Source organism: Carya illinoinensis, chromosome 7 (assembly GCF_018687715.1).
Source record: "Carya illinoinensis cultivar Pawnee chromosome 7, C.illinoinensisPawnee_v1, whole genome shotgun sequence".
NCBI lineage: Eukaryota > Viridiplantae > Streptophyta > Magnoliopsida > Fagales > Juglandaceae > Carya > Carya illinoinensis.
In genome coordinates this window covers 40,444,918-40,517,006 of record NC_056758.1, presented here as the reverse complement: position 1 = coordinate 40,517,006, position 72,089 = coordinate 40,444,918, and the positions used below count along the sequence as shown (strand labels likewise).

The following is a 72,089-nucleotide window of genomic DNA, read 5'->3' as shown; positions in this document are numbered from 1 at the left end:
ATAATGATATCGGAGCTCTCTTTAGCAACCTCTGTGCCAGCAATACCCATTGCAAGACCAATGTCTGCCTGAACTCCAAAATAATTGAACGGTGAACACCAATCAAGACTAACAAAATAGAAAATTGTGTTGTAGAAAATAAAAAGGACATTATTTCATTTCTAATAAATTTCAAAGTTTACAGGCAAGACAACAAGACTCAAACCGGCAGATATAGGTTTTACAGCCAAATCACCATCACATGATGGAAACAGCCACCTGGATCCACAATTAGTTTATTCCACTCCCATAGTCAAAATGATCAAAGTTTCAAAGGATCCCTTTTCTCCTTCATTGAAGAAAAAGCACATTTAAACAAGGCATTTTGAGGATAGGGAACCACTCAAGCAGACAGAATCGAATGGTCTATGCCACAGCAGTATCAACATATGTACAATCAATTAGATTCACTACAGGCTTCATCACATGTATGTTAACACTCAACTACAGACTTCATTACATGTATGTTAACACTACAGACTTTATCACATGTATGTTAACACTACAGACAACACTACAAGTAGGAAAAACCATAGCAAAGGACATGGTCAAACTTATGACTCCATAAAACATAGGGAACAAAAAGAAAAGAAAAGAAAATAAGAAGAGATAATGGAGAAATAGGAATTGTCAAACCTCATGTAGAGCAGGGGCATCATTGGTGCCATCCCCAGTTACAGCAACTACATGTCCTTTCCTTCTCAATGCTTGCACAAGCAAAAGCTTGTCACTGGGAGATGACCGCCCCATCACCTATATATTGGACAAGAAATGTTCTTTCTATCAGTTTTCCCACAAGAATTTAATTAGTGGATGTAAACATAAAAAAGAATTTAATCTAGTGATTATGCAAATGTAGCAGATCATACAGATATCCTCTCTGCAGTTTCTTCTTTTTCGGTATCTGATAAATCACGAAATGTTTTTCCTTCAATGAGATTTGGTTCAGTAGCATCTGCATCCGAACCCAGTATTCCAGATTCCAAGGCAATTGCTTTCGCAGTTTGAATATTATCACCAGTGACCATCCGCACCTACAGGTCAGGAAAAAAAAAAAACAATTGTTCACACAGGGTACTGCAATAATCAACAGTTATCAAGAAAATGAAGACCAAAAACAGCACCAAGAATTGGAAAAATAGAAAAAAAAAAATCTTTCAATGAACCACTTTAAAAGTAAGCAACAAAAAATAATTTGATAGATAGAACTAGAGTAATCTCACATATATTCTGCTACAGAAATCCTTAGACCAGAATTTTAACCTATTTATATGAAGCAGTGCCATTGTTTTAGAAGGTAAGGTTATCATAATAATACATATGGATACTATTATGAGAAACTATTGTGTATAAAAATACCTGTACATAAATAAAAACACTAGATGGACTGAAACTGAGAACCTGAGGATTTCATACAATCGATGAGTAGTATGTGCTCAGACATAGTGCATGTATTCTATACGTAATTATTTCAATATGTGAACTATATTTATCAAATTCAACTAAATCCCACATTGAAAAAACAACAAAAATAAGCAAGCAAAAAATTCTTGTAGAAGGTAATACGAGATTTGTAAGAAGAGAGTAATGAATTAGAATCCTAGCCATCAATGTAGATGTTGGTATAAGGGTTTGGTACTCCAATCCAATTAGAGTTCGAACTAAGTAGGATTTGCAGTCCAAACAGTGGCTGTAATGCAGTGAAACTATCATCTAACTATTAGTGGGGTGTTTGTAGATCCAACAAGGTGATTGGGAATTAGGGGTTGAATTATGGAAAAACATTCAAAGAGAGTAGCCATAATATAGAAGCATAACTCAGAAAACATAAACAGAGAAAGTTAAAAGGTAAATGTTAGGCAGCATAGATGGTGCCTGCACAACAAAATGTATCCCACACTAGGACTCTAAAGATTGGCAACGATAGCGTAAACTACAGGATCGATTGCAGAAACAGACCTTCAACAAGTAGTACTTGGGTTGCACCCCAGTGCTTATCAATAAATACCTTTTTTTTTTTCGTTACAAGAAAAAATTCACAAGCAACTAAAAGTTTAGAACTCAAAAGGTACCTTAACACCAGCATTTTGGCATAATCGCACAGCATCTTTGACACCAGGCCGACAAGGATCCTGCATTACATTGTCTACATGAGTGAAAAAACCAAGACAAGATTAACTTTCAAAAGATGATACCAGAGTGAAATTTTCTCCAGAAATTTCAGATGATGACCCAAAGGCAAGCCCTTTAAGTAGACATACATAAGTGTCAAGATCATTGTTGGACTTTGAACATTAAGAGCACCACAATAAAGCAATGCAGCCAAATTACAGAAATGTATTACAAAGGGAGGAGATGAAATAAATATAGATACGAATTCTACAAAATTGATATTAACGCAACTCCTCAAGGCAGAGTGCAAAGCCTGTGAGTGGGAATAACAACAAATTGGCATGTCCATATCTCATCCAATAAAATGTGTCTTTTCGCTCCATGTACCCACCCAGTGGATCCTGAACTAAAAATCAGCCCCTCACCCATCATTATAGGGGAGAAGGTGCTAATGGATCTAAAGCTAATTGGCTAAGAAGGATGTCAAGCTATGAAAAGAAACAATGATGTAAAATCGAGAAGAAACTGCAACCAAATTCATTAGAGAAATAATGCACAAGGCCAAATGATGTCAAAATCTAGAAACTACAACCAAATACAGACAATATAACTCTCTCAATATGAATCTATATTGAATTTCTGAGGAAATTCTACCTTGATACCTACAATAGCCAGCAGTACAAGATCATTCTCAGGCAACGCCCACTGAGCTAGTTGTTCTTCATCAGATGGAACCTCCTCCAATTCATATGATCTATATGCAATGGCAACACAACGCAAGCTACGAGTGGCCATGTTTTCAATAGCATTTTGAAAAAATATCATCTGCAAAACAAATTGGATTTCACTAAAATACTTTGAATACAAGCAGAATATACACTAAAAAATACAAAAGTATTATTATATCCGTAGATAAAACACTTAACATTTCTTTCAAGATATACATATTATAACCCACCAGGGCAATACCAAGCTGGTAAAAGAAAAGAGGGGCAAAGAGAGAGAGACAAAGGTAAAACCCAGTTAACTACTACAATACAAACAGTGAAAAGCTATTACAGAGTCATACCTTATATTCATCCATCATTACCACCTGATCAGTTGCATCAATATATCGTGTGCATGATGCCAAGACTATTTCAGCTGCCCCTTTCCAGTGAATATGAACTTGACGATCAGGCTGAATATATGGCAAAGAAAATGAACAACGGTCACTATTAATAACATGTCATTGTATATACAAAACACCCAGTATATCTAGACTTCTTTCTGAACCTCCAAACAAAGATTCCTGACTCACAAAAATTAAGGACCAAGAACGTAGTTTTACAGGTTCAGCTGTATGAAGCAATCACTCTTTTATTGAGGAAATAACAATGATAAGCAAAATGTGAAATGAAAATAGATGTCAAGGGAATTACTCACCTAGCCCAGATGCAATACAGGTCAATAAATATTAATAATATAAATCAGCTATATAAAATATGATACTATTCAATATGAAACAAACTTAAAATTTATACAGTTGATTTAACAAAACTAAACATCTTAAAATTCTTTCTATTGAAGTGAAATTCAAACTCTGGCAACCAGAATATTTTATCACGCAGGATGTAATACATGTGGTGCATTAGTGCAGTTCAAACGAGATATTTGATCCAGTTTCTGCCATGATTTCTCTCAGCATCATTACCTTGACCTTTCAAGGTAATAACTCCAATGTTGAGACAAAACCAATCTGCAAATCCTTAAATCTACTCCCCCTTTAATTCAAACCCCAAAGTCAGAGATAAGAATGAAGGAAGATTAAAGAAAGCAACAACAGAAAGATTCCAAGCTTTACTTCCTGGTAAAGAAATTCTGAGTCTCAAAAATGACATCAAAACCAGAAATAGAATGATCACTTTGAAGTAATACCATCACCATTGATATTGCCATACTTCTATGATCACTAGACACAAAGGACTGTGCATTCACATTACCAGCTGAAGAGCAACGCCGCCTCGTTTTTTCTCTGAGTTGAATGGGAAGACATGAATAACTGAAGAATCAGATCTGACAGCCTCGAAATTCATCCCCAGCTGTGAAGAAAGAGACCAGCTTTGTTAGTCTAAGATAAATAAATTTACCTGAGAACTGGAAAATGGTGTGCAGTTAGAAAATGTACCCTGACTCCCCAAAAAAGAATGGCCTTTTCTGTTGGCGATCCAGAAACCTCCACATCACCACCACCCTGCAGGGAACCAGCAACAGCATTGTCATACTGAGTGCAGATTGCCACTTGTTTTCCCGGGATAATTTATCAAGAAAAAGCATACCTCAGACATATACACACTGCCAGTTGTGTTCTGTGCAATGCCTTCAATAAGTAAAGCGGAAAGCTTGGGAGACAACTCTGACTTATCAGGAGAATAAATTTGTTTCTCACCAACATAAGCCTCAAACACAGTCATCTATCAATAAAAGGAAATGTCACAATTAAAAAAATGCATAGCTGAAAGAAAAAAAAAATTTGATAACTCCCCCTCCCCTCCAAAAAGCAAAAAAGTGGGGTGCAAGGAAAGAAGGATCTAGTTGAGCTTTTTTCCCCAAAACATCCAGCTAGCACTCAGAGTAGTTCCCTACCACCAGGCCCATGCAACATTATGTGCACTCCCAAAATCTACAATTAACCATCAGCCAAAACAAGCATACCACCCTCCTCGAAAATAAAAAGATTGATCAAGAAACATTAATAGTTCACCTGATTTAAAGTTAAGGTTCCGGTCTTATCACTGCAAATAGTTGTGGCAGAGCCCATGGTCTCACATGCAGAGAGCCTTCGCACCTGCAGCACAACTTCAGTTATGAACAGTATACTTCCAATCGCACAACAGGCATGTGTGTGTGCCTCGGCATCTGTGAGTAAGGTCTCCCATAAGCACAAGGATGGAAAATCGCCAACATTACATACCAGGGCCTTGTCTGCCATCATTTTTCTCATGGAATAGGCAAGGCTGTATCATAGTAAAACAAATAATAAGTCCATGGTAACATATGGGAACATTGAAAAATTAAAACATTTTCAGCCACGCAATCAATAATGTCTCAGATGATAAACAAGAAATAAGTAGCCAATACTGTAGGAATACATGTATAAGAATTACACTCCTGCCAGAAAATAAGTGGGTTTTGTTAGAGGATATGTTTGTAATTAGCATAAGTGTGCGAGGGTATAAGTGTCAAGTGCATGTAGTGTGTATATATATGTTTGTACATCAATTAAATGAGAGAGAAGTATTTTTCCTCCATAAACGTCTACATGGTATCAGAGCTGTTGTTTGAGGTGTTGGTGGTTTTTCCTGAGCTTTCCGATCAGTTTGTGGTGGTTGGTAGAAGTGTTTTCAGCGGCCCATAACTCTTTGAAGTATTTTCCTGCCACTTTCCGGCGTCGTCTTCGGTACTGTGCACCAAGGGTAGAATCGCCGGCCTTTTCTGTAGTTACCGGCATAGTCATTGCCGCCGGGAAAGGCCTCTGTTGCCAGCCAAAGGTTGAAGTTTGGGACTGTTTGGTTGCAGGTACAAGCTGTCCAATCTTGAGTTTGAATAGCCAAAACCTGTATTACGAGTGTATTCCTATCTGGAATAACACTTGTTTGGTAACACGTATAAGGTAGACCCAACTTACCTTACCCTTGGTTAGGAATAACCTAGTCCCGTTTCAGATTAGTTTTTGAAGCCAGTATCACTGAAACCTGATATAGGCCAAAAATCATCCGAAACAGGCCGATTCAGGCCGAAACAGTCCAAAACAAACCATTTATCCTTCCTCCAAAAATCTTTGGGTGTGTTGTTATAGTCCTGTTCTTAGATGCTACTTCATTTTTCTAATGTTACCTTCTTCAAGTCCATACCCTATTTCTCGGACACATCCTCGAGTGTTGAGTGTGATCCTCTACCGTTACCTACTCTTACACTTTCTCCTCTTGTCGTCGGTCCTCCACCTCCACCCCCTCCCCCAGTTCCTTTACAGGTTTACTCGCGTCGTTCACGACTTCCTGCTTCCACGCCCTCACCAACCGTGTCTCCATCTTTGGATCCTGTGTTACCTAGTACTTCAGACTCTCCACCTATTGCTTTCCGCAAAACTCGATCTTGTGTTACTCAACATCCAAATTGTCAATTTGTCTCATATCATGCCCTATCTCCTCCATTCTCATGCTTTACCTCTCAACTTTCAAAACTTTCTGTTCATAAGACAGTTCAGGATGCTTTATCCGATCCGGGATGGAGGACAACTATGAAAAATGAAATGATGCCCTTCATCATAATGAGACATGGGACTTATTCCACTACCACCTGGTAAGCAACCTGTTGGCTGTAAATGAGTATATACAATCAAATTTCATCCTGATGGTTCGGTGGAAGGTCTGAAAGCCCATTTGGTTGTTAAGGGTTACACTCAAACATATGGCATTGATTACAAGGATATTTTCTCCCTAGTTGCCAAAATCTCCTTCGTTCGAGTGTTAATCTCTCTTGCTGCTAATTTAGACTGGCCTTTATTTCAGCTAGATGTTAAGAATGTATTTCTACATGGCAACTTGCATGAAGAAGTTTATATGGAGAAACCACCTGGGTTCGTTGCTCAAGGGGAGTACCGAGATACTGTATGCAAGTTAAAAAAGGCATTATATGGTTTAAAACAATCTCCTTGAACATGGTTTGGGAAGTTTTCTGATGTTGTATTGGCATTTGGTCTCCATAGATGCCAAACAGATCATTCAGTATTTCACCTACATAGTGATGTAGGTCACATTTTGTTGGTTGTATATGTGGACGACATTATAATTATTGGGAGTGACTCTGTTGGAATTGCTAGGCTGAAACAGTATTTACATGATCAGTTTCAGACAAAAAACTTGGGCAAGCTCAGATATTTTCTTGAAATTGAAGTCAGTAGATCTACAGAAGGTATGAACCTGTCTCACAGAAAATATGTACTTGATCTTCTGAAAGAAACAGGCATGTTGGGTACATGACTTATTGATACCCCTATGGACCCAAATCGTAAATTTTTGAAAGAGGAATGGGAGTTGTTTGGAGATTCAGGTAGGTATCAAAGACTTATTGGGAAATTGAATTATCTCACTATCACTAGACCAAACATCTCTTATGCAGTGGGTGTACTGAGTCAATTTTTACAAACACCTAGGGTCTCACATTGGGATGCTGTAATTCATATTCTTTGTTATCTTAAGCGAGCACTTGGTCTTGGATTACTGTATCGACCAAATTGACATTTTCGGGTTGAAGCCTTTTCAGATGCTGATGGGCAGGATCACCTTCAGATAGAAGATCTACTACTGGATATTGTACTTTTGTAGGAGGTAACTTGGTTACATGGAAAAGTAAGAAACAAGCAGTAGTAGCTCAGTCTAGTGCAAAAGCTGAATACAGGGCAATGGCTTACACTACTAGTGAGCTGACATGGTTGCAACACTTCCTTCAAGAGATTGGGTTTCTAGCTCCTATCCCTCTCGAGTTATTTTGTAATAATCAAGCCGCAATGCATATTGCCTCCAACCCTGTGTTCCATGTGAGGACTAAACATATAGAGATTGATTTTCACTTCATTCGAGATAAGATACTAAGTGGTGACATTGTTACATCTTTTGTGAAGTCTGCTGATCAACTTGCAAATGTGTTTACTAAGTCTTTGTGTTGTAGTCGGTTAAAACTTATTTGTTTCAGGCTGGGTTTATATAATATATATGACCCAGCTTGAAGGGGAGTGTTAGAGGATATGTTTGTAATTAGTATAAGTGTGTGAGGGTATAAGTGTCAAGTGTATGTAGTGCATATATATGTTTGTACATCAATTAAATGAGAGAGAAGTATTTTTCCTCCATAAACGTCTACAGGTTTAAAATTAGAATATTTGATCATTTAATATCCCAAGTAACAACCTAAAGGAATTTTAAGAAGATTTATATTTTATTTTATTTTACAACAACGTTCATCATTTGCCAACTCCAATGTACAAGTATATACATTCCAATATGCACATCGATATGGGTTGCACTAATAAGAAATTAGAAGCAACACCATTTGTAAGTTAATGGGAAGGTAGGCTTAGAATATCTCAACTGCTTGAGCCACGAAGAAATTGGTGATATTGGTAATACCAATCTGAGCTATATATAAATTGAAGGTAATACAAGAACTACGGAAAGAAAATAATAAAATGAAAGAACATGGGTTGCCATGTAGGAGAGATTAAAAAAAAAGTCAAGAATCTGAACAAAATTATATATAAGGCCAGGCAAACGTACGTTAAGGTAACAGCCAAGGGAAGCCCTTCGGGTACTGCAACTACTACTATGGTGACCTACAAGATTTCAACAAAGGTAATAGGAAAATAAAATTCTCTACACAATAATAAATATATATCTACATACACAAGAAACACATACCGCAATAGTAGCAATTTTAATGGCAGCATCTATGGCATCACCAGCTTTTGTTTTGCCTGCTATAAACTGAGGATTTCCAACTGAGTTTTTGGTATGGCCAGTAAAATATCTGCATATATTCAATTTATGAGGTCATCCACAATAATTCACTATCAAAGAGAGAGAGCAGTCCCAAGTTTAATTTACCTGACCAAAAGAACAACCAAGACAGAGACAGCTACTGAAAGTCCAACCATACCAATGAGAGTTGCAACCCCATTTAGGCGTACCTAAAACAAATGATTTAAAAGTAAACATAATGTGCAAAATATGAGTTTCAAGAGAAAACATCGAAAAGATAGCAGACCTGCAACGGTGTCTCTTCACCAGTGTCTTCTGAAATACTAGACATGAGCAATCCCCACTCAGTATTCATGCCAACACTAGTCACCTGGTACATAAACAAATAAAAGGAACATATATAACATGGGTAAACCACAAAGCAAGTTGACTCAATGTGAGAGACTGACCAGATATAAAAGGTTTCAAATACATGTATAGATTTATAAAGAAACATCGTTTCCATCTCCAGCAAGAGAAAGGTAAACCCCTAAAAAGAACAGTGGTGACATACATTTTTTATAAAAGTAAAAACAATCATATATGAAATATAGAGACATCAAAATAACTGATCCATATATGAAAATTATACACGTATGCTTTCAGGGGATAAAAATAAACTCCAACATAATGTTTTTTTTTTTTTTTTTTTTTTATCAAAACAAACTTCCTTTTTGCCAAAAATTGTTTAATCTAGGCAATCGCATCAATGTTTCATGTCCCACTATCTCTCATATGGTACTAATAGATATTAGAATATAAGATATACTTGCTAAAAAAGCTAAGAAAATCGTATATTACCAGCATGGTGCCACTACCATCTACAATTTTGCAGCCAGACATCAGAAACGGTTTTCTGGAATCCTTGTGAACCTGGAAAAAAGTTCACTTTTCAAAAAAGGAAAAAAAAATATTAATTGATATATTAAAACAAGAAGACAGCTAGGAATGCTCACAATCTTGCTCTCTCCAGTCATACTTGATTCATCAACTGCAAGAGAATGACCAGAAATTAAAATTCCATCGGCAGGGACCTGCAGAAAGATTTAGAAGGTCAACTTTAAATAACAACGGTAATATATTATTTTTTATGGGTAAAAACAAAATTTTTCTGAATAAAGTAAATAGGCAAAGTCCAAGTACACAAGAAGTACACAAAGAGAACACCTAGTTACAACTTAGGAGCTAGATATGAATACAAGAGAATCATGAAAGCTAGCCCCATTGGGGACAATAACAAAAGCCCAAAGGAATAGGGTGTGAAAGAAGAAACATCTGAAATCATCCAAAGAGCGTTCACGATTTTCAAAGCTCCAACGAAAATATATATAATAAGAACAACAAAAAAGAAACATGTACCTGATTACCAATGTTAAGTAGTACAACATCACCAACAACAATGTCATATATAGATATCTCAATTCTTCTGCCACCTCTAATAACCTATAAAGTGAATCTTCAAATAAAATCCTAAGATAAAATAACCAAGCAATGTGAAAATGAAAAAGAAAAGAATAAAGCACATAAAGCCATAAAGTATACCTCCATATGGATATTTCTTTTCTCCTTGTTTAAATTTTGGAACTGAAGAGATTGTTTGTAATCACTTATAGCTGTATAAGAAAGAATTACAAAGACAATGAGCCAAAACTTATAATAATGCAAATAAAGGAGACCACAATTATTAAATCCCTCCGAGTTGTAAAGAATAAATAAATGACATTTCACAATCAGGTTAAGAATTAAAGATTCATAGAGAATTTCAGACAGTACATCAAAATAGAACAGACTAAAATTTAAATTCTTAATTACAACAGCTTGCAGGCATTCAGGTAATAACTTTTATTTAAGAAATTATACATAGAGCAATAATGTACACGAGGGAACTTATAACATGCCATAAAAATAAAGCTATCAACTAAACGATACAAAACCAGGTAAGTAAAATGTGCATATGTCAACAAATACTACTTAATATTTACCCTTTTTTGGCCAACAAGATCTTAAAAAGCTCAATGCATGGTGCCGGATTAGCTCTTTTATCAGCTATATTTATCCTAGGCCCATGATTACAAAGATAATTACAAGGCTTTCAGGTCCTCTTGTTTATACTTGTAAAAAAAAAAAGAAAGAAAAAAAAAAAAAAAAAAAAAAACAGGTACTCTTGTCTACATGTCCCTACCAAGATCTTGTCCAAAAATAAGGAACAATGTCTAAAAACAATAAAGAAGAAGAAATAATAATAAAACTCAGTACAGTTAGGCAAACTACAGGTGTACCAATACACCATATCAAAGTTAATCACAAAAAATAGAACAATCTTTTAAGAAAATAAAACTTTGATCAAACATTCAATTCAATACCTGTAACAAAAATGACAAGAATAACTGCAAAAGCAATACTTCCTCCATCATACCACCCTTCCTTGATACCCTATAATACAAAAAATGAAGAATAACGCATAATGTCACGAGATAAGTAAAAGGATTTTGTCTCAGATATTTTAAGAGAAAAGCAATGTAAGAACACAAGGCTAAGAGAGAAAGGAAAGCAAATCTGAAATAAAATCAAACCAGAAAGTGAATCTCACTAACAAACAGTGATCAAAACCACAACAGATATAGCCACAAGCTCTGAAAATGACTCTTTATCTATTTAGACTTTAGCAGAGGGGCACAACCCATGGGTAAAGAAGGAAAAGTAGAACAGCAACAGGTGGGCAAGATGGCTTTCTGCACTACTATTCTACCTCCACACCTCTTGTTGTCAAAATCCTTCTTGCACATAGAACGCCAATCCTTGACCATAAGATGCCTCTCTGCCTTAGGTTGTCCATGTTCAAGATCTTATGAGCCGTTGTCCATACAAAGAAAGCTACCCATGTTATAATTCAAATTTTTAGATCATCATCATGTGTGACTGGAGCATTTTTCCAACTTAATGAGTCACTTCTTAATGAAAAGCTCCAAGTTCCACATATTTATGAGGAAAGACAATATTAACATCAATTTCAATGTCTTGCCACATTGTAGTCACATGACATAAAGATGTATTTTGTCTCCAAAGCCAATCATGCATAGCCAACTCTTAGCTTTTGTAGAAAATATTTGGTTTCTTCATAAGCAAAAGAAGATGTGGCTCAAATAAAATGATGTCTTTTATCAAAACAAAGACTATTCCCTTGCAATGAAAGAAGCTCATCATAAGTAATAGATTAGTCTACAGGAATAGAAGAACCAGAAGGCATAAGGTATCATGTCCCCTGCCCAAGCTCACCTCAGTCTTTATACCCAGAACCAAAGAGGCCACTGCAGCTATCATCAATATTATCAGTGTGAGGTCTTGCCAAGATTCCCAGAGAAACATCTAGGATAAACAGCAATAAAAAAGAATAAGTAAATAGAGTAGTTCAAACTCCCATCTTCAACCAAGGAAAAGATAATACTAATAATAAAAAAAATGTGTTATAAACGATCAAATTTGCAATAAAATTTACCCAAAAACTCCTCCCTTTTTTTGGAGGAATTTTGTTCGATCCAAACGCAGCACTCCTCTTCAGTAAATCAGGCTCATCACCTTGAATCCCCTTCTCTAAGTTTGTTTTTAACAAATTTGATAGCCCGTTAACCTGATGTAAAGGTAGGGAAGTATATAATACGTTAAAAATTATACATACTGTATACAAATAATACATAAATCAGATAAAGGAAAGATAATTTGAAGGAAAACTTGCCCCCCCATATTGCTCCAAAGTTAAAACATCGTGATTTCTTGACAATAAAGCAAGCTGTTCTTGTCCAATTGCAAAATCGCCAGTGGGGGGTGGTGGAGGTGGTCTCAGCGTTTCTGTCAGTGGAATGCAGCACACAAATCATCATGTTAACACTTTTAAATCAACGATCCATGCCACAAGAATGCAATTAAAAAGTCATGATGTATTCCACCAATCGCAATATAAAAAAGGGTAACTTAAAAAATTATAAAACAACATGGCATGAAACACACCCATCAAAAGTTCAAAGAATGTGTTTTTTTCAAAAAAGTACTAGAAAACTAAATTATTAGAAAATGTAAGAGGTATAGCCCAAGTACAAAGGATTTATACAAGAGGAACAACTAATTAAAAAAGTTCAGAGAACATGTCAAACATAGATATTAGCTGAGCATAAACCTGCCCTGCTAGGGCATACGATCTGCTGCAAGCCTACAAACAAAACATCTTAAACCGGCATGGGAAAGAAGATGTATTGGACTACTGTACCCTACAACAAAAACCAACAGAACTATAGTTATACAAAACCTTCATTAAATATTATGGGTAAGATAATATATAGGGTAATGATGCACATACAACTATTTTACAACTCAATTTACAACTAATCGATGTAATTGTGCCACTTCATTAAAAATAATTTCAAGTATACACAACTACCCTCTATGCAGAAATTTAACAATGCTTGTGAGTAATCGGTTACAAGTTGGTGAATATTTAAAAGGAAAAGGAGAAAGAAGTATAAAATAGCTGAGAAAAAAAATGCATTGCAGTATCAGACATGTAAATATAATATCTTACGTAGCTCAAACGCCCAAAAAAAAAACATTGAAGATTCATCTCCACAAATCACACATGAAAATATAATATTTTACATGACAGTACAGCTCAAACACAAAAAATAAAAATACATTGAAGATTCTTGTCCACAAGCACAAATCACATAACAACAGAGCGAGATAGTTCTAAAACCCAGAATGACATGGAAATGATCTTCACAAGAAAGCACAGATGCAGAAGTACCATTTTCTTGTGCCCCAGCTGCCCTGAAACGATATGCAGCCTAACATTGCCAATTTCATGAATTAGAAAATACATTCAAGCTATAAAGAGTGCACAAGAAACTTTTTTTCTTTTTGTTAATCCATCAGAGTGCCCAAAAAATCAGGTACAAGAAAGTAGATTACTTGTACGGCTTGAACATGTGCTTTGTAAGTCCCTATTCTTTGCTTCCTCTCTGCTTCCCTTTTCAAGTCCAAGGTGTAACGAAATCGACGAGAGGCATTTAACACAAGTGCCGCTTGCTACAGATGACAAAGTTGAGATAAGCCAAACATTATAAGCAGCCTTATCTTCGAAATTACAACATAGTGACTCGAGTAACAGAAACAATATTCACTATAACGACCGCTGAACATTACGTAACATTAGAAATGCAGTGTTATACTTGTCATTATGCTGACATAGTAAGATTACATAATGAAATTAAGGCTGCATATATTTTGACGTTAAATATTTACAAATTTCAATATTTGGCATGGACAAAATATGTCGGTCAATGGTAAATGATTGCAAAGTGAAGTTTAAATGTTTGATCTCTTCATTCTTTAATTGTTTGTACTCTTTCAGATTGAGAGGAGGTGATGATGATAAACTTTGTTGGATTCTTTTCATAGGACGGACATTCTAGGTCAAATCCTTCTGTAATGGTCTCTTCCCTCAAGTTACCTATTCTATTCCTTGGAAGAATATTTATAGAAAACTTATAAAAATAAAAACTATTTAGAGAAATAGGGCACCTTTGAGGGTCACATATTTTGCCTGGACGACAAGCTTAGGGAAGATTTCAAAGTTGGATAACCTCATAAAAAGGCATTTTGAAGTAAAGGATTGAAAGTGTGTGTAAGCAGTGGTGAAAGTATTGATCATCTTTTGCTTCCCTCTGAAATGGCAAGGAATTTATGGGCATCGATTTAAGAACCACGCCCTGAAGGTGGTGGGTTTGTTAGCGTTTGGCCAAGTCCATTTGGTAGTCGTAGCAAATCAGGGATGTGGAGCATGGTCCCTTTGTGATTGATGGGTGTGTATTTGGCGGGAACATAATAAACGACCATTTGAAGATTTCAAACGACAACGTTTGAATTAAGAACCATTAGGATGGTTATGCACAGCAGCTCCTGTTCTCTAGTTTAATAATTCTAATGGAATTTTGTTCTAAAACACCACCTCGATAGTTGAAAAAAATAGAAACGCAGAACAAAAAGATCAAGAACCCACCAAAGCAGAAAACATAGTAAAGACATCTTGACGAACAGAAAATTCTGGGAGAACTAAATGAAAAGTAAAAACAGAGAGAGAGAGAGAGAGGATTGAAAAGGGAAAACGTACCCTCCAGCGGCGGAGACGCTCTATTGGGACATTCTTGGTGCTGGTAATATCGAAAGGATCCGAAGACGATTCATCGCCATCGTTCATGCCGACACCGGAGCGGCTTGCTCCGGCCTCCATATCGTTATCGCGCCGATGGCTCGGCGAATTCTGTGAGAAACTCATTTCTGTCGCAGGAGAGATGACACCGTCACACTCTAATTCCCTCTCTTCTCAACACGCATAGAAAAAAAAAAATTCAACAAACGATCCCTCTCACAGAATCTCAAATTGTCGCTTCGACACAATCCAATTAAAACCCCACTTTTCAGACATTCGCTTTCAAAACCTCTTCTCTCGGATTTATTTTCTCTCTTTTCTCTATTATCTACATGTTTACAAACGTTGTTGTCCCCCGCGGTAGAAAACTCCTCAGATTTCTCACTATCTTGCTCACAAGAAACAAATATTTCAGCAATCAGATTTTATATTTCAGCAAAGGCGAATAAAAAATTTCTCCGACGATTTTTATCTCGTAATCATTATAATTTTTTTAAATTTTTATATAAAATATAATAAAAAAATCAATTTTTTTAAATTTTAAAATATAAATAATATTATAAAATAATATTTTATTCTCCTTTTACCATTTATTTAAAATTATTTTATCTAATTTCTAAATCTTTACCACCACTACATTGACATTTTTAATTCTTTAAAAAAAACTATCTGACTAAACAGACGGTTGAAAAGGCATCCCGACTCCCGACTTTTTAAAATATGGAGAGCTATACCATCCGGGGATGGTGATAGGGTTACTATTTTATTACTATCCATCTATTATCTTAATTTATTTAAAATTTTTTTATTATTTTTTTTAAGTATTTTTTTAACATCTTTAATCATTAAAAAAATATATAATTTTATTAATATTTACTTTTTTAATCATTAAGTAAAATAAAAAATTAAAAAAAATCAAATATAAAAATAATAGTAGATGGATAGTAAGTGGATTGTAACCCTATCATTATTCTACCATTTATTCAGACCCCAGCAACCATTGCTGGTGTGCCACTTAACATAATTTTAAATTTTTTTAAATATTTTTAGAAAATAAAAAAATGCATTAATATACTAAAAATTATTTCTTTAATCTTTAAGTATAAATATAAAAAAATTATTGAGCAATACAATCCCGGCAACACACTATCATTTTTCTTATTCAAATGATTGATACGTTTTTGTAGGAATATTAGGTATGGTAGCACTACAACCTCTAAAAGAAAATATTTTCTTAATTATTAAATAAATAAAAATAAAATAAAAAATTTTGTAAGGACCATCCTGAGATTGTTTTATTGAGAGCTAAAGCATTTTTCATCAGGTATATACGTAGTCCCAGTGAACATACATGATCAATATCAAACTCCACGTCATGACTCCTATTTAATTACCATCGATCTTGGGCTATGTCTATCCAAGGTGATCTATATCTGGCCTATTGGAGATGTATAACGTTGAAAATTAATACCCTCCCCTCTCATGATCGCATACAAAAATATACTTTCCGTTGCTCTACTGACATGATCTGTTAGAAGGGATCGAAGATCTCCCCCAGCTCAGCATTTCTATGTCCACCGTCAAAGGGAGAGCAAAATGGGTTTGATCTAGTAATGGAACTCATGACGAGTATAGAACTGATAATTATCTTCTTTGGAAAGCTGATTAGAGCAACATATATATATATATATATATATAAAGCAAAATCCAGAAAAAGACGTACCACGAGATTTCAGATGCTAGCTCGAATTGATTATCTTCGATCGGTGGTAAAAAAGACAACTTAGTAAAACCCCTGCATCACAAAATTGATCTCATGCTCAAGATATATACATATATATATATATATACATATATATATATATATATATTGCAAAAATCCAATATAGCTAGCTACCGCTCTTAAATGGGAGTTAGTCTATGCCAATGATAGGAAAACCATGAGTGCATGCACCCATATATATATATGACCTTAAAATGCTCGCATTAATGAAAAAAAGAAAGAAAAAAAAAAGAAGGAAAATTAAAGTTTGCCGACAGTGCAAGAAGAAATAGGAGATTCACACGGAACTTAGACAAGAAATATATACCGTACTAGCTAGAATAAATGGACTTGGACATTAATGTCGCCCGATATATTTTATCACCAACATATACGTACGTTCCTGCAGTATTTTTCTTTTCTTTTTGGTGCCGATCGATCGACCAAGACTTAATTTAGAACATGGAAGAGAATTAAAGCTGGTTACTGCTGCTCGATCGCAGTATATCCGCAGAGGTTAGACAGTGAGATGTTTCGAGCCGCATAACGCCCCGCGAAAAGCCACATTATATAGAGTAGCACTACAGGAACGCCAGAGAGACCTAATTCGGAAAAAGTAAAAGATGAAGTATGTACCAGAGATAAGTCTTTAGTCCCAATAAGATGCTACATGTACCTAACGCGCGCTTTTTATTCTATTTATTCGAGCACTTTTATTGGATGCATGAGGTTCAAACAAGGAATATATATATCAGAAGCAATAGGCCATTGAAATCACTATCATCATCAACGCATGATCACCTTTTTTTACATTTTCTACAAATATTATTAGATAATTATATATGATAGTGTCTCTGTTTATTGTGAACCCTTTCTGCTCAGTGGATGAATGTATATCCTTCATAGCTTGCTGGATGCGCTGCTGAAAATCTTAAAAACAGATTAATGAAAAAAAGATGCCTGTTTTGGGTCGAAGCTACCTTTTTAGCTAGGTATGGCCATGCATGTAAAGGTTATTAATGGGTTAGGATGTCCTAATTCTCTGGATGATCTGCGCGCGGTAAGGCTAGTTATCATGATTTTATTTAGATCAAATGGAAATAAATTGTTGATCTTAATGCGTAGTACATGAAGCAGAGTTTTCTTAATTACAGTTAATGAAAAATAATCTAACAAACTGAGTTTTTCTATCACTCCCTGATCACTCTTGTATCTCTTATTTAAGTAGAAGAAGATCAGGATCTCAGTCATGCCTTTTGTCTTTTATTTTAAATAAGCTTTCTTTTATTCGATGGCTTTACGCTTTAACGTGCAATTTTTTTTTGACCGGTAATGCTCTGCGCATCGATATCCTTTAATTCATACATCTTTTAAAAGCAGATTGCGATGCACGCAGCATCCTTGTCTATTGGCTGCTCGCTCTTTCTGGAATATATTCAAAGACCAAGATATATATGATATTATAGATGATCAAACCCCGCACAGATTCTAGCTAACTATCAGAGATAAACGCGAAACTTCTCCGTCCTTTCGTGTTTTCCTCGATAAAGAAATTATGAACCCATGTATATGTGTTCGTAACCCATATATATGTGTTAGTAAATATAACCCATATATATATAATATATATTATATATGCATGCATGCCTTGACAGGATCGCAGTACTGCATTAGCAGATCTGCATAGATTACGGACAGAAAGCAAACAAACTTAATATAAATCCACATTATCTAGGTTTCGGACAATATGTCACAGCCTGTTCCATCTGTATAAACAAGAGCACAGTGCGTAACCTATTTCTGAACTGAAAGAGTACTAGTTATTAAGACGTTTTTAATTAATTAATTCTCACAAAACGTACGGACTGTCCACGCAAATACTACAAGAACATTTCATATCTTGCATGGGACAGTTACGTAGACGCGAAACATACTTTACGAGCTAGCCAATTAAAGTAGTACTACTCGCTAATTCCTTTTCCTCATGAAAAGTAAAGGAGGCTATGCATGACTCGCATTAACTTCAAAGTGATCAGACCATTTTTATTGAAAGGTCTTCAAACTTGTTCGAGAGAAGCAAAAGAGTTTAGACGAAAAAACGAAAGATGATGTAGATTGGGATCCATTGACAGTACGGATCGAGCATGGTGACGATTGTTGCCCTTCATTTTTGTTTGCGGATCATATACAATAGGAGGAAATGGTAAGGAAGAAAAATAAGGCTCCGTTTGAGTAAGATTATCTCAAATCATTTGTGAATAGTAATAAAATATTAGTAAATAGTAGTGAATTATTTATAAATAGTAATAAAATAGTTTGAAAATATATTAAAATATTTATATTTCCAAACAAACCCACTCCTAATCCGAATGCTTAGTTGAAAGGAAAGAAACTACTTTTATAACTTTCCCAAAATCCAAGAGCAAGCTTGGTAGATGAGAATTCTTATTTCAAATTCAAAATTATCATCTCATCATTACAACTTTCTCAAATCTCTACACAAAATATAATAAGCAATTCAATTTTTTCAAATCTCAATATAATTTTTTCAAATTTTAAAATAATAATAATACTAAAAATAATATTTTAAATTTTTATTTCAAATTCAAAATTCTCATATCTACCCTAAACTATACTTTTCCTCAGCCAAAAAGTACGTAACATTAGTTTCAAAAACCAGATAATAGTAAAAGAAAAAGTGACTTGGAACAACAAATTAAAAGCATGCATTGACCGTATAGCAAAAGCAAAAGCGTGAATGTCTTTGTGCTTTAGGACCTTTGGTACATACCTTGTTTGGCTTCAAGGCAACCTTTTTCCAACCAAATCGATCCCTTTACAGTTTATACAACTTTGACCAAATTAATTGAATGAAGATTTATGGATTACAAAATAAATCAAGAAGAAGTTAAAGTCACGTTTTAGATTTATATTCTAAAATGATTGACAAAATTATAGCTTTGGAGGACATGAACAATTTTTCCCTCAAAAAAAATATATATTAAGAAAAATATTATTTATATTTATAATTTTTACATACCATTAAGAAAATATTATAATTTGTGCTGATGTATCAGCTATTAATATGTTGAAAATTATAAAATATGAAATTCAAAATTCAAATTTGAAAAGAAAACTGATAAAATCATGTAAAATTAATATAAATAAAATTGTAAGTATATCATGTAGTATATATAGAGCCCGTCTATATCTTTTTCCTTTTTTTTTTCTTTTTAGAATGTCTATATCATGATCTAATATGATATTATATGCTTATAACATTAAGACAATTAATTACTGACAAGACAAGCCAAAACGCAGGAGTATGGATTATAATTTTCATCATTGTGTTAATTTCGATTTGATCAAATAGATCAACATGCACCATTAATTCCTGATTGAGATAGAAACCAACCAAGAGATGTTAAAGCCTTCTGATGAAAAATGAAGAAATTATTTAGAAAACACTCATGTGATTTACGACTTACCTCTTTCTTTTTAAATAAAAGTTATAAATTCCGGATTATGGAGTTTTCAAATGGACAGAGTTTTTTCCTTCTGAACTGAATTAGAGAAATATTCATCCAATTTATATATAAATACGTGACCAAAATAGAATAAGAGATTTCTTATGACAAAAAAAATCTCTTTCCTTCACAAATTATGTAAGTCACATCCGTACGTCATATTCTTGCCGACAAACTGAACATCGATCCTGGCCATGCCGGCTAGGAAAGTTCATGGCAATTTACATATTCTTATCTTTGAAAAAAGCTTACATATTGATCTTATGCATCTTATCCCATTCTGTGCCTTTAGTTTAAAGTTGCGTATTAAATGGGGGGCCGGGATTCGGTAAACAGCACACATTTTTTTAAAGTAGCTGTGCTATATATCGTGAGTATCTCCCAACTTGTAGCTGTGCTATGAAATCAATGTTTTAAAACTTTATTAGTGTTTGAAATATGTTTAAATGAAAAATGAAACGATTAATTTGGACACCCGAAACACAGATATATAATTGGGCTATGCGATGCATTGGCTTAATTTCCAATAGTACTGTTGTGATATCTTTATCAATATTTTTGTTTTTTGACTAAATGTGAGTCTTTATCTTTATCTTTACCATGCATATTGGTACTTTATCTACCAATATTCCCACGCTTGCTTTGAGTTTTATATGACCAAAGATATTCGGCGTTTCATGCATATATTTATTTATATATATATATAGATATATTTGTGTGTGTGGTCATGTATTTTATTTGTACTAAGCTTTATTTATTTTTGGTTGTGCAGGTGTTAATTAACTGCATTAAACACACGTACATCCACAAACATATAAATATATATATATATATCCAGATTGGAAAAAGAATCTACGTGCAAAATAACAAAAAATTCAGTACTACTAATCTCGATCTAAATTACTTTCAGTAACTACGTTAATTTAATTCGCATATCTCGGCGGCCTTATAAATTCGACAAAAAATATAAAATAAAAAACACACACAATTATATACATATATATATATATATATATATATAGATATATTTCAATTGCATGCGCTGATCAGAACCTCCATTTTGATTCTTCTTTCTTTTAGGTTTAAGTGATCATGTTCAATCAAAAGATGATCATCACGACGAACTTGATTAATATGTAGTAGTTTTTAGTATGAATACGATTTTATTCTTCTCCGTGCATGCAATCATTTATATAGAGATCAGATGCCAGCCAGAGTAATTAATTAGGAAGTTGAAGGTGGAGATCATCTCAGCCAACATTTCAGAATGCAAAAAGGGATATATATATATATATATATATATACATACATACACATATATTTACTTAAAATAATGTAAATTAAAGATGCTTACCTTGACAAGAACGAAGACTAGTATACGTAGGAAAGCTCGAAGGAAAGATATCCAGCTGATCAGCAGTTCTATATATATATATATATATCAAAGAAACTGGTCGAATCTACGTACGTACAAGTCTGGTAGCTGCATGCCCGGCGGCACCCCGGAATTGAGAGATTATCGACTTCAATAATCTAATTAACAAGTACGTGCTGTTAAACTCATGATTCATGTTCGTCGAGAGATCGATCGACAATCGAGGAATAAGAACAAGATTCACAGATTGCATAAGCATATATATTATATATATATATAAGAGCTAGCAGATTAATTCAAATACGTACGTACTTAAATCCCAAGGATCAGCTTCACCTGTTTATACGGCCCCTTGAAACGGGTCAATAGCTTACAACACGATCATCTGAATATATAAACTCATGATGAAGAAGTTTCATCATATGAATTGATGTATATCTAGTGCATGTATATATATATGGTAATATATTATATGCATATATCATCATGTTGTTTTTTTATTTATAAATAAAATGTACTGCATGGTTGCAGTTGTACTAGCTAGTAATGACACAGACCACAGACTAGCTGCATGGCCCCTATCTTCCACACACTTGATCAGATTCGTAATAATTACGATATAACTTATACGTGCGTACGTATGCCGTTGGCTGTAGGGTTGACTAACGAAATTTCCCAGAAACTTCACGCACATGGAATTTTTCAGAACCATCAATTATATTATATCATATCACATGTATATTTTTCGTGTTAAACGGCAACCAAGAACATCGGTCGGTGCTGATAGAGAAAGACAGACCGAACGAGGTCCATCGATTGTATTTAATAAAGTAATAATGTTACCATGTCCCATACTAATTTATATCACTGACCATTTGTTCCCTTGACTTGAAGAAAATTAAAGACATGAATATAGAAGGATAGAGGGAATTTAAGATTTTAAATTTTATCTTTTTATATTTTCGATGATAATTTTATTTTAAATATATTTTTTTAAATTTTCAATAAAACAAAACGCTCAATTGATATAAAGCAAAGGTATGATAGAATTAGATTCGTTTAAATTCGAAAAGGATCTCATCTTATAATTATAATTTTTTTAAACTCTAACATCAAATATGATAAATAATTTAATTTTATCAACTCTTAAAATAATATTAATAGTAAAAAATAATATTTATTTCTGAATCTAACTTAAGGGTAGGTTTGGGACCAAAGATTTCTCATCTCAAATTTAAAATTTCCATCTTATGATCATTATATCTTTTCTAAATCTCCACACAAAATATAATAAATAATTTAACTTTTTTAAATCCCAATACAATTTTTTCAAATTTTAAAATAATAAAATTACTAAAAATAATATTTTAAACTCTCATTTAAAATTTAAAATTCTCATCTCTACTTTCAAACCTTCCCTTTTTACTAAAGTTAGATTCAGAAATAAAGTGTAAAAATAAAGTCTTTAGGCAACTGGGGAATAAAGTTTCGCAGAAATTGCCGCCTCCACTTCTTTTTACTTTTGCTTTTGAGTATTGTTCCCAGAGAATCTAACCTGGCCGGCTCGGGTGTAACCTATTGCATGAAGCTTCCGATCAGTGCTGTATGCCGCTGATGATGATCTACTAGTGCTGCCATCGTATATTATATTGCGCGGCCCGGTTCTTGCAGATTACTTTTTGAATGAATACTCTACTTTTGTTTTGAAAAATATTATTGTGCAGTTCCGGCAACCACAAATGCGGCCACTGCAACGAGCATTTGTACGAAAATGGTAAAGAGCACAACTACATCTATCGATCGAGGATGTAGCATTAGTTTCGAGAAGAACAATTTTTTTTTTTTCATTATCTTTTTATATTTTCGAATATATTTTTAAAAATAAAAAAATACATAATATTATTAAAAAATATTTCTTTAACCACTAAATAAAAAAAATAAAAATAAAAAAGTTAAGAGAATCGGGACACATGCTCATTCGATGGGTTCAATATTTTTCAATTATAAAACATCTCTTCCACCACCTATTTTGAATACGAAAAATTCTATTTATAAGCCTTATATATACATCACACACCATTCTTTTTGTTATTTTTTTAATTTTTTTTCTCGTACTAAATATGTAGTATATAGATGATTAGTAGAAGAATTCAATTATTTTAAGAAGAATAAAATTAAATAAAATTTAAAAAAAATTTAAAATATAAAAAAAAAATTATATTATGTGTGATGTATGTGACTTATGAATAGGAAAACTCGATTGGACACTATATGTTGTATTGCAAAGTGCAATCAAGCTGCCTGCCAATTAGTTTGTATATATTCTTGTTCTAGTTAGATTAGCTGCTTTGTGCTGTTCGTGTGGTATTGGTTTCTGTTCTTGGTGCAAAGTGCTGCATTCACTACTTGTGTTTGGCTAATTTTTTGAACTAGATCATCCATCTGTTGCTTAATTCATAAAATATTTAATTAATTGATGAGTGATCAGTTTCTATTACATGCCTGAACTTAATTATCCAATGCCATTAGCGGTATAAATAGAAAGAATAATGGGTAGTTAGCAACTTATGGAATACTTTATTACAGATAACAGTCATGACAGCTCACGGACAGCAGCCTAGCTGTTACAAGCTTGATTCTAGGCAAATCTTTGTATTATTATTTTCAGTTATGATTTGGAATTAATTGTAATTATTTGTATTCAAATTCTTTCCTTATTTGAGTTGATGTACTCTGTATAAAAACAGAAACTGTATATGAAAATAATGTATTGAATCTTTCATCAATTCTGATTTTCTATATGGTATCAAGAGCCTCTTCTCTCTAACGAGATTGTCAAACATTCGATCCTATGGCTTCTCACAGCTCAAATATTCCAGTCTCAAACAATCCAGTCAACCCTGTAGACCAACAACCGTTGGTTTCTGTCAATGCCAGCACTCAATTACCCTTGAAACTTACCCCTACCAACTATCCTTCATGGAGGGCTCAGTTTGTCACTCTTCTCATAGGATACGATCTTATGGGCTTTATAGATGGCACACTTCAATGTCCATCTCGTGGTGACCCTACTCAGCCACCATCTGCTGCTTACACTCTGTGGTATAGGCAAGACCAACTCTTGCTTCATGCTATTTTTGCCTCAGTCTCTGAAGTAGTGATGCCCCTCATTGCATCTGTGGCAACATCTTACTCGGCATGGGAGAGACTTAGGCGTTTATATGCTAACAAGTCTCGCACTCGTGTTATGCAGCTCAAGGAGGATCTCACACTAATTCAGCATGGAAATAAATCTGTTAGTGACTTTCTTCAACTCAAAGCAATGCTGGAAAATCAGTTTAAAAGCAAAATCAAAAATTTTTATTCGGATAATGGAGGAGAGTTTCAAGCACTACGTGCATTTCTTGCAAACAATGGTATTGGTTTCTACACTTCCCCACCTCACACTCCCCAACAAAATGGGACTAGTGAGCGTCGCCATAGACATATTGTAGAAACTGGTCTTATTTTGCTTCATCAAGCCTCCATCTCGTTGTCTTACTGGTCACATGCTTTTCAAATGGCTGTTTATCTAATAAACAGAATGCCAACCAAAGTTCTTAAAAACAAATGTCCTTTTGAAGCTCTCTTTGGAAGACAACCAAATTATTTGAAATTAAGAACGTTTGGCTGTCAATGCTTTCCTTGGTTAAGACCACACAATGCCACCAAACTTCACCCAAGGTCTCGACCATGCTTGTTCATTGGCTACTGCACTTCACAAAGTGCTTATAAATGTCTTGATCTTCAGTCATCAAAAATCTTCCTGTCCAGACATGTTGAATTTGATGAAACCATTTTTCCTTTTCATGGTTCCAACACTCATCAATCTCAATCCAATGTCACACCTACTAATGCAAGCACTCAAGCAAAACTATTGCAACTGGTGCACAAAACCAGAAATACATCAAATATGGCTTTGCCTTTGTAGGATGTTGCTTCTGATGCATCGGCCTTTTCAAATCAGAGTCCTTCTACAGAACCACCTGCACCTTCAAGTGAGCCACCTGCACCAACAAACAACCCCTCACCACCATCATTTGCCTTACCATTGAGAAACCATTCAATGACAACCAGATCAATGAATAACATTTACAAACCAAAACAGCTATACATGGTTACAAAGCATCCTTTACCTCAACCTGTTGAGCCAACATGTATCACGCAGGCCATGAAAGATCCAAAGTGGCGACAAGCAATGTCTAATGAATTCACGGCACTTGTGAAACATGGAACTTGGGAGCTTGTTCCTAAAATAGATGCAACAAATCTGGTTGGCTGCAAATGGGTATTCCGGATTAAAAGAAATCCTGATGGAAGCATTGAGCGCTACAAAGCGCGATTGGTGGCAAAGGGTTTTCATCAACGACCAGGCCTTGATTATACAGAAACTTTTAGTCCTGTCATAAAACCAGTGACTGCTCGTTCAATACTCACTATTGCAGTGAGTAGTGGCTGGTCTTTACGGCAACTCGACATAAACAATGCCTTTTTACAAGGAACACTACATGAAGATGTCTACATGACTCAACCACAAGGTTTTGTTGATTCTAATTTCCCTCATCATGTCTACAAGCTGCAGAAGTCCATTTATGGACTAAAACAAGTTCCAAGAGCTTGGTACAAGGAGTTGCAACAATTTCTACTTCAATTGGGTTTCATAAACTCTAGAGCCGATCCATCTTTATTTATTCTTTGGCAAAACACATTCACTATATACTTGCTTGTCTATGTAGATGATATTATCATCACAGGAAGTGACTCAGCTGCTGTCAACAAGATGATCAACACATTAGGAACCAGATTTTCTCTTAAGGATCTTGGTCATCTTCATTACTTCCTTGGTGTGGAAGTCATTCCTTGCAAACAGGGGCTGTTCTTAACCCAGCACAAATATATCCGAGATATACTTACTAGAACAAGGATGGAAGGTGCTAAAGAAGTGCAAACACCACTTGCTTCCAAAGACAATTTACAAAGTAATGATGGCTCAACTCAGGTTGATGCAACTGAGTATCGAAAAGTCATTGGAGCATTACAATACTTAGCACTTACACGGCCAGATATCGCCTTCCCCGTCAACAAGCTTGCTCAATTCATGCAAAAGCCAAGTACTCTTCACTGGCAAGCTACAAAAAGATTGCTAAGGTACCTCAAACTCACTGTAAATCATGGGATTTTAATTAGAAGAACGGAAAAATTAATTTTACAAGGTTACTCTGATGCTGATTGGGGAGGAAATAAAACTGATCGCACATCAACGTCTGCCTATCTCATTTTTCTTGGTTCAACACCTATATCATGGTCCACTCGAAAACAACGTGCAGTTGCAAGATCCTCAACAGAAGCTGAATACAGGGCCTTAGCCACAACAGCATCAGAACTTGTTTGGATCACTTCTCTGTTTAGTGAACTTCATTTTCCAATTCCAAAAGCTCCTACAATTTATTGTGACAACATTGGTGCTACTCAACTCAGCCTCAATCCAGTTTTTCACTCCCGTATGAAACATATAGCAATTGATCTCCATTTTGTTCGGGACTTAGTTGGAAAAGGAATCCTGAATGTCTTGCATGTTAGTACTGAAGACCAACTTGCTGACCTGCTCACCAAGAGTTTATCTCGTCAAAGATTTCATAAGCTATCAACCAAGATTGGTGTTGCCGATGGAACACACCTCTTGAGGGGGCATATTACAGATAACAGTCATGACAGCTCACGGACAGCAGCCTAGCTGTTACAAGCTTGATTCTAGGCAAATCTTTGTATTATTATTTTCAGTTATGATTTGGAATTAATTGTAATTATTTGTATTCAAATTCTTTCCTTATTTGAGTTGATGTACTCTGTATAAAAACAGAAACTGTATATGAAAATAATGTATTGAATCTTTCATCAATTCTGATTTTCTATATACTTCAGCTAACAAACATCATACTATATTCGAGTCACTTAAATGGGGTTATGCACACAATCGTGTATCTATTATATAAGCTAGCAGCTTAATTCTAGGTACTTTAACTACCCTTTTTGCATAATCTTTTGTGCCGTTCGAATGATTCATTATGTTTGCTTACATGCCTCATTTTCAGGATTTGGTTTACTCTATATATAATTCAGAATCTCCAAACACAAAAAATAAAAATAAAAATAAAAATAATGGTCGTGGTACTAATTTAAAGACCGAGAGTGATGATCAATCTACAGCTAGCTGGTAGCAATATGGGCCATTTTTTTTATACCCATCTCATAATGCTCAACCGAAATTCTGTGATATTGTCTAGGAAATTAAGCGATAGAATGGTCCTGCATTTTACAGTCAAGATCATCATGTGCACTGGGAGCATTTTTCTTTTCTTCTCCTTTGGCCACTGGAGTCGCTGTAATTGGTCAAGATGATCCATGTGCGGTCTGTCTCTTTTTTTAAGCATTATCAGAGCTGCATCATACGTACTTTTCAACCAGTACGTAAAACATGATTTTGATCTCCAGATTGCCTGTCAGCTAGATCTCTTTTCATCAAAGCTAGATCTGCTTAATTTCTTTTCCTAGATATGTTTGTTGTCCGCTATGATCGACGTTAATTTCAAGGAGTAAATTTGACTAGCTAACGTCGTCTTTCTCCGACACAAAATAATGTTCATGATCACTGTGATCAACGAAAGACAATAGATCAAAGATGATGAAATGTGTCGGAATTTATTGAATTACACGTAGCAAGCATTGCTTGTAAGGTAGGCAATACTCAAAGTCACTGCCGACAAATTAATTTTCAGGTAACTGTTGAATTAATCGCAAAAGTTTTACACCTGTTTGAAACCAAAATGCATGGGTGAAACTTGTTGTGAAAACCACGATAGAAAAAGTAAACAATTATATGATACAAAATTAATGTAATTCAGTAACGTCTTTAATTACATTACAAAGCTGTAGATTGACCATAGAGAATTTTATTATGATGAGAAATGACGAAATATACTTTGGGGTGAAAATATATTATTCAAATGGCCATATTATTAATAACATGTATGTTTATAAGATTATACGGCATAAGTCTTAATTTTTACTTTTCTATATTATTCACTCTAGCGATGTGTTAAACAAGACTCGAGCGAACAGTTTGTTTAACATTCATTTAAGCTATATGCCAAGCAAACTCTCTACCTAAGTTTTTATTTGGTGCTTTCACAATCACAGACAGTGCCAAAAGCCTCATTGAAAATTCAGCAAAAAATCATAACGCATCATTGTGTTATCAAATCGTGGCCGCATAATAATAAAGCTAGCAAGAAAGACTAAAAACAGGAAGCTAAGAAAAGAAAACACGCCAAGTGCATGCATGTAAGACGTACACATTCGTGCTTGGAAATATTTGAAGGAAGCTGCTGTAGTACTCTTTCCCGGTTGTCAAAATTCGTAATGACGAGAGAGCTCGATGATCTCCTGTGCTCTTCACGTAAAAGACACGAAAATCACATGCCCATCACCACCTTATTCGGTTAAAAAAAAAAATTAGAAAAAAATATAAAACTTCGATGTACGTATGAAGTCTTAATTTGTTTGTCGATCGTGCATCTTGTTTACGGGCATGATTCTTACTTCCTGACAGCTTTAGCTCTGAAGGGGGAAAAAGAAAAGAGCCAGCAAATGGCTGGAGAGTACTGAAGTTTTGACCAATGAATAATGCTACCTAGCTAAGTGTTATGTGGTTCATTTAAAAATAAAATAACATAATTACAAACGGGATAGAAGAAATTTAAGTTTCAATCCTTCTATTTTATATTTTCAGACACTCTTTTATTTTGAATATATATTTTTATAATAAATTATGATGGTGCTAACATCAAGATCAGGATAGATATCTGAACGGTAAATTTTAGATTACCCAATAGCAAAACTCACTGACTAGTACTACTTTTCTATTTTAATTAAAGTATTAATTTCGGTGCATATGACTTGAATAAATTATCTCCGGATTTGTAGTGGAGATAGCAAACATATAAGACTTTTCTGTTTCTTTCTGCTAAATTTCTTGTTAATTGGTCTCATTTTTTATAGGCAAATTGTAAAGGGACGTTACAAAAGATCATAAAGAAAACACGTCAGGCGCCATTATCAAAATGGAAGACTTCAGACAGTAGGTCTTTCTTTTTGAAATGTTGCATCCAACTTATAATGAAGTTTGCAATGATCCATTTGCATGTGCCCGATTTATGGGACAGTAGTTTGCACTATCAAAAAATGCTACTCTTACAAATATTTGGGTCTCCATTGAGTCTCGATAATTTTATTTTTATTTTTTTAAAATTTTTAAAGATATAAAAAAAATATGAATGAAAAATAAATAAAAATTCTTTTTAAACTTATCTGGACCCATCTTGTGCTACTCCATAGTACTGCTTGGATAGAATAATTCTACTCGTTATTTCTATATCATACATATATTTTTATTTTATTTTTTTATATTAATAAGAATGTCACATAAAAATAATAAATAAATATCTCAATTAATTTAACAATAATTAAAATAATAGTGATGTGCAGGATAGACAGCTGGATAAAAGGGTAGGCGCAGTTATTTTTAAATTTTTAATATTGACGAAAGATGGTTTCGCACGTAAAAATTATTTATTTTAAATTTAAAATTCTCATTTTATCTTTATAACCTTTTTAAATATTTCTATAAAATATAATAAATTATTTAATTTTTTTATTTTTTTAATTTTAAAATAAATAATATTTTATTTTAAAACTTAAAATTGTCATATCAAACTTCTCTATTATCAAACCGAAGAAGAGTATTTGTGGTGCGTTAGCGGGACCCATCCATGAGTCATCGTCTCCCACATGAAACGCATCAAGTTACTGGGCCATGGCAATTTAACGCACACTCTGAACTTTATCGGGCTGTCATTACCTTAGGTGCAAGGGTGTTAGTTTTTTTATACTCCTCCAATCTCTAAATTTTAAGAAATTAATTTAACTTTTAATAAAATAAATATTTCATCTAATTTTCTGTTTTAAGATATAAATTTAAGATATGAATATTAATTTCTTATATTTAAAAAGTCACTATTCATCCATTAAATCAATTTATATATTTTATAGAAAATAGTTAAAGATATAGACATAAAATAGTAGAAATAATAATAATAAAATAATAAAATAATTATTTTAATAGAATAGAGAAAATATAGCAAATAGAATATAGGGAATTTTTTAAAGATGAATAAAATTTAAGAGAAAAATATAAGAAGTGTGATTTCTAGTTAAAATTAAAAAAAAAAAATTATAGAAAACTGGATATGAATACTCTTAATGGTAGATGGATACGTTAATGAGAAGATAAGTGATACAAATATGATTATAAAAAAGTAAATTTTTAAATTGATGCGATTAACTTATATAATTTATTAAATCTACTTTATAATAAAAATGATTTTATAATCTAATGTATTATATTAAATCATATCAGTTTATAAATTTATTTTTATGTAATTCTTTTATGACTAAAACATTTCTTTAATTGCTCACATACTATGTGTTAGGGGTATTTTTTTTCCTAGACCCATGAGGGCTTTAAAACCTAAGTCCACCAATGGGGCTTCACTAAAGAATGAAATAGGGAAAAATGAGAGACAACGAGATAAGGAAATAGGGAGAGCGGAGAAAACAATGTCAGGCCTACAGGTTGGGGATGGGGGAAAGGATGTGAGATGAGTTGATGTGACACAAGAAAGTGAAAGAAAAAGATTAGTGTGTTTGGGTACCAAGAGTACTTCAACTCTCCTCAACACTTCTCACTATTATTCATTACTTTATTATTACTTTTTAACTACTTTTATTACTATTCATTACCTTTTACCCATTTTTTATTACTATTCATTACTTTATTATTACTTTTTACCTATTTTTTATTATTATTCACGATTTTCATCAATACTTATCAACACCCAAACCCTAAATGAGAGGGGGCGAATGACTTAGAGGACTTTTTTGGATCTACAGGAGGATATACTTCTTCTATATCTATAGGGGGACTTTTTGAGGGACTATTAGCCAGACTCCTTAGAGACTTCCTGAGTAGGCTTGTTCAACCTTCAGATTAGACTTCCAGTAACAGAGTCCAAACCGGTAGAGTGATCAATAAATCAGTTGTACAATGAAGATGAGATATCCCAAGAGACTGTAAATAAAGTTTATATAGTCGATTTTTCCCTTCCTAAACCTCATGAACGTAGACCTAGTGTCGAACCACGTAAATATGTGTGTCTATCTCTCTCTATTTTTCCTACAGTCATATGTTCACCTCCATGGTCATGCTCATAGACTTCGTACAATCACACTGAATCAGTTGAGGGCTTGCACCACCTCGTCTTAACCCAGCTTCACTAGGCTTGCATATCTCGAATCCTGGCCCAATGCCGCCATCGACATGCCGGCCCAAGATCGAATGAATGCCCAGACCGACTGGATAACCCAGTCCAAGGACATACAAAATACGACTTTAACACAACAAGCCAATATGCATCCATGTGAATTATATGAGCATTTTAACGCTTCCAATGTTTTTCCCAGACGATGTTATTGTGCGAAACAGCGGCATTCATGGGGGAATGAAATAATCGATCGGCAATTGTTCTTAAATTATAAATTAAATAAATGATTAAATTCATATTGGAGCGATGGTTCTCATATGAGGCACGTGCATACCAATGTCAACATGACAAGATCAATTGACACTCATTTATGCGACATTTCTCTGTAGAGGTGACAAGTGATTTATTGTTAAAAGGTAACATGACAACCGTTTAATAAGATGTATTATTTCATGATCAGTCAGTGGCAAAGCCAGAGATTCAACTTTGGGGAGCCATAGCCTTGACGTCGATGATTGCATACATTCATATGTGCATGTGTACATATATATTATTCACTTTATTGTTTATAATTATGAAAAAAATGATTTATATATAGGCAATTTCGTTTCCTATTTTTTCAATCTATAACAAATATTTTTTTTTTATCGAACTGAATAATTGATTATATTAAAATTTTTAATTCAAATAAAATTAGAGAAATCATTCCATTTTTTTTGTTCTATATTTTTCACTGAGTATACGTACGATTGGTTGAAGGAACATAGGAGATGATACGCAAATGTTTAAAGGTTTAAAATAAACGCTCTAGTTTTTTATATATATATATGAAAGATTTTAAGTTATATATATATATGAATGCATACATATATATCATATATTCATATATTCATACTTTAGCCACCAGATTTTGGGTAATTTTTAACTCGTATCTTCGAGTTTTTTAATTTTTCGAGGCATATTTTTTAATTTTTTTTTATGTATGTATATATATATATATATATATTTTATATTTTGGAGGAAAGATTTATGGACTTTAAGAAATATAGAAACTGTTCTTTTTTAATACTTTTAAGAAGAAGATTCAAGAGTTTTAGATCGGCTTACAAGAGGATCTTTCATATTTTAAAATATTTCAAGGAGTTTTCAAATTTTATTTTTAGAATCAATATTATAATTTTGTACCAAATTTTATTTGAGATTGAATAATAATAATTATCGTCCATGATAACCATACGAGCTAACTTTCTTTTATACTTATCGAGATCATACTTAGTATACCCTATCAACATTGAATCCATCCGACATTTTTTTAAATATAACCTCTAGTCTATATTGACTCTTCTCCTATAAGGATCTTATAGTAGACTTTTCTTATATTGTTCTTCTAGGTGGACCTTTAATTGTTATGTACCATGTTTTTTATAGTGATATCTATAGATTTTATTACAGTAATTACACTTCACTTTTGGGTTATTGTGGTCATGAACACCCTCTAATTTGGTAAAATAAAACTAAAATATGGAAATAGGTTTCTTGCTTTGTGTGGACTTAGGTGCAGAGCAAGGTTCTGTTTTTATAGGATTAGAACTAGAGTTCGTGGGGTTAGTGTCATGTTTAGGGTTACGTGTCGGGATAGGGATAGGAGAGCTATCCCTAAAATCTGCGGACTAGACAATTCTAATTCTCCAAAACAGTCAAAAATCATAAATGAAAAGTGAAAACTATCAACATACCACTAACATCAACAATCAAGGTGTAGTCAATACCAAATATTCACAACAACACCAAAGACTTGTTTGTATAGAAGTTAAAAAGTTAACCATGTAAAGCATTTCAGAATGAACATTGTTACAAAATAATACAAACTAACAAACCATATTTGTTTTTCTCCAAAAAAAAATTATATAATAAAACAGTTTCAATATTACTCTAAAAAACCATTACTTCTAAGGATCTGGTTTAGAGAGCTTCCAGCCATAAAAAAAAGGGAGCATAATGATTTATAAAAAAAAACAAAACAAAAAACAAAAAAAAAAACAAAAATGACAAGTCATTTATAATGTGTCATATTAAAATTCAAAAAATTACTGTAATACTAGATAAACATGATCAGTTGCATTTAATATTAATCTTGCGAATAGTGACATATAATGGGCAGATTAATACAAGTGTTAAGAGGTCTTATGATTTTAATGTCACTGATGCAACTCAGCTTTACCATTAGTGATATCAAATGGACTGATTGGCTCTTTAATTTAAAATGAAAAACTCAATGATCCAAACATAAATATAAATGTAATACAACAAGTTTTTTCAATCAAAAGAATTCCAAACAAGGATGAGATGAGTATTTAACTTTTACAGGCTAGGCCAATAAATATAAGTGGTTATTATTTTATATATGTTTTGTTTTGTTTTGGTTTTTTAAACTTTTACAGGCTAGGCCTGATTGCATGAAGAACGTACTAGATAAAGCCTACCATGGCAATCGCCAATTATGTGCAGCTTTAAAAACTGAGGTAGACCTGGGTATATTTAATTTCTGATTTATAGATTTCGGATATTTTAATTAAATATATACATTCATTTGAAATTTGGGAAAAAAAAAAAAAAAAAAAAAAAAGGTAGACAATATTGGGATTACCTCAATAGTAATGTTAGGTACAAGTTATAAATAGATAAGTCTAGTATAAATCTCATTACAAGAAAACTGTTTATTTGCAACTAGTTAATTTCATTAAAACGACTATTTCCAGCTAAAATTAGTTGTAAATAGTCTTTTAGTTGCAATAAATTAATTATAAAAGTCCAATTTTTTTGTAGTGAATTTTTATGAAAAAGTGGGTCACTAATAAAGAAGGGTTTTTTTTTTTTTTTACAATTTTTCAATATAGAATATATTTTTTTAATAAAAATTTATATAAAATTTGTCTATTTGAGATTTATACAAATCATTCCACTCTTCTTAAAATATTGTTAATAGCTTGAAACTTGGAAGAAACGTCAGAAGTAGTACTCATGTTTAAGGTCATCAGAACTTGGCACAACAATCTTTTGTGACTAATCTTTTGCAACTAAAAAGATTATTTACGATTAATTTTAATTTAAAATAGTCGTTTCGTTAAAAATAATTGATCGCAAATAAGCAATTTCGAGGACTTGCATGTACATCGTAGAAGAAAGGATCTCCAATCTTCTTATTTGAAAGAACACGAAGGTCGACCTGGCTAAAGTAAAAAGTGACGAGTGTCGATCGCTCACATGCCGGAGAGAAAGATCATTGCAAGATACTGGCTGATGTTGGTACATTTGGCCTGTAAACGTAGATCCTAAATTACGAACTGGCCATCAACTTTAACTAGCTCCAGTGGTAATTATCATAATTTTGAGAAATCTTTCCACACATGGAAACATAAAATAACTAATTCCAAAAGTACTCTTAATTCCTTAAATACTACATTAAGTGGCTCATGTGATCTGAATTGAATAATATCAACAACATGAAAGTTACATGACCCCCATTTCACTTGGCAGAGACACTGCAGGAACCAGACGTTCTCAGTGGCAGGCATTCTTAGTGCTGGTAATGTCGGAAGGCAACATCCCATCTCTTGTCCTCCAGTATGTCAGCCCCCATCTCGTAACCTCTAGTGACAGATATGGTGTCTAATGCAAAAGATGTTTCTCTTCTACCTTTGGGAGGTTGGCATGAAATCTCAAGATTGTTACTGGAGAGATGGCACTTGCACAAGTCAAGATCATTGATTTCTTGTTTGTCACGGCCTGAAATATGGCACTGCCACGCGTTGATTAATCTTCCCGAAACTGGATTTGAAAGATCTAAAGACGCCATTTTTGGTGATATCTGAGTCGTGGTACAATATAGGAAAAACTTACAAATCTGAAGAAGGAAATGAGGGCTCAAGAAGATAGAGCCATCAATCCTGTGGCTTGTTGAAGTTCCATCTGATTTCTTTGCTGGTAATATAGTCCTACAGGTACATGATTATCACGTCATAATTCATCCATCTTTCGGTGGTGGGTTAACCTTTCTTTTCACCCTCTTTTCATCTTTATTTCTTTTGCTTTCGGCGAGTGCGGCTCAGGTTTTCACACCCTGTGGCAAGAAAGTCTATCAGTCCTTTTCTTAAGGTGCTCTCATCGTCACCTCCCCGACAAAAAGAAAGATGGGTGCATGAATCGTCTCGATGATAAACTAAATAACAAATCCAACAAGATCAAGATTTTCTCGCACCATTATTCAAATTTGAACGCTTCAAGTGAAAGAAGATTAGACACGATAAGTTCTGCAATATTTAATGCTATTTAAAAAATTTACACCATTGACAATAAATATTGCAAGATAACATTGGTGTATTTCTCTCTTAACTTGAGGCGTTTTTTCCCCTAAAAGAGCCTAAATTTGAAAAATTATAATAATAAAATGAGATGAGATAAAACGCTTTTATTATCCAAACGGAGCCTTACAAAAAAACTAAATGAACTAGCGGTATTGCTCAGCAGTGACAAATGAGCAGCACAATAGCTAGCACGACCCATATCATAATTATTGCAGTTGTACTCCTAATGCTTGGGGTTCGTATGGCAGTTTCATTGCCCCTTGATGTTCCAGATTTCGGAATATGCCAATCACATTATCGGTTTTCTTAGAGAAATTTGTCACCTACCAACTCAAGTGGCTTTGGAAATTTTGATCCCTTGAGCGTGATTTAAGCACAACAACATGCCTACTGGAAAAGACCGAGTCTGGCCTATTATCTTTTAGATTGAAAATCATGAACGAGACAGGAAGAATTGGTCTTGTAGTCAACAAATTCAATCTGGGGTCCTCATAACGTAATCAACCTTGACCCCAATATCTTAGTGGGGCCAGAGTAAGATGAAAAGACACCATAATCACTTCGGTCGTGCTGTTATCCGATCTTCAGGAAAAGGCAAAATCTATACACAATTCCACCTTCAAATAATGTTCAATAAAAAAATATGCCGATTGGGCATATAAACATACACTGTGCCAACCCTATGGCAGATTGCAATTATTCGCAACCACAATCAGCATCTGATGACCTTTGCTTAATCAGCATAGAATCTAGATTCCCAACCTTATCTCCTTTCTTCCCACAAAAAATGCCAAGAAAATTTACTCCAAAATCCACTGAGCAATGACAGGTGATAGTTGTAGGCAACTGTTTACCAAGAAATAAAAATAAAAGCTCTATAATTGTGGGGGTTCAAAGCTTATGTGCAGAAAAGATGAAAAGATAAAAAGCACTAAAGTGGGCGGATGATTCAAAGTTCCAAAATTGTTTAAATAAAGATATACACGTCCTGAATTAACTCAACATTTGTTTGAATATGGAACAGTAAGGCAGGAGAACACAGCGACATAAAATTACTATAGTTCTTAGAAAAAAATAGTGCTCCCATTTATGTGCTCAAAATAAATGAGGGCCAAAAACAAGGACTTGTCTCGCAGAGAAATTTTCTGGTCATTCATCATCCGAATAATTGAACTTAACCGAGTGTGATTGCAAATCAATCAGCCCTCCTCTGTAAGTCCCACGCTTCTTCTTGGTCTTTTCATGCCGAAAATCCCTGAGAGAGAGAGAGGAGTTAGGCTGCTTCTCTATACAATGAAAAACATTCTAATGGTGATGCTCATTTGCAATCACAACTCTTGAAGCCTGAATCCCTCAATAAGAAACATCACTGATCACACAGAAAGAGAGCATCTTCAATAGTTTTTGGAAAATTTGTTGCCGAGCACATTAATTTTGCAGTCCTTGAATTATGCTAGAGAAGTAACGCTTTTGGGCCAGAAGGAAAGGAAATTTTGACAGACACTCTCCTAGGTGCAAATGGCCATCTCCTCAACAAAGATGCCTAGCCTTGCACCTTATTGTTTTCACAAGGAAAATAATCTTTATGAAAAAACATGAAAGGTGCAACCCGAGTACATGGAAAGTACACAAGAGAGGCCCCTATCTAAAATAAGAAAATATACAAGAACATCATGCTAATCCAGTCAATTAAAAGTCTAGAAACGGTCCACATGAGAAGGGTATTGGTAAATTTTGCTAAGCCTTGCACTAGCATCTATGTGGTCACCCGCTTGAACTTTCTATATATGAGGTCATCTGAAACGCCAGAAATACAGCAAACTGTTTGATAACAGAAAATAGGAGAGGGGAAGAAAAGGGGAGCCCAAGTGAACTGCCAACTGACAGCATGTAAATAGCTTAATCCTCCGCTTAGTTCCCAACAATGATATTAGCAGAACAGCAGTAAGACGGATTTTAACTAAATCATTTACACAACTGAAAAAATGATACTGTTATTCCCAACTCCAACAAACATTTATATATAGAAGCAGATAAAGCAGACATACCGTCCCCTAACTTGCCCAAGAATTTCTTGTGCTTTTGCACCATAGCCACTTTCTGCACCATCCTGCAGAGAATTGACAATCAATATAGTCAATATATAATACATATAAATTAGGGAACAGACAATAAAAGTACCAATTTATCACACCTTCGCCCAGTATGAATTATCTTTAAGCCTCTCATCAGTGAATACCACCTCATCAGCTTTTACCCGCTGAAATGCATTAACTGTCTTTGGCTGCAATAAAAAAATCCATCAATATGAATATCAAAGGAATTTACAACCATCCTCATCATCGCACTCAATATAAAAGACACAAACAAACCACAAACATCATCAAACCAATCCAAGCAGCACGAGAAACAACCTCAATCATGACAAGGAAAAGAAAGAGAGGGGGGGGGGGGGGGAAGAGAGGAAAGAAAATAGAAACAACCATCAAGCCCAAAACCAGTGTGTTGATTGAATAACAACTTTTTTCTATAATTGATTCAATAACAACTTAAATATAAGAGAAATAGAAACCAAAACAACCCAAAGTGGATATCTGTGCTACAAAAAAAAAAAAAAAAAACTGTCCTCATCACTGGCTCACAGCATCCTACAAAATATGCCCCTAACTTGCAGCAAATAAGTCCCTTTTTTAAATAAGCGATAAGTCTCAAACTTCCCTAAACCTTGCAGCAATGCCTCCAACCATCTTTCCGAAACCAAGCTATAGTGCCATTAAAGCATATATCTCCAAGTCTTCTCAAACTAGGTAAACAATGTTTACTATTACATATAGGGAGATGTTCAACAAATTAAAGAACCGGGCCACCTGTACATAGAGCAACTAGTTTTACAAATTTTTTTGCTAACTAAATTTTGTGATATGGAAAAGGTTCTTGGTTTGTTGTTTTTGCACATTCAGTGCAGCTATATTTTCGTAAAAACCTGTTTTTTTATTGGCACTGGGTGACCAAAAACAATGTCCCGACTAATCCCGGGGGAGCACAGGCCCTCAGCAAGGAGTTTCCCGCAAGCATACCTCGAGTAATTCAATAAGAAAATCCTCTAGTCCAATGGCCCCTAAAGATTGTTTGCACCCAAGAGGATTTGAACCTTAGACCTGGGGGGAGCATACCTCCAAGCCCAAGGCCTTTACCACTTGAGTCAACCCCTAGGGGTTTTTTCGTAAAAACCTAAAATGTGATTTCTGTAAAGTTCAGATAAGCAGAAACATAAATCAAAACTAATTAACTAGTTTCTATATTTAGGATCATTACACATGAGATATATTTTACTAATACGTGTGATATAAGGAGCACATTTGCATCCAAAGTTTAGCAATATCAACAAACACCTTTTAGACTTTACAAGGGCTTCATGTTTTTCTTGTATTTTTTCTCCTTCTAGATAAACGATTCTCTCATGTGGTATGGTAGATATTTAACAAAATGCTTTTGTTGACGAAGGGGATAGTTAACATATTGAGTCAAACTTAGAGTAACAATTCCACATTTGCAAAACAGATAAAATGATGTGTCCTTATAACTCTGCATATGCATATTGGAAATGATGAAAATTTGACACTTTAAATAGTCTCATGCTTAATAGATAAAACCACATATTATGCTCATGATGGTTCCCAAAAGGATATGTAGTGAGATAGTATTCTGGGAACAGATTAAACCTGGAGAGGCATTTTATTAATTGAAGGATATGGCTTTTAATTTTGAAGGGTTTACTTATGCGCTTTTCACTCATGTGGTAATATTGATTAGGAGTAGTTAGAACCATACCTCCACTGAACCATTACGTTGCTTCTTGCTTTTCTGAAAGGCAGGTTTCTCTCCACTTTCCTCAAGGTTTCCATTTGCCTGCCCATTAATCTGTTTGTTAGAGGGCCTTCAAAAATCTTTTGAACTACCATAAAACACTTTCACCTTGGCATTCACCTTTGCTTGCTGCTCACTTCTCTTGGATTCTTCCAAACCTTCTGCCTTCGTACATTTCAGTTCTTCAGATGTTTCTTTGTCAACAAGCTGGAAATCATTTTCCTCGGAGGCCAATCGTTTTCTTTTTTTGGAACTTTTCTTGTTGTTGTTAGCTGCATCTGCATCTGGTGTCGCACTCTCTTTCAATGTGGAGCCATGATTCTTGATTTGAGGATCTCTTGAACAGTCCACATCCTTAAACCTTGCAGAAACAGCCCCTAGCTTATCATCCAAGTTGCATTGCTTAACATCATCAGGTATATCATAACTAGGCTTATCTTTCTTTTTCTTCTTATCCTTTGACCTCTTCCCCATGTCAGAACCACCAACAATTTGGCCTTCTGAAGCTACCATTTCTTTAGATTTTTCTTCAGTTGTTTTCTTTTTCTTTTTCTGCTTCTTTTTCTTTTCATGTTCCTCCATAAGCAATTCAGAGTCTTTTACATTTGATTCTGAAGTTGCACCATTTGTTATTTGCTCCTTGGAGTTTTTAGAATCAATAAGTTCAGCTGTGGCTCCAAATTGACTGACAACATTACATTTATCACTCTCGCTCCTTTTCTTATTTTTCTTACTCCCTGTTTCCAAGGCCACAGTGGAGTCACCTTCTCCATCTCTTTTACCCATGTCATTGTTCTTCGTATCTGAAATTTAACAGAACTAGAATATTAGATTATCAAGAATATACATAACTGCCCCTGAAATCATTAAATTTCAGAAAGCAATGCATGAAAGAAATTTCATCATACATTGCTCATTCTGGTTCTTGACTTTATTATTCGGATGATTCCTACATAAAAAAGAAAGCTCAAATAACATGAGCATAGAAACTTGAATCCAATGTTCTACGGAAAAAAATTGCATAACATACAAAATACATATATATGGGCGTGAGTGTGTTTGTGTCAAATACAAGATACAAAAGGTAGATTGGCAGCTAGCAGGTGGAAGGGTCATTCTGTTCATCAGATCCCATTCAGGAGATTGTTATTGATATGATAGTGAAAGATGTGGTGGCTTTTTAAGGCTTTTCAAAACTTTTTAATGCATTGCAATTCTGCATCCAGGCGATATCTACTTAAAGGTGAATTAATGAAATGTAAAGAGAACTTGGAATAATCAACAGCCAAGGGATATTTGGCTGAAAGGAACAGAAAACAATAATCTTGCTGCAAACTCCAGATGGATGATTCATTATTAAAAGGCTTCAAAGATGGTATGCTAGAGCCGTTAGAAATGACAATGCCATAATAGACTAATTTGTGTGTCTGTGCATCATAACCAAACACATAAGAACGTAAAATTTCTTATCATACCACGTCTCCAAATACTTATAGTACATCTCTTCCAAATCCAAAGTCGAGCCCTTCAAACAATCTTTCTGCAGCAATAAAAAAGACCAATATATTGACACGTGGGTTTGAATTTGAACCACATAGATATACTGTAAAAGAATGAACAACTTTTTAATGCGACACCATCAGTAAAGAATAGAGGATATAAACCATATGGAAACACAATTTCACTGACTAAAATGTAATGATGTTTGCTCAGACTTCCCACTTTGTAATACGGAGCGCAGGCCTATCAAGAAACAAATTCATGTGACTTGCATAATTAAGTCGAGAATGTTAACAATGATTTTACTTGACAAGACAGATAGTAAGCGAAGCTTACTTCATATAGCAGGAATATATAGTTTAAGGTTTTTAAAAACTTTCCTCCATTTTTCCACCCCACTGAACTCAACGCTACAAAACAGGAGCCTTTTCTATTGCCATTAAGAAAACCTTGAATTTGAACCCTCATTAAGAATTAAAATAACATGAGTAGCGCATATGGCATCATCTATTCTCCCCTCCGCTTTACTGGCAAACAAACAGAACCTTATATCCGCATACCTCGACTTTAGCTTCGGATCGAAACTTCTTGAGCGTCTTGGAGAACCCTTTGCGGTCCAAGAATTGAGCCACGGCCTCGTGGAGAAAGGCCTTCTGGTCCACGGTTAAGGAACCGGAGGCGGCCTTGTCGGAGCTGGGCTTCGTCATGGTGTTTGGGTTCGCAAGCAGAAGCAGGTGAGGAAGCTTCAATGGCAATATAAAGGGTAGGGTCCACGTCGGTGTTCTGACCTACTAGGGTTTTGGCCCTTGGGCGCGCGAGCAACTCGCTACAGTTCCTTTTCCGAAAAACTGTCCGCAGCTACGGATGTAAAATATTACTTACAGTTATGAATAATGTAAATATTATATAATCGTTTTAAAACAAAATAAAATTTAAGATTATAAAAATTAATTTTTTATATAAATTTTATATTAATTTTTTTTAAATTACACAATATTTATATAATCATAATTATAAATATCGTTTCTCTAAATTATATAACATACCCAATTCAAAAACAAAATGTCTATTCCTTTATATACTAGTAAGGAAATATGTGCAGCGTCCAGTTTATAAATATTAAAAATAATACAAAATAGTAAATGAAGAGGAGGATAAAAAGAAAGAGACGCAAACGAGAGAAAGGGAAAAATAAATCAGAAAGAAAAGTACATTTATTTACAAATTTTAAAAATTACATAACCATAAAAAAGAATTCAGGACAAACTGGAAAGGAAAAAACACTGCATTAGAGCAGTCTCAATGAATCGTTTATCCTATTATTTAAAATATATTATTAAATTTTATTTTTTTATTTTACATATAGACTTTTATAATATATCATATATAAGATTATTTATTTTTTTCTATATCTTTTAAATTTTAAATTTTTTTATTTTTTTTATTTATTTTAATATTTTCTATAACTATCAATAATATCCTCCTATCTTTTAATATTTATAATACCTACCTATATAATTATGTCATATTTTAAATTAATGCAAATTTACAAGCCCAGCCAAAATTTAAATTGATTCAAAATATATATAAAAAATGTATTATGAAAATATTCTCAAAATATACTACGAGAATATTTATTTTTGATAATTTTGAAAATATATTCTTAAAATAATTGTAAAAGAATATTCATTTTAGAGAGCTTGCTGAAGATTGATGGTTTTCCAACTACAATAGGCTCCTTGATTGATACACACATAGCAGCAACACATGCACATAGCAACTTCACCCAGCATCTACCAGTTTAATCATAATGAAGAAAACTGTCCACTTGCAAATTGGACCAAATAAAATAAAATAAAAACCGAAACTGAAAAAAACTAATACCAAGCCAACTGCATCAAGGTTGGTACCAATAAAAAGTCATTCAAGATTCTCACGTACGCGGAGAGAGAAATGAATTAGAAATGATATACAGTCATGAACAATTACCATTACATTTAGAGGTAACATTGTAACAAACTATAAATTATAGATAAAATACAGAAGCCATTGGAATCACTTTTTGAGCTGATTTCTTTAAATTTTACATAAATGAGTTTTACATAACCCATTAAGAGTATTTTTATACGAAAATAAAAATTAGAAAAGTCACTGCAGTTGATATTAGGCATGCAACCCGTCCAACTTGTATTGTTTTTGGATCCGACCTAACCTGTCTACATGCCAATACCATAACAACCCGACCCATAATATGAGGGTCAGGTCGGGTCTCAAAATGACTGATAATATTCCAACAACGAATTCAAACCATTCAATAATCATCCATCTTGATCTTACTTTCCCAATTCCTCAGTCACTAAACTTTGTAGGGATCTCAAAGGCTCAAACTCCATAATTCACAAATTTCCCAACTACCAAGCTTCAAATTCAATCAAAACAAGATCCTTACTTTCCCATAGCAATGGATTCCAAGAACTACGAAACCCAGAAAACAACACAAAACCCCAACAAATCTTCCCTTTATTTCTTAATCCATTAGAAACACCATGCCAAGAGTTTTTGAAACTCACTAGAATCAAAGTCGATAGGCTAAGCTTCACAAGATTCCTGGTGTGAAATGTCAGAAATGGTATGCCCATGTTGAAAATTTTTTTAGCCTTTGACTCTATAGTGCTTGCCACTCTTGAAAAAGTATGCTTGTGTTGGTCAATCAGAGCTTGTACTCGAAGAATACCAGTGGAGTTCTACGCCGTAAAAGCCATAGTTTCTGGCTATATTTATTAAAGAATCAATGAAGGATTTTCTATGAACAGGACTATTAGCCATTCATGGAAATTTTTTTGTTGCGTTTCCACTTTCCATGCCCAAGAATATTATTTCGTTTGACTATTTTCATGAAGGCGAGAAGGGGATAGTAGATAGAGGTTTCGTTTCGTCACAATCATCTTTAGAGCAAGAAAGAGAAGTAGGCTGCTAGGCTCTGATCAGTCTGAATACTTGAAGTGTTCTAAGAATGGTGAGAGTCGGTCTGCCCGTTATTTATCGGGTTCAACCCAACATTGAAGCAAAACTATCTTCTATCAAACGAATCTAATTGGGTCAGACGGGCTGACGGGTTTTTTGCACCGGCCTAGTTGATACATACTAATATATCTACTAAAGATCTGAAAAGAAAATAATATATATAACAACCATAGTAATATGTTTTACTATATTTTTCATATTAAAATAACAATTATAGAAAAATAATAAAATAAAATAAAAGTTTCGAAAATAGAATAAACTTAAAAAATCATACCATATTACCGACTATATATGCAACAAGTATTAAATTTTAAATATAGGTGGTCGTATGAGTTATCTCTTTTATATTAAAGCTCCACTCCCTCATAAATCCTATATACTTTATTTATTTATTTACACAATAAATTTATCAATTATCACTATCTTGCTTATTGCTCAAAAAACATTATCACCATCACTTGAAAGAAAATCCAATAATTCAATAAAGAAATAAATTGCTACTTATTTTTTGTACCTCCTTCCCTCTTGGTAGGATTATGCTTTATAAATGATAACTCTTGAGATGTAGGCGAACCACATATAAGTTTTTTTTTAAAATAAATTTATAAATTTATATAATTTGTTAAATTTATTATTTAATAATAAAAAAACAAAAAATATATATTTGTAAATCATTTGGCAGGAAGAAATACTTTCCCACCACTTATTAGGATGTTATTTAAGTTAACTTCTACGTCATTTGGCAAGCAGTAATAATTAATGTGGGCATGCATTGTTTAGGTTGAAGGATAGGTTTGGATGATAAAATGAGAATTTTTTATTTTTGATTAAAGTTTAAAATATTATTTTTTTAATAATATTATTATTTTAGAATTTGAACAAATTGAATTAAGATTTGAAAAAGTTGAATTGTTTTTCATATTTTGTATAGAAATTTTAAAAATTTGTAATGTTCAAATGAAAATTTTGTATCTCATCAAACTTACCAAACCAGCCCGATCAAAGTCTTGTACATAAATAAAAAAAAAAAAAAAAAAAAAAAAAAAAAAAAATCAAAGTTATGAATATTAGATTTGGAGCAGATAGGATTCCAACATCTCTAAACCTTGGACTCACCACTCAATGAAATGGGAAACAAAAAAAGGAATAGTTCCTCTTTAGACTGGTGAATCCTATAAGGAAAATTTATCAGAGACTACTAATAAAATGACACATCAACTGAATACATGGAATTTGACTAAACCTAGCCACACCATAGTGTAGGCTATCCCCTTTACAGAATATCCATAATACACAATTTCATTTATTCCCATCAAACATCAAAAATCTAGCCGCATGATTTACAGAAGAACCAATGGTACTGGTGGAGGAGCAACCCTTCTGACGAACCCAAACTGGTGCACCCTCAGTCACACCCATTTTTCAATTCTACAAATTTTCCTCAGCCAAATTTTCAAACTAGTTACAAACAAAGCCTATAACGACAAACCAAGCTCAATCCTTAAAGCTTCAATCATATAAATGAAAAGGAAAAACCAATCAAAAGAATTCATAGACCAACTGAGAGAGAGGTTAGGGTTCGAACAGCGGTGGGAAGGGTAGAGAGAGAGAGGTGGGGAGAGGTCTCGACAGAGCATGTAACTCTTATATCACATGGTTAAAATTAAAAAAAAAAATTGTTTTCGTTTACAAAATAGATATCCTTTAAAGTTGAGTAATGTAATGAAATTGCAGCCTCAACCATTATTATACTATAGTGAAGATCTATTAAATTATTAAAGCTGAAGATATAATAAAAACAAAACTCCGAAATTCACTCCAATGCGATATAAGAGTTCCTGTTTAATATATTATTGATAAGACATTTTAAGTTTGTAGTAAGTGACGAAATCCCACTAACACGGAATTGGAATTATAATTGTATGTATTTTTATTATTAGAATATAAAAGACCTACTTTAAACAAAAATATATTTAATATAGAAATCCAACTTCTCTTGAAGCACTAGTATTGATTTCTTTATATGTATATTTAAAATCACGTATTTTGAAAATTGATTTTACATATAAAGAAAAACTCACATATTAGATTATGCATCTTTGAACTAAATAATAATAAAATATTTTTATTTTTTATTTTTTTTCTTAAAATTATTATTCTTATATATTTTACAATTAGCACAATGTGTTAAAAAATACCAACTCCATATATCTAAATATTATCAATTTTATATATCAAAATGATCACTTTTATTAATAAATATTAAGATATACTAAAAAAACACTTTGTAACATCAACTTAATATAAATTTAATATATCAAAATCATCTTAATACAAATTTCATAAAATTGATTTTAATGGATAAGAGAGAGAAAAAATAGTAAAATGATGTTTAAATGGTGAACTGTGCTTCTTCAAACTTGAATAAATACTATTCATAATTATGCAAAAATTTAAAAATGCATAATTCAATGTAAACCAATTCAGAGGGATATTATTTAAATATAAATATGAATATGAAGATGCATAAACCATTGTTAATGCTTAATAGATCCGATAGTTAAGGTTGTAATTTCATACCCTTTTTGGATAAAGGATAAAGCAAAGATATAACATTATTTTATTGTGGATATATATTTTGTGCACAACAAGTATAAAAAGCATGTATCGATCTTTCTCTCTCATGCAACAACCCACCTGATTTACTTTGAATCAAACATTTTCTCATGCAAAGCTAAAACTATTCTTGTTACTAACAACTAAAGACCATAGAAACTTGGAAGTCCAACTCTTTTTTTTTTTTTTTTTTTTTCACTCCGGGCAACAAACAAAGTCCAAGCACGGCAAAGATTTTTTTTTTTTTTTTTTTTTTTCAAAATAGAATCTTGGTGAAAGCTGGCCATGGCATCCTTCTCCACCAAATATCTAAGATTTGCACCAACTATGCCTACAAAAACAAAAACAAAAATCATTTATCTCGAATGTTTTATACAAAATATATGAGCACATACTTCCAAACATATCTAAAGCAGATCTAGAGAACATGGTTGAAGGTCTGTGATAAATCTAAAGAATTGCGGTGGCCAAGTGTAAGTCAATAATGGAAACCAAAATATCGACGATTTCTACTGTGATTTTCGTCCACATGGATAATGGAGCCTTTTCTCCTCCATCATCAAATAAGATCTCAACACCACAGAACAGAGCTCAACTGCAACCCAATGGGCAAAAAGTGTATGATTAGTAATTTGTGGAGGATGACGACAACTGTGGATAAATAAAAAATTGAGAGTTATGGCTTATGGAGAGAGAGAGAGAGAGAGAGAGAGAGAGAGAGAGAGAGAGAGAGAACCCATGGGCAAAAATGTACAAATTCAACAAGGTAGAACTGAAATTCGGAAATAGAAATAGTGGCAAAATGGAAAAAAAAAAAGTGTTATATGAAAATACTACTCATATTTCATTCGCACTTATAAATGCACCCCACAAGGCCGCAATGGAATAGACAAAAATTTAAATGTCTAACTTTTGTTACAATAAATGTTAAAAAAATATCTATCTTTGATCTATACTATTCATCAACCAAATCTTATTTTAATCATATTTTTGTACACTCTCTCTCTTCTCTCATCGTCTCTTTTTGCTTACATTTGCTCAACCATTAAAGTAATTTATTTGGAAAACTTTATCAGTTTGATGGAAAATATAGAAATTTAATTTATAATTAAGATATTTATATTAAATTGTATATAAGTTTAATTAGACGTTTGAATATATTAGCATTAAATGAATATTAAAAATATGATTTTTTTAATCATCATTTAATTAGATTTTGATTAGTAATTAATATAATTAGTAGAATGGTAAAAGAAGATAAAAATTTTTTAAAAAAATATTATTTTATTATATAATGAATAAATAGATAATCTAATATAGGGATTTGATGTGAATTAAATAGTCAAAATTAAATTCATCTTATATTAGCTAAAACAATGGTTTGACTTTGGTTATTCAAATGAGAATGCTCTAGGAAAAATATTATATAGTCATATATGTTTTTTTCTGGCTATGGGTGAGAAAGTAAAAGTTAGTGAGAAACAATCCGGTCCGGACCGAACAGAGACTGAGATTGGTCGATCTCGGTCCATGTTTTAGAGGACCAGAAAGTTTTGTTCTAGTTCTGGTCCAGAGTTTTTCCAACCCAAATTAAACCGGACTGAATGAAAAGTAAAAATAAAAAAAAATATTATATATAATAATTGTACAATTTACTATGTAATTTTCATCTAACCTATTACCATTAACAATATAAAATTTTAAATATTTTATTAACAAATTAATATTCTATAAATTAACTAATTATATAAATTACTAATGTAATTTTCATCTAATTTATTATCATTGACCATATAAAATATTTTTTTATTGAGTTAGTTACATAATCCACATTAATAAGTCATTTAATTTTAATTTAGTATTTTTAATAAGTTTTTTTATTAATCAATCTTTTAAAAAAAATAATTGGGTTGGACCGAATGGATCGAGATGTTCGGTCCGGTTCAGTCAGGGGAAAATGATAGATCAAAAATTTTAGTCCATCAACCCCTTGGACTAGACCATTTTTACCCCTATTTTTGGCATTCGTTTGAATTGTAAATTATCTCATTTCATTTCATCTTATCATTATAATTTTTTTAAAAATTTTTCACAAAATATAATAAACAAATCAATTTTTTCAAATATTAAAACAATAATAATATTAAAAAATAATATTCTAAAAATATTTATTCAATTTTTATCTAAAGGCATCTCATCTTATCTCACTATCCAAACAATCTCTTAATCCATCTTGAACATTCCATTTGAAATGACAGTAAAAATGCAATTCTTTTGCTAATATCTAAACTCTTATAAGCATATACCATGTAGAAAAATTAAATGAAAATAGATTTTTCCCTCGAAATTATTATTAATAATTTTGCAGGTAGAGTCTGTGTCAAATTCACGAATTATAGTAAAAATATTAAAATGTCGTGTGTCATATGGTAAATTGAGGTAGTACTGTTTTTTTTTTTAATCTAAATTAGAATTCACGACTTCATTCTCTCATTTACCATCATAAAATGAGGTATACCAATTGAATTACGAGTCAACTAAGTCAAGTCAACGATTTAAACCTATAAATCTTGACTTAATAATTTTGTATCGGACTACATGTTTCCCAAACTGCCCCCTAAATACAACTAAGAGCATCCTCGACGAAGATCTTGACCAAAATTTAAATTATTTGTATAAAAATATCTATATTAGATTGGGTAAATCTAAAACAATTAAAATTTCTGTTAGTAGTTAACTAAAGATAGAAGATAATAGTTTTTTCATCAAATATTAAAATACCACTTTATCACTCCTACCAAACACGTGGGATACGGGAAAACTACAATGCAGGAAAAATACTGCTATCAACTCAATTTCACCCGAATTCTCTCTCTCTCACTCCCAATTCGTAGAAGCTGAGCCCCTCCACGACCCACGGTTGAGCCCAACCATCCCATGGCTACACCCCTTCACTCTCATGGCTGCGTCCCTCCAGTCTCTCTCTCTCTCTCACACACTCCCACTCCCAATCAGTAAGTTTTCTTTCATTATTTTTTTTAGGCTCTCGATTTTTTTTGGTTTCTTGATCTCGATTTCTCAATTGTTATTGTACTTTAACATGAATGTAGAAGTGGGATTGACAGTTAAGATTTTTTATTTTTGATTTTGGAATTGACAGTTAAGGTTTTTGGTTTTCAACGATTGGAAGTGATTTCAATCTGCTTGATAACTCATCTCCAATGAGTATTTGGAATCTAATCTTTTGATGGGGAAAATCTCATCTCTAGTATTAATTTCAATCCATTACTTTGGACTTGAACAAGTGCTAGTCCTCGTGGGTCTTTTTTTAAGAACCTATTTTACGTCTCCATGGCCTCCATATGTGGAGCAACAAAACTTTCATTCATGTTATGACACAACAATCATAGTCAGAAAAAACAGCAAAACTTTTATTTGTGTTAGGATACGAGGCTTGTTGTTTGAGATGCGCTTTCTAGTTTCCACGGACCAACCATGTTTTGATTTAGGGATTGGAAGTGATTTCTTCTGCTTGATTTTGGGATTGACAGTTACTCAACTGTTACCATAATACTTGCTTGTTATTTTGATACACGTTTGTTTATTTAGATCAATTCCTTTTAGAGGAGAAACCTCATTTGACTTCGTGTTGGTGATTTTCTTTTTTGAATTTGGTGAGGTCTCGGGGCCCTGTTAAACCTTATTTGGCTTCATGCACAGGTCAAGATTAAATGTGTTGGATGTCTAGCATAAAAACACATAAGAAAATAATGGGGTATAGACAAAAATATGGTCATATAAGTTATGAACTACATGATATCATTATTATGGTGTAAACTAAAGCACCTATTTGTATGAACTTGATGCAACCATTCTTATGTGTTCATAACTTACCCATTAATAGTTAGAACCTGTTTAAACAAAATAGTTAAACTTGGTGACTGTTTCATGGAACTTGCTAATAGTATGATTTTGTTACCTATTTTTGCTAACTCTTTTAGTCATTTTGGCTTATTGTTTTGACTGTCTCCCTTACTTAAATTGTTGTGTTGACGTATACTTGTGACGCTCCCAAATTCCGTTTGGGATCGGACGGACATTTGAAGCGTCGAGACATGCAACACAAGGTTACCTGCCATCGTTCATGACATATAAGATGCAATGTTCCTAACATGCATATAACATTATGCAATATTCGCAGCGGATAATTTTTTTCTTTAGCAATACTATGCACCAAATTGAAAATATTTCAAATGCTTAAAACATACTTCATACATAAAGACTCATTGAGTAGATCACAACACTAGTCCAAAATGGTTATGATCCAAAAAGTACTAAAAATACAACTCCATTGTACAAGTAGTAATTTACGTTAACTACTATATTAACATTGACGTCGCACCGTCGCTTAGTCAACTGTGTCTAGTTGATCAGCTCCTGATTCTCTTTCAGGTCCTGTAACAAGATCTACCATTCGGGGGGAATGGTAGTTGGGACTACCAAAGTGAGATTTGATTACAAATCTCAGTAAGTTAACAAAAAAACTTTCACACAAGCTAATGATGCATGCATGATAGTAAAAGCATAAATGCATAGTCAAATTCATAAGTAATTAAAGCATAATTTGGCATACAATATAGCATAATTGACATAACTTAAATTGAAACATGAACTGAACTTGACTTGACATGAACTTGATCTGAAACTTGACTTAACATGAAAAATACATACTCCACAGTTGTTGTGGCCCCATGTATTCTACTTGTAAATACATACTCCACAATTCTTGTGGCCCTATGTATTCTACACAAACTTGACTTAACATGAAAAATACATACTCCACAGTTGTTGTGGCCCCATGTATTCTACGTGTAAATACATACTCCACAGTTGTTGTGGCCCCATGTATTCTACACAAACTTGACTTAACATGAAAAATACATACTCCACAGTTGTTGTGGCCCCATGTATTCTACGTATAAATACATACTCCACAGTTGTTGTGGCCCCATGTATTCTACACAAACTGAATGTACTCAAGATGAAACGTGACTGGAAAACGAAAGGACTGGAGCCCTGACGTAACATAACGTGATTTGAACATAACTTGAAATATATGACCAACTTGAGATAGAAACATTTCGTAACATGGCATAACATATAATAGACAACATATTTAACATGACATACTTGCAACAGTGAATATTACATGACTTGACATACATGTAATAGATGGCATACTTAGCATGACGTACTTGTAAGGTACAGTAATACATGACAGAATATATTATGTAATAGATAAAAATTGACGACAGAATAAATTCTGTATAATAGACAATTACGTGATAACTTGGCATGGCATGACATATATGATAACATACATACATACACTGTAGTTCCTTTACTTAGCACACATACACAGTAGACTGCTAGTAAGTTAAAACCCCTCCTAAAAAAAAGATTTTGTCCTCGAAATCGAAGTAAGTAAGAAATAACAAGTTAAGGAATATGTGTTGCTTACCAACCTGGTGTCTGTCCCGTATATATTTGCCTTTGAGATTATGTCATTCCTTAACTCTCTTATTTTAATCAACAATTATATTATACTTCTTTCCATAAGGTTGGCCAAGTTGTATCGACACACTCTCCAAACCTAAAATTTCAAGTAAATAATCTTCCGAAACTCTTCTTTAGAAAAACATAGGCGATATACTTTAAGTGTTCTTGTAAATACCAAAATTAGTAGAGAATTCATCAAAATTAAGCCGTTATCCTCTCTCTCTCTTTGTTTTTTTTTTTTTAATCGGTGGCCCTCTGTTTTAGACCAGACAACTCTGATGCGCATGATTTTTATAGGTCTTCTGTAGTTGTCAGGCGCCGCATAGCTACGACACTACTTTGTTCTCCTGTAATTGTCAGGCACCGCAGCTATGATACTACATTGCTCTTGTCTCTTGTAGAGAAATGATTCACGAGAGATGATTCGTCATAATTTTCTCTATAAATGAATTATTTAGTTCATCTTCTTTCTCATCTCATCTTCTTCACTTTTTTTAAAGTAGTCTACATTCTTACTCTACAATCTCTTTCTGCTTACTCACTTTGCAATGGCTCAGCAATCTTCTCATTACCAAAACATGAGGTATTCTGCACCTCGTTCACCAGTTGTTTATGCTTCTTCCGTAGGTGCTATAATGCAATCCAATAATGATCTGACTAATAAGTCAGATAATGAACTTATCTACGAGCTTGTGAGTCTCGGTACTCGATACTCATCAGCCATTGTCGCATATTTTTCACCATGTAAGGGCAAAAATTGGCTAGGATTAGATGACTAAATGATAAGGTTTATCTTATCATTATTTGATTAAATTTGGATGAATGATAAGGTTTATCTTATCATTATTTGATTAAATTTGGATGAATGATAATGTTTATCTTATCATTATTTGATTAAATTTGGATGAATGTAAAATAAGTATTGATTTGTATCTAAACAATATTGAGTCTATTTAGAAGTTTTATGTGTTGTTTAGATAAGTTTTTGAGGTTAAAATCGAGTTTTGGAAGATTGGTATTTATCAAGAAGAAAGCTGAACAGAGTTTAGTCAGTAACAGAAGATGTTATCGCGAAATGTTAGCAGTCCGTTGGAACACGTTTTTGCGTCTGTCGCTAACCGTCAGCAGAGTCCTACTGCGACTAGAACTCTTTCAAGACTTTCTATTTAAAGGGATTCGGTTTTGTATCTTCTTAAACACTTTGAGCCACGAATTTCAAAGAGGATATTCTGAGCATTTATGAGAGAAAATTTACTTGAGAATTTTCATGGAATTTTTCATATCTTCTTGAGTGTGATCATGCTTTGAGGGTGAAGTAACATCGATTGGATTTCAGCCTCTGAAGTTCCAGAAGGGAAGTCAATATTTGAAGATCGCCAGAGGTTCTGGCTGCTACTGCGATAGAAGACAAACGGGTCGTTTGTCTAGGCAAGTAAGAGAGTCAAATTGCAAAGGTTTTGTAATTGATTATTACTTGTAATTGTTTTTCAAATAATAAGATTGACTTTCCTGAGTTTGGCTGCCCTATAGGGTTTTACATTTAAAGAGTTCTTTAAAGAGTTTCCCTTCGTAACCAATTGTTATGTCTTGCAAGTTTGATTATTTATTTTAAAGTATTTGATTCGTTTCATAATCTTGATAATTGAGATCTAACCTATTTGTTCAAGGAAATTGGTGGACAATTTCGTGGTTTTACAGGAGTACGTTGAAAATTTCACACCATACTCTTGCAAAGTTGTGGAGAAGGTATTAATAACCCCCTCATGGCTCGTGTCTTGCATGATAATGTTGACTTCAAGGTTGAAGTGACATAACCCGAAGGGAAAATAAGTGCACGAACTAAACCATCCCAATAAGGTGTGTCCTTCACAGTGGAGGAAGATAACCTCCTTATACCAAGGTGGCCCAACATTAGCATAGACGCTATTAGAGGGACTGATAAAAAATCTACCCAATTGTGAATAATAATCCATGATTACTTCAAAACTTATAAAAAACTTAATTGGCTTGAATGTTTTGTGGGGTCATTAACTAATCGATGGTCAACTATCTAAATAGTCACAAACAAGTTTTGTGGTTACTTGGCCCAAGTTGAATCAATGCATTCAAGCAGTACCAATGAACAAGACAATATATGTTTCTAATTATCATAACTTTGGATTATAATATGTACTAATATTAGTATGATTGTTGTTTAGATTGAGAAGACAAAAGGTATTGTACTGATCGATACAAAAAAGTAACTATAATTTGAATCATTGTTAGAACCTATTGAGGTACCAACCAAAGTAGCAAGTGTATATTGATGATTTGCCAATAAAGAGAAAGAAGATTTATTGTTATTGTAATCTGTCATGAAGTGTATAGTAATTGAAATTTTGGAATCTGCTGCTATTTGGTTTTTGTTGTTATGTGTTGCTTTTTGATTTAGCATAGAGAAGATTTCTATTGTTTTGTTGTAATATGTTGTTATTTGCTTTTTGCTAGACATGACAATTGAAATGTTGGAAGTGCAGATTTATCCAAGTATTTTTTGTAATTAAGATGGTGTTGGAAGTGTAAATTTCTTGTAGGTGTTTTGTACTTAAGAAGATGTTTTCTTGTAGGTGTTTATGTAGCTGCAGATTTTTTATTGACATAAATTCTCATATATTGGTAGATATTTGATTAGTAATTAAGAAATTTAGATATAATTTTAGATGAATTTAATCTCAATTTTTAGTTATTAGGATTAAATGACATTTGAAAATATTATCTTTTAATATTAATTTAATTAGAATATAATTATTAATAACATTAAATTAGTAGAATTATAAAATGAGATAAAATTAAATTAAATTAAAAATATTAATTTAATAATATTTTATTATTATATAAAGAATGAATAGTTAATTTAATGTAGGAATTGAATTTAAATAAAATAAATAAATATAAAAACATATAATATTGACTAAATTTTAATGATGGATTTAGCTAAGTTAAAGAGGATGTTCTAAACTAGGCCAAACTCGTCATTTGCTGCACGCCAACGTCTTGGGTTTATTACCGAAGGAAAATGCTAGATCCCCGCTGGGGGATCCCGTTGGGAGCTACCGCTCTCAGTTTTTTTTTTTTTTTTTTTTTAGCTCCCAGTTTTTTTTTTTTTTTTTTAATGATTAAGTGAAAATTGTTTAATATTATTATGAATTTTTTATATTTTTTTAAATATTTAAAAATATTAAAAAAATGATGTGAAAAAAAAAACAAAAAAAAAAAATTTTTTTGGCTAGCGGGAGCCCCAGCGGTGGCCCTAGCACTACCCTATTACAGAATCGCAGCCGACTTTGGCCAAAACCCTAATTCCCAATCTTATATGATTACATCAAGCGGCCTTTCTCACTGTGTCAAGCTTCTCTGAGCGGCGCAGCCTACCAGCACTCCCAAAGACCTCAGGCAGCGGCGATCCAAAAGTAACTCGTATTCCACTCTCACATCTCGTGCGTTTCTTTTATTGCGATAGTTCTGTTTGAATTTCCCAATCACTTCTCCTGCTTTCCGAATAAAATCTGTTTTCTGAAAGCTAGAAATGGGTTTCCAGTTCGTTCTACAAAATTAGTCTTAAGGGTTTGTGTACTGCCATTGCTACATGCGAGTTCTTTACTTTTCATTCAGATGGATGCTTTGATCTTACGAAATTCATATCTGGTTATATATAAAGAAAATATGTGTTTAGTTATATGAGCACCCAAATTGGTCCTTTATGTGAAATGAAGTCACCGCCCTCGGGGATCTTAGTTTGTTGTTTATGAGAGAAATGACAGACCCTTGAAGGGTTTGTGCTGTTTAGTAGAAAGCAATGCATGTTAGTTTATTTGGAAGGCAATTCAGTGAAAATATTTCCCGGAGATGCCTGTCTCTCTGTTTTCTGGATTGTGCTTAGGAATGGAAATGAAAGCATCTTAAACTTGAAAGATGGTGACGCCTTTTTAGTTATATTCGGAAAAAGTTGTATTTGAACTTTGGTTAAGTATCCGAGAACTGAAACCATGGGAACCATATATTTGGATCCAAACAAATCGACATGGATTTTATTTCGAACTGAGTCTTTTATCTGTCTTTGTTTGGCTATTTTAGCCAATTTTTGCTTTCACGGAGATAAATGTATAAGGGTAACAAGTCTTGCTAGAAGAACTTGTGGTTTGTGGTAGAGAAAAGAATTTTCTCTCAAAACAAGGGGCTGTGGTAAATATTTTTGTACTAGCATTGTAGCTTGTTATGAACTTAAAGCTCTGAGTGTTTTAGCTCATCACAATTTGGCGCGGTTTCATTTTGGCTACAGAAAGATGGGTGAAGAGGAAGTCAAGGGAGGACCAGCGGTTCCGGAGTCAGTATTGAAGAAGCAGAAAAGGAACGAGGAATGGGCTCTGGCAAAGAAGCAAGATCTCGAAGCTGCGAAGAAAAAAAGAGTTGAAAGCCGTAAGCTGATTTACTGCAGAGCTAAACTCTATGCAAAGGAATATGATGAGCAGGTGAAGTCATCATAAGTGCTTGATAGGTTATTCAATATGTCTGTTGTGGTGTTATGTTTTGCTGAAATGGTTCTACAAATATTTTTCATTAGCAAAAAGAGCTTATTCGATTGAAGCGTGAGGCAAAACTTAAGGGAGGGTTTTATGTTGACCCACAAGCTAAGCTCTTGTTCATTATCAGGATCCGTGGGTATGTCATTGACAATCCTACAATTCTTGTTCTTATTGCTACCAGAATGTTGATTCTAATTATTGTAAATTGTGAAACCTCAGTATCAATGCAATGCACCCAAAGACTAGGAAGATTTTGCAGCTTCTACGTTTGAGACAGGTAACAGTGCAATTAAAATTGTTATTAGATTTTTGTTTTTGTTTTTTTGTTTTGTGTTTTGTGTTTTTTTTTTTTTTTTGGTGTTGGAAATTTCAGTATATGGAATGTATTTAAAAGAGTAATTATGTAGCATTGCTATAGCCTCAGAGGTGTCAATATATGACATGACCAGTTAACCCAATATGAACACAACACAAAATTAGCAAATGTGGGTTTGGTGTTAATGGGTTCAGCTCAAAATAGGTTGACTCATTGAGATGCGGTTCATTAACGGGTCAACCCGCTTAACCCATTTAGACCTGTTAAATTTTTTATTCAAAATTACAATTATATCTTTTTTAACCTAAAAACAAAGAATATCCTAACCCTACTTCGTATTTCCTAAATCTCTCTCAAATCTCATGAGTTACGACCGCCTCCCGCACTTCTTCTGTATTGTAATTTTGTTGTTTTTATTGTTTGAATTTTAATTTTAGACTTATGTAGTTAGTTTTATATTTTTGGGAGATATTGTGATTTTAACTTTGATGTGAAATTATAACCCTAAGGGGTTGGCCCAAGTGGTAAAGGCATTGGTCTTGGGGTATCATTCCCTTCAAGGTCCAAGGTCTAACACCTCATGGGTGCAAACAATTTTTTAGGGTCACACCCTCTGCTAAAAAGCCAGTGATTTAACCAATTATGTGCAGGGAAACTTTCGAGGGTGTGGTGTACGGGACCGGGGTTTACTCTGCAGGAGTGAGTCCTTTGGCCTTGGAGAGGTTTTCCCTAACATAAAAAAAAAAAAAAAAAAACTTTGATATGAAAGTATGTTAAGCAGATCAAATAGATTATTTGGGTCAATTCAACCCATTTATGTAAATGGGTTGACATGGGTCGAAATGGGTCATGTTGATATATTTTTAATTAATTCAAAATGGGTCGTGTCGTGTCAATTCGTTATTTTAATAGGTCATGTTAGGATTAACTTATATTATATAATATACACATCTTGATACGACATGGACACAGACCCGTTAACACGATTTGTCATCCCTAGACTTCACAATAATTAGCCCCCTTATTATGTTAAGAGTTTAAATAGGATGGCAAGAGTCAGATTTTGTGCTTTGAGGGACCTGGGGTAGACGGGGAGTGTAGACCAATATTGTTTTTGGTCTTTAGACTCCATAGTTAGTGTTTTGGTGCAATGCATTATGATTATGATTTATTTTTGGGATGTTAAGCAGTGGTGTCCGCATTTGAGGATGCATGTATTAGGAGTTTGCCTTTGATGGTTTTTTGGCATTTTTATATTCACTTTTCATATTGGATGGAATCGCCTTCCTCTCCTTTTTGTTGTCCCTTCTCTAATATTTGTTGTTTTAAACAAATAAAAATTAGTCATATCGAATTACACAGACCTTTTATGGTTGTAGATATTCAATGGTGTCTTTTTGAAAGTAAACAAAGCAACGGTGAATATGCTGCACAGAGTTGAGCCTTATGTGACCTACGGGTATGCAGTTGTATTCCTTCCCTCTTGTTTTTGTTTGTAGGACATCAGTGCCCATCTTATAATACTCAAATGTCTTGTTAATAGAAGGATATGATTTCAGGTATCCGAATTTGAAGAGTGTCAAAGAATTGATTTACAAAAGGGGATATGGAAAACTCAACAAGCAGAGAATTGCTTTGACTGATAATTCCATCGTTGAACAGGTTTGTGGCCATTATGATTCGAGGAAATATGTTTGTTACACCATGTTTACCCCTTACTCGCAAATAACAGGCTCTGGGTAAGCAAGGAATCATTTGCACTGAAGATCTTATCCATGAGATTATGACGGTTGGACCCCACTTCAAGGAGGCAAACAATTTCTTATGGCCATTCAAGCTTAAGGCACCCCTGGGTGGTTTGAAGAAGAAGAGAAATCACTATGTTGAAGGAGGTGATGCTGGAAACCGTGAAGATTACATCAATGAGCTCATCCGGAGGATGAATTAGGTCCATGCGGCAGGATATTATCATCTCAAATTTTTGAGGTTCTACCTACTTATAAAAAAAATTGAGTTACTTGCTGCCATGTTTTTTGTACAACGAATTTATCCGACTTAAGACTACCTGCAAATTTCGAGGGAAAAATCTATTTTCATTTAATTTTTCTATTTAGTATATGCTTATAAGAGTTTAGATATCAGCAAAAGAATTGCATTTTTTACTGTCATTTCACTTGGAATGTTCAAGATGGATTAAAGGGTTGTTTAGATGATGAGTGAGATGAGATGATTTTACATTAAAGTTAAAAGTTGAATAAAATATTATTAAAATATTATTTTTTAATATTATTATTATTTTATGATTTGAAAAAATTGAATTATTTATTATATTTTATGTAAAAATTTATAATAATAGGATGAAAATAAATGTGATGAGGTAATTTATCAATTCAAATGGCCGCCAAAGAAAAACATATCTGACTATATAATGGTTTTCTTAGAGCATTATTAATAATTTTTATTTAGTCTAAATTATATTTAATGGATCATATTGGATAAGTCCACAAACGATAAATTCGATAAATTATTGAGATTGATTATGAGTTTTAATTAGACTTAATAATTAGGATAAATCTAATTTATTATTTATTGAATGAGTTATACTCCTTTTAAAATTTAAAAATCGGCCATTAAAAATTTATTTTAATTTAAAATTATCACTAATTGAAATCTTCTATGCAGTTGTGGTTACTGTCAATTCTACATCGAATGAACTGCTAAATCATATTTTTAAATTCCAACTCTTTTATTAGATAATTACGACTTCAGTAAATTAGTGTCACTACATGTATTACCCAAATTCAACTCAAACTTGTTAGCATACTCTCCCAGATCTCTCTATAAATATCTTCATTCTATGTGTTATTTGAAAAAATCATAAACCTACATAAGAGTAGCGATTGAGCCTGAGATACCTAGTGTAACATCGTGCGTCCGCCTTCACCACGCCAATAGCCAACTACCTTATTTCTCTCCCAACATCCCTCATATTTTCTCTTCTTTGAGTTCGCGTGATCAATTTCATGTTGAAAATATTACATTAATGTTGTGAGGTAAGTGATTTGATCATTAATTAAGATTAACATACGTTAGCTAGTTATATATATTATTATTATGTATCTGAACCCTTTCTCGTTCTACCTCCTCTATTCGTGGTTGTAGATCATGAGCATACCAATCTGTAAATTTTTTCAATTCTTGGTTTTCTTACTTTGGCTTTTTATTTTCACTATCCTTATTAGCAAGCTTCTGTCGTAACTCAGATATTTGTATGTTAAGATGCTCAATCTCACTCACCCTCGCCATTAACCTCCGAGACATGATCGTAACAGAGGCAGCATATTGACTACTGAGTATTCTTGATTCTGCAATAATCTCAGAATCAGTCTTACTAGAAAAACAGTTCTCTGCTCCTATCATGGTATTGACGGCCTCAGAAGAGAAGATTGATGATTGATGCGTCAAGGGTTCCTGATTCAAGTCTGGAACATTAGTGGAAGAGAATTGCTCAGCTATTCTATCGTTGTGGAAAAACAGAACTCAGGTCAAGAAGCGATATATTTTTTTTGGCATCCGATAGATAAAAATGCTCATTTTTTTTTATAGAAACTCAGAGCCTTTAATCACGTTTGTCAACAACATCAGACGATTGTTTAAATCTCCAGCCGCACTAAATTCATAGAGTTAGGCCTTGAGACTTTGCAGCATTTGTCGGGTCACGGACGGCTCCTTTTTCAACTATCTACAGTGACTATTAAACGCATCATTTTCTTTAGTCCATTTACTTGCTGCTGATCCTTTTTAATGATGCCAAAAGGGGGAGAAGTTTTAGACTAGAACATTAACATTGTTTAAATTACTAAATTTGTTATATATGCTTGGAATTATATTTATACTTTTGCTTGAAAAACTAACGCATATTTTCAGGAGGAGTTTAAGTATTAATACAGGTTTCAAGTTCTATCAAGTATTTGTCATCATCAAAAAGGGGGAGATTGTTGAACCCAAGATTTCAAGTTTCATGTGATTATAAATCTATACATGAATTTTGATGATAACAAATGAATTCAAAGAATAAAAGAGTTTCAAGTTCAAGTTGTCCACACAATGGAGTCAAGCACATCAAAGAACCAAGCATGAGAAAGAAGGAAATAAGTTCACATTAAAGTCATAAAGTAATGTTGTAAATCTCTTAAAATTCGAAATTATGATTAATGCTCAAAATTAATATTTTATCATAAAGCATTAAAATACATTTTCCACATGTGCATGAATATTTTTGAAAATTAAATTTGAAAATTTTGAAAGATGATTGATTGTCATCTTTTACATGTGCATGCCTTGATTAAAGGGTTGAATTTTGAAAATATTAAAGATAATTGATTGTCATCTTTCACATGTGCATATTTTATTTGAATATTTTCAAATGTGATTGATACTTTTTTTAGACTTATACAAAAGGTAGATGATTTTGTTTGAAAAATTTGAAAAGTAAAGTGTGCTCCTTTTGTCATATACAAAAAGTAAAAGATTAGGTTTAAATTTTTTGAAAATGAAAGTGTGCTCTTTTTGTCATATACAAAAAATAAAAGATTAAGTTTGAATTTTTTGAAAAGGAAAGTGTGCTCCTTTTGTCATATGCCAAAAGTAAAATATTAGGTTTGATTTTTTTGAAAAAGTGAATGATGTTGTCTTTGACAATTGAAAAAGAAGAACCTTTTATTTGAATTTTTTGAAAAAATGAATGATGTTGTTTTTGATATGTGAATCTTTTTTAATTTGAATATGAAGTCTTATATGCCTATAAATAGATCATTTGAGAGCTTCACATTCACAACACCAAGAGAATACAACATTCATTCAAAGCTTTCATTCTCTCTTCTCTAAGCATTGAGTCTTAATCCTTATTCATTTTGAGAGATATAGTTTGCACTGTATTGTTCTTATTTCACTCATTGATGAGTGTTTTCTGATAACCTACCCACTATCAACTCTTGTATCAGAAAAATAGTGTGTATAACCCTTATGCATGTAGAAAGTATTCTACACGGGGAATAGTTGAATCACCAAGTGTAAGGTGATTGCAAGTGTAGAGGGTGTTTTACACGGATCCTTTGTAGCGGTGTTGTTCAAAGGTGTAATAGGTTTCTATCTCCACCTGAAGGAGGTTGAATAGTGAATTTAGGAATTTTCAAGGGGTAGCTTGAGGCAAGGACGTAGGCAGTGGAGCCAAACCTCGTTAACATACTGAGTTTACTTATTTCTTATCTTTACTCTTTATATTTATTGTTATTTCATATTTTGTTTATATTTTATATTATATATTTAATTTATAATTGTTATTTTTTTAATACAACTCAATTCACCTCCCTCTTATATTAATCATTTGGACAACAGGATGTGATGTTTAAAATAAAAAAATTATTTATAAGTCTCATATATCACACACCACTGATATTGCTGCGAGAGAAGTCGTGAATTATATAATTTAGATAAAAAAAAATTTGTATCGGAGTCCATGCTTCCCAAAAAACCCCCTAACTGCTAGGCCAAACTCGTCATTTGCTGCACGCCAACGGCTTGGATTTAATATAGAATCGTAGCCGACTCTGGACCGTTGATAGGATCAACTATCTCAAGCGACCTCCACAAAAACCCTAATTCCCAATCTTATATCAAGCAGCCTCTCACGCTCTGTCAAGCTTCTCTGAGCAGCGAAACCTACCAGCACTCCCAAAGACCTCAGGCGGCGGCGATCCAAAAGTAACTCTCATTCCACTCTCACACCCCTGCGTTTCTTTTATTGCGATAGTTCTGTTTGAATTTTCGAATCGATTCTCCTGCTTTCCGTATAAAATCCGTTTTTGAAAGCTAGAAACGGGTTTCCGTTCGTTATACGAAATTACTCTTAAGGGTTTGTGTACTGCCATTGCTACATGCGAGTTCTTTTCTTTTCATTCAGATGGATGCTTTGATCTTACGAAATTCATATCTGGTTATATATAAAAAAAAATATGTGTTTAGTTATCTGAGCACCCAAACTGGTCCTTTATGTGAAATGAAGTCACGGCCATCGGGGATCTTAGTTTGTTGTTTATGAGAGAAATGGCAGACACTTGAAGGGTTTGTGCTGTTTAATAGAAAGCAATGCATGTTAGTTTCTTTGGAAGGTAATTCAGTGAAAATATTTCCCGGATATGCTCGTCTCTCTGTTTTCTGGATTGTGCTTAGGAATGAAATGAAAGCATCTTAAACTTGAAAGATGGTGACGCCTCTTTAGTTATAGAGTAGTGATACACATCAGCCACTATTCAATTTCACACCACACACTTCTAGCTTTTTCATAGAGTGTAGGGGTACTTTTCATAGGATGTAGGGATACTTTTTATAGGATGTAGGGGTACTTTTCATAGGGTGTGTGGTGTGTAATTATGAATAGTGGCTGATGAGAATAATTATTCTTAGTTATATTCTCAAAAAGTTGTATTTGAACTTTGGTTAAGTATCCGGGAACTGAAACCTCAAGACTTATTCTTTTAAGTCCTAAGGGAACCCATATATTTGGATCCAAACAAATCGACATAGATTTTATTTCGAACTTACTCCTGATTTATCTGTCTTTGTTTTGGCTATTTTAGCCAATTTTTGCTTTCACGGAGATAAATGTATAACGGTAATAAGTCTTGCTAGAAGAACTTGTGGTAGAGAAAATAATTTTCTCTCAAAACAAACGGGGTTGTGGTGAATATTTTTGTACAAGCATTGTAGCTTGTTATGAAGTTAAAGCTCTGAGTGTTTTAGCTCATCACAATTTGGCACGGTCTCATTTTGGCTACAGAAAGATGGGTGAAGAGGAAGTCAAGGGAGGAACGGTGGTTCCGGAGTCGGTATTGAAGAAGCAGAAAAGGAATGAGGAATGGGCTCTGGCAAAGAAGCAAGATCTCGAAGCTGCGAAGAAAAAAAGAGTTGAAAGCCGTAAGCTGATTTACTGCAGAGCTAAACTCTATGCAAAGGAATATGATGAGCAGGTGAAGTCATCATAAGTGCTTGATAGATTATTCAATATATCTGTTGTGGTGTTATGTTTTGCTGAAATGGTTCTACAAATATTTTTCATCAGCAAAAAGAGCTTATTCGATTGAAGCGTGAGGCAAAACTTAAGGGAGGGTTTTATGTTGACCCACAAGCTAAGCTCTTGTTCATTATCAGGATCCGTGGGTATGTCATCGGCAGTCCTACAATTCTTGTTCTTATTGATACCAGAATGTTGATTCTGATTATTGTATATTGTGAAACCTCAGTATCAATGCGATGCACCCAAAGACCAGGAAGATTTTGCAGCTTCTGCGTTTGAGACAGGTAACACTGCAATTCAAATTGTTATTAGTTTTTATTTTTTTTGGTTGGAAATTCCAGTATATGGAATGTATTTAAAAGAGTAATTATGTAGCATTGCTTTAGCCCCCAGGGGTGGCAATATGTGTTACAATTCGTTAACCAAATACGAACACGACACAAAATTAGCGTGTTTGGGTTTGAAGTTAACGTGTTCAGGTCAAAACGGGTTGACTCATTAAGAAGCGATTCATTAACGGATCACTAATGGGTCAACCTGCTTAATCCCGTTTAGACATGTTAAATTTTTTTTATTCAAAATTACATTTATATATATTTTTAATTTAAAAACAAAAATACACTAACCCTATTTCCTATTTTCTAAATCTCTCTCTCAATTCTCATGAGTCACGACCGCCTCCCACATTTCCTCTGGATTGTAATTTTGGTTTTTTATTTATGAGCTGTAATTTTAGACTTATGTAGTTAGTTTTATATTTTTTTTAGAGATATTGTGATTTTAAGTTTGATGTGAAATTATGTTAATTAGATCAAATCGTTAATTTTGGGTCAATTCAACCCATTTAGATAAACGAGTTGACATGTCGAAATATTTTAAATTAATTCATATCGGGTCGGGTCGACCTATTATTTTAATCAGTTGTGTTAAGAGTTTGAAAACCTAACCCGTTAAGCTATCCAGTAAGCTTAATGGGTCATGTTCAGATTGACTCATTGTATAATATGCATGACTTGACGCGACACGACACGGCACGAACATAACCCGTTAACACGATTTGTCACCCTTAGACTTCACAATAATTAGCCCCCTTATAATGTTAAGCTTTTAAATAAGATGGCAAGAATCAGATTTTATGCTTTGAGGGACCTGGCTAGACAGGGAGTGTAGACCAATATTGTTTTTTGGTCCTTAGACTCCATAGTTAGTGTTTTGGTGCAATGATAATTTTTGGGATGTTAAGTAATGCTATCTGCATTTGAGGATGCTTGTATTGGAGTTTGCCTTGGATGGTGTTTCGGCATTTTTATATTCAGTTTTCGTATTGGATGGAATCGCCGTTCTCCTTTTTGTTGACCTCCCTTCTCTAATATTTGTTGTTTTAAACAAATAAAAATTAGTCATATCGAATTACACAGACCTTTTATGGTTGTAGATATTCAATGGTGTCTTTCTGAAAGTAAACAAAGCAACAGTGAATATGCTGCACAGAGTTGAGCCTTATGTGACCTACGGGTATGCAGTTGTATTCCTTCCCTTTTGTTTTGTTTGTAGGACATCAGTGCCCATCTTATAATACTCAAATGTCTTGTTAATAGAAGGATATGATTTCAGGTATCCGAATTTGAAGAGTGTCAAAGAATTGATTTACAAAAGGGGATATGGAAAACTCAACAAGCAGAGAATTGCGCTGACTGATAATTCCATCGTTGAACAGGTTTGTGGCCATTATGATTGGAGTAAATATGTATGTTACACCACCATGTTTACAACCTACTCGCAATGACAGGCTTTGGGTAAGCAAGGAATCATTTGCACTGAAGATCTTATCCACGAGATTATGACGGTTGGACCCCACTTCAAGGAGGCAAACAATTTCTTATGGCCATTCAAGCTTAAGGCACCTCTGGGTGGTTTGAAGAAGAAGAGAAATCACTATGTTGAAGGAGGTGATGCCGGAAACCGTGAAGATTACATCAATGAGCTCATCCGGAGGATGAATTAGGTCCATGCTGCAGGATATCATCCTCTCAAAATTTTGAGGTTCTACCTACTTATAAAAAAAAAATTGAGTTTCTTGCTGCTATGTTTTTTGTTCAACGAATTTATCAGACTTAAGTTCCCTCTCTTTAGCCAACCAGACAGGACTGTGTCCTCAAAGCCACATTACAGTTTGTTAGTTTTGACGTGCATGGGTTTCGGATTTAGTTTCTATTGATAATTTACATTGGTTTCCTCTATATATATATTTGGGAAAAATCTTTTTGTCATCCTCACACTTCACACACCACACTTATTTTAATTTTTTTTCATTTTTTCTATAATAAATATGTAGTGTGTGGATGATAAATAAAATAATTTAATTAGTTTAATAAGAATAAAATAAAATAAATAAAATAAAAAATAATATTTTAATATATAACGTGTGTGGTGTGGGATGATGTGAAGCATTCCTCGTATATTTGGTTTGCATATTTTTAGCAGTGGTTTTGGCACGCATTGATTCAAACAAGCTTTACTCTGAACACCGCATCCCATTCCTCACGTGACACATCACATCCCACGGTTAATAATGGTCATTTTTTTTAAAGATTTGGAGAGCCGAAGAGCTACTACTAAATGTGCCTAAAAAATATATTCTTTTGTTCTAAAGGTAGATAGGTATAAAGATTCTTTATAATACAATCATTCTTTATTAAATAATACATACTGAAATTATAAGAGTGCAAAATCATTTATTAAATTTATATTTTTGGTAAGTTCATTTATTAAATATTTTTCAAAATGCTATAAAATCAGAACTTAATATTTGTGAACACGATCTAAGCCACTGTACCCTGTTTTTGGATTAAGTCCTATCTTATAACTTTACTTTCATAAATATTTTTATCTTGAGTGATTTAAATATATAAAACAGTTAAAATTAGTTAATGACCCAGTAAAAAAACTTATCACAACATAAACATTTAAAAATATGATTTTGCAATTCATTTAACGTAGGATTGGCACTATTGGGATTGCTAGGGGATTTTAATATGTGATGATTTTAAATTGAAATAAATTTCTAATAATTGATTTTTAAATTTTAAAAAAAGTCTAACTCGTTCGATTTTAAATCCAAATAAAAATTATCAATTATTGGATCAGATTGTTACACTTATTTATTCAAATGCGTAAGAGATGAAAAATGAGAACAAAACTGTGACGCCCCCAAATCCCCACGTCCGAACACGGGGAAATTGAGACGTCCGGATGGTGACAACCCGGGTCACCATCCCATCGACGGGTGCCGAGTGTGTGTAAGGCAGCGGATGTGAACAGAGAAACACGCAGTGGATAACGAAAGTCATAACTAAGTACCAGAATTTTTCTTAACGTAATACAAGCTGTTTAAAACATACGTAAATAAAATATTACAAACACAAATACAGTTTTAAACAAATATAAAAGATAGCATCAGCAACCCGGCGGAGCCGCATCCTCGGGCTCAGCCTCCTCCTCTTCGTCCTCTAACTCTGCACCAAAAGCTACGGAACCACGAATGGTACCGCAGGTAAGTAAAACCCAAACACTACCAGATAAAAACACATAAAACTCAAACAAGATGTATGAACCATGCCCAATGCACAAAGCCCAAAAACACCAGTTTTCCACACACGCCAAAAACCCTTTTGGCCCAAAAGCATATCCTTTCTGAAAAACACGCCAAAAGTTACATTTGGCCGCCAAAAGTCCATTTGGCCCAATATCTCGCTAGAAGTCCATCCGGCCCAATATCTCGCCAGAAGTCCATCTGGCCCACGCCAAAAGTCCCATTTGGCCTCATAAACCATTATCCAATTTTTAACCGTATGCACCATGACCTCCCCTAGGGGTCATCCGCACACCCTGGCTCCAGTGTCACACCGTAGAGTACCACCACGCATGTGACACCTAACGAGCGATGCCCAGTTCCGCGCCCCGCGCGTGCGTAGCCAAGCATCATCTAGCCCTCGCCAGCGAAGGGCCACGGAGTCGGTGAATAGGGCGGTGCCCAGTTCCGCGCCCGGCGCGTTCGTAGCCAAGCACCCCCTAGCCCCGCTCCCGTCATCTCTCTCGACAACTCAGGGGACATCACTCAGTTTATTCCGCTCCCGAGTGACCAGAGGAGCTCCACCGAGATAATAACCCATCCCGGCTTGGGCTCGTGATACACACGCACCCGCAAAACCACTCACGCCAATACACAGGCTTTTCACACAATTTCACAAACACACGTGCATGCACCATGTAATGCCATAACAATGCATAATAAAATAATCAAACAACATAAAACAATAAAACAGACAACTCCGTCCTCCATCCATCCGACCCCCGAAACTCCTCGGACTTAGTCCGGAATCAACAACCAACAACAGTAAAATAATTGAATGAGCAATATATATTAAAATCTGAAAATAGGGTTTGGAAAATACTTACAGCGCTATAAGGCAATTTTAGAAAACAAGCGGCGTTGCAAGCGGCGGAAAAACAGCAACGTCACAGTGAAAATTCCCTGTGGCCGTGGGTCTGAAAAACCCACTTTTGAACGGGGACAAACTAGGACACGAGATTGATAGGGAATGGTCTAGGGATGGTTGTGAAGCTATTGGAAGTGATGAACGGCTGTGGGTGGCGGCGGAATGGCCGGAAATGGCTGGATTACCCAAAACGGAAACTAAGCTCGTAGGAGCTGTTCCGGTGGTCGTTGGAGGCCGGAAATGGGTGGGTTAGGACGGCAAGGAGTCGGTGATGAAGTGGTGAAGAAATGGTGGCTGGAGGTGGAGCGACGGCGGCGAATCGGAGCAAAATCCGTGCGCCCTTCTTGGTGCTTTTCCGGCCAAACGGCTGGCCGGTTGGGGGTGGGTTTTGGAGGGGTGGTGCACCGGAGGGAGAGGAAGAAAATGGGACCGGTGGGAGGCCGAACGGTGGCCGGACGGCGGCGGTAGGGGCTGGGGAAGGTGACGCCGGCGTGAGGGAGAGGGAGGAGAGAGAGAGAGCACGGGGGGGTCCGGATCGGGGAGAGAGAAAGAAAGAAAGAAAAAAAGAAAAAAAGGAAAAGAAGGAAAAAAAGGAAAAGAAGGGAAAAAGAAAAAAGGAAAAAGAGAAAAAAGGAAAAAGATGTGAAAAGAGATGAGGTCCAATCCTCACTCCGGGAAAACGAAACAAACCGCCAAAAAGATTAAAACCACAAAACAACTTAAAGAAATAAAACACAACCTCAAATAAATTAAATTAAATTAAAAACCAATTTTAAAAACGCAAACAAATTAAAATAAAATAACTGATATATTAATTAAAATAAAAACAATTATTTCAGCGAAAATACACTTAAAAGCGGGTCATCACATCCTCCCCTCCTTAAAAACAATTTCGTCCTCGAAATTGCAAATCAACCACCAACTTAAAGCAAGCCACATAAACGCTCATAATCTAACTGAGATCAAGATTAAAATACATACCTTCATCATTCGAACAGATACGGGTACTGCTCCCTCATGTCCGCTGCTCGCTCCCAAGAGAAGTCTTGAGCCAACGGATCTCCCCAAGCCACTTTAACTAAAGGTATCGTCTTGGACCTCAACTGTTGCTCCTTCCAATCCAAAATCTGCGACGGAACAACTTCGTAAGTGAGATCCGGTTGCAACTGAATACCTGCTGGGTCGACGAAACGTGGCTCTTGCTGCCCAAAGCTCTTCTTCAGGGATGATACGTGGAAGACATCATGAACATCCCCAAAATAATCTGGCAAAGCAACCCTATAGGCGACGGACCCTACTCTCTCCAGAATCTGAAAAGGGCCGACGTACCTCGGATCTAGTTTCCTTTTCTTACCAAAACGCTTAACACCTCTCATGGGAGAGACTTTAAGATAAACCCAATCACCAACTTCAAATGACAATTCTCTCCTCCTGGTATCAGCGTAGCTTTTCTGGCGACTCTGAGCTGCCGCCATTTTATCTCTAATGATCCGGACTTGGCTTTGCATTTCCTTAATTATTTCGGGTCCAATTACCCTACTCTCCCCAACTTCATCCCAACACAAGGGCGACCTACACTTTCTCCCATAAAGAGCTTCATAGGGAGCCATCTGAATGGTCGCATGGTAGCTGTTATTGTAGGCAAACTCAATGAGCGGCAAGTGATTTTCCCAACTCCCTTGGAATTCCAGGACACATGCTCGCAGCATGTCTTCCAGGGTCTGTATGGTGCGCTCTGACTGGCCGTCTGTCTGCGGGTGATAAGCAGTGCTGAACTTCAACTTAGTACCCAAATCTGCCTGCAAACTCTTCCAGAACTGCGATGTGAACCTCGGGTCTCGATCCGACACTATACTCTTTGGTATGCCATGTAGCCGCACTATCTCCTTGACATACAAACGGGTCAACTTACCCAAAGAGTCGGTGTTGTTAACAGGCAGAAAATGAGCACTCTTCGTTAACCGGTCCACGATCACCCAAACAGAGTTCTTCCCACTAGGCGTTCTCGGCAAACCCACTACGAAGTCCATCGTGATGTCATCCCACTTCCACTCAGGAATAGGGAGGGGTTGGAGCATGCCTGCAGGTCTCTGATGCTCGGCCTTTACCTGACGACACGTGTGACATTTCTCCACATATAAGGCAACGTCCTTCTTCATTCCATCCCACCAGTAATTTTTCTTCAAGTCACGATACATCTTTGTACTGCCGGGATGAACTGCATACGGGGCCGCATGCGCTTCCGCCATGATCCGTTCTTTGAAATCTGAGTCCTTTGGGACCACTCTGCGATCTCGGAACCGAAGTATCCCATCACTATCCATGCTATAGTGCAACGGCCCTCGAGATTTTCGGACTCTTTTCCTGATGTTCAGCAGCTTCGGATCCTTTCTTTGGAGAGCTTTCAATTCTTCAAAATCTGTTACCCGAATGTCAAGTACTGAAGACAAAATCTCTACTTGCTGCGAACTCTCTATAAGGAGTCTTCTCATCCCATAAAGTAACGAATCCATTTCTGACAGTTCGGCTTCATCCTCCAAATGAGACTTCCGGCTCAAAGCATCAGCAACTATATTAGCCTTCCCCGGGTGGTACTTGATCTCACACTGATAGTCACTAATTAGCTCCAGCCAACGCCTCTACCTCATATTCAGATTTTTCTGGGAAAACAAATGCTTCAAGCTCTTATGATCAGTAAATACCTCACAAGCTTCCCCATAC

General features: G+C 34.2%; 4 protein-coding genes across 15 annotated transcripts in view; 2 read left to right on the top strand and 2 right to left on the bottom strand.

Annotated features, from left to right (window-relative positions):
• LOC122317044 (calcium-transporting ATPase 8, plasma membrane-type-like) overlaps window positions 1-22,025 on the bottom strand; it is a 28,218-nt gene extending 6,193 nt beyond the window's left edge. The window contains exons 1-30 of one of the 10 annotated variants that reach the window (XM_043133933.1): window positions 21,881-22,025; window positions 21,548-21,726; window positions 16,995-17,268; window positions 16,628-16,699; window positions 14,866-15,032; window positions 13,665-13,781; window positions 13,501-13,540; window positions 12,439-12,551; window positions 12,202-12,333; window positions 11,982-12,071; window positions 11,069-11,138; window positions 10,248-10,318; window positions 10,065-10,148; window positions 9,662-9,739; window positions 9,507-9,578; window positions 8,953-9,036; window positions 8,793-8,875; window positions 8,607-8,715; window positions 8,466-8,521; window positions 5,105-5,147; window positions 4,895-4,978; window positions 4,470-4,604; window positions 4,319-4,384; window positions 4,134-4,232; window positions 3,221-3,331; window positions 2,806-2,976; window positions 2,112-2,171; window positions 909-1,073; window positions 676-792; window positions 1-68 (exon numbers count right to left, since the gene is read on the bottom strand). The exon at window positions 1-68 is cut by the window's left edge and continues 31 nt beyond it. In XM_043133933.1, coding sequence (XP_042989867.1) covers window positions 1-68; window positions 676-792; window positions 909-1,073; window positions 2,112-2,171; window positions 2,806-2,976; window positions 3,221-3,331; window positions 4,134-4,232; window positions 4,319-4,384; window positions 4,470-4,604; window positions 4,895-4,978; window positions 5,105-5,147; window positions 8,466-8,521; window positions 8,607-8,715; window positions 8,793-8,875; window positions 8,953-9,036; window positions 9,507-9,578; window positions 9,662-9,739; window positions 10,065-10,148; window positions 10,248-10,318; window positions 11,069-11,138; window positions 11,982-12,071; window positions 12,202-12,333; window positions 12,439-12,551; window positions 13,501-13,540; window positions 13,665-13,781; window positions 14,866-15,030 — 2,483 coding nt within the window. In that variant the 5' untranslated portion in view covers window positions 15,031-15,032; window positions 16,628-16,699; window positions 16,995-17,268; window positions 21,548-21,726; window positions 21,881-22,025. Of the gene's footprint in view, window positions 69-675; window positions 793-908; window positions 1,074-2,111; window positions 2,172-2,805; window positions 2,977-3,220; window positions 3,332-4,133; window positions 4,233-4,318; window positions 4,385-4,469; window positions 4,605-4,894; window positions 4,979-5,104; window positions 5,148-8,465; window positions 8,522-8,606; window positions 8,716-8,792; window positions 8,876-8,952; window positions 9,037-9,506; window positions 9,579-9,661; window positions 9,740-10,064; window positions 10,149-10,247; window positions 10,319-11,068; window positions 11,139-11,981; window positions 12,072-12,201; window positions 12,334-12,438; window positions 12,552-13,500; window positions 13,541-13,664; window positions 13,782-14,865; window positions 15,329-16,627; window positions 16,700-16,801; window positions 16,858-16,994; window positions 17,269-21,547; window positions 21,727-21,876 lie in introns of those variants that run through there. The other 9 variants (XM_043133942.1, XM_043133937.1, XM_043133939.1 and 6 more) reach the window with 9 other exon arrangements.
• Window positions 22,026-35,337: 13,312 nt separating this feature from the next.
• On the bottom strand, window positions 35,338-42,585 carry LOC122316605 (suppressor protein SRP40). The gene is made up of 8 exons (XM_043133272.1): window positions 42,278-42,585; window positions 41,693-41,757; window positions 41,126-41,166; window positions 40,338-41,020; window positions 40,182-40,259; window positions 38,545-38,634; window positions 38,399-38,460; window positions 35,338-37,605 (listed from the first exon to the last, which is right to left on the bottom strand). The coding sequence occupies exons 1-8, from the start codon at window positions 42,422-42,424 to the stop codon at window positions 37,500-37,502; spliced, it is 1,272 nt and encodes a 423-aa protein (XP_042989206.1). The 5' UTR covers window positions 42,425-42,585; the 3' UTR covers window positions 35,338-37,499.
• A 13,620-nt stretch (window positions 42,586-56,205) lies between these two features.
• On the top strand, window positions 56,206-59,907 carry LOC122315839 (60S ribosomal protein L7-2-like). Of its 3 annotated transcripts, none has more exons than XM_043132066.1 (7): window positions 56,206-56,365; window positions 57,235-57,424; window positions 57,517-57,614; window positions 57,698-57,755; window positions 59,174-59,253; window positions 59,354-59,456; window positions 59,527-59,907. In XM_043132066.1, exons 2-7 carry the CDS (start codon window positions 57,239-57,241, stop codon window positions 59,740-59,742), a joined length of 741 nt encoding a protein of 246 aa, XP_042988000.1. In that variant the 5' UTR covers window positions 56,206-56,365; window positions 57,235-57,238; the 3' UTR covers window positions 59,743-59,907. The 3 variants fall into 3 exon arrangements, with proteins under 3 accessions (XP_042988000.1, XP_042988002.1, XP_042988001.1); XM_043132068.1 differs by having other exon boundaries at window positions 56,226-56,372; XM_043132067.1 differs by having other exon boundaries at window positions 56,239-56,392.
• Window positions 59,908-63,401: 3,494 nt separating this feature from the next.
• On the top strand, window positions 63,402-67,136 carry LOC122315838 (60S ribosomal protein L7-2-like). The gene is made up of 7 exons (XM_043132064.1): window positions 63,402-63,557; window positions 64,633-64,822; window positions 64,915-65,012; window positions 65,096-65,153; window positions 66,305-66,384; window positions 66,484-66,586; window positions 66,659-67,136. Exons 2-7 carry the CDS (start codon window positions 64,637-64,639, stop codon window positions 66,872-66,874), a joined length of 741 nt encoding a protein of 246 aa, XP_042987998.1. The 5' UTR covers window positions 63,402-63,557; window positions 64,633-64,636; the 3' UTR covers window positions 66,875-67,136.
• Window positions 67,137-72,089: the final 4,953 nt, after the last annotated feature.

Bases quoted from the DNA above. Each gene is read 5' to 3' on its own strand.
- LOC122316605 (XM_043133272.1), bottom strand. From the start codon at position 42,424: ATGACGAAGCCCAGCTCCGACAAGGCCGCCTCCGGTTCCTTAACCGTG. The intron at 41,167-41,692 runs GTATGATAAGAA...TTTTTTATGTAG, and splicing joins TATAAGTATTTGGAGACGTG to GAATCATCCGAATAATAAAG. The intron at 38,635-40,181 runs GTATGGTTCTAA...TTTTTATTGCAG, and splicing joins AACGTAATGGTTCAGTGGAG to CCAAAGACAGTTAATGCATT.
- LOC122315838 (XM_043132064.1), top strand. From the start codon at position 64,637: ATGGGTGAAGAGGAAGTCAAGGGAGGAACGGTGGTTCCGGAGTCGGTA. The intron at 64,823-64,914 runs GTGAAGTCATCA...ATTTTTCATCAG, and splicing joins CAAAGGAATATGATGAGCAG to CAAAAAGAGCTTATTCGATT. The intron at 66,587-66,658 runs GTTTGTGGCCAT...TCGCAATGACAG, and splicing joins ATAATTCCATCGTTGAACAG to GCTTTGGGTAAGCAAGGAAT.
- LOC122315839 (XM_043132066.1), top strand. From the start codon at position 57,239: ATGGGTGAAGAGGAAGTCAAGGGAGGACCAGCGGTTCCGGAGTCAGTA. The intron at 57,615-57,697 runs GTATGTCATTGA...GTGAAACCTCAG, and splicing joins TTCATTATCAGGATCCGTGG to TATCAATGCAATGCACCCAA. The intron at 59,457-59,526 runs GTTTGTGGCCAT...CGCAAATAACAG, and splicing joins ATAATTCCATCGTTGAACAG to GCTCTGGGTAAGCAAGGAAT.